Genomic DNA, 62205 nt, shown 5'->3' on the forward strand with positions numbered 1-62205 from the left:
TACAGACAATCCACATATATCTATATACAGTGAGTGTACACACAATACACATATCTATATACAGTGAGTGTACACACAATACACATATATCTATATACAGTGAGTGTACACACAATACACATATATCTATATACAGTGAGTGTACACACAATACACATATATCTATATACAGTGAGTGTAGACACAATCCACATATATCTATATACAGTGAGTGTACACACAATACACATCTATATACAGTGAGTGTACAGACAATACACATATATCTATATACAGTGAGTGTACACACAATACACATATATCTATATACAGTGAGTGTACACACAATACACATATATCTATATACAGTGAGTGTAGACACAATACACATATATCTATATACAGTGAGTGTACAGACAATCCACATATATCTATATACAGTGAGTGTACACACAATACACATATATCTATATACAGTGAGTGTAGACACAATACACATATATCTATATACAGTGAGTGTAGACACAATACACATATATCTATATACAGTGAGTGTACAGACAATACACATATATCTATATACAGTGAGTGTACAGACAATACACATATATCTATATACAGTGAGTGTACACACAATACATATATCTATATACAGTGAGTGTACACACAATACATATATATCTATATACAGTGAGTGTACAGACAATCCACATATATCTATATACAGTGAGTGTACACACAATACACATATCTATATACAGTGAGTGTACAGACAATACACATATATCTATATACAGTGAGTGTACACACAATACACATATATCTATATACAGTGAGTGTACACACAATACACATATATCTATATACAGTGAGTGTAGACACAATCCACATATATCTATATACAGTGAGTGTACACACAATACACATCTATATACAGTGAGTGTACAGACAATACACATATATCTATATACAGTGAGTGTACACACAATACACATATATCTATATACAGTGAGTGTACACACAATACACATATATCTATATACAGTGAGTGTAGACACAATACACATATATCTATATACAGTGAGTGTACACACAATACATATATCTATATACAGTGAGTGTACACACAATACATATATATCTATATACAGTGAGTGTACAGACAATCCACATATATCTATATACAGTGAGTGTACACACAATACACATATCTATATACAGTGAGTGTACAGACAATACACATATATCTATATACAGTGAGTGTACACACAATACACATATATCTATATACAGTGAGTGTAAACACAATACACATATATCTATATACAGTGAGTGTAGACACAATCCACATATATCTATATACAGTGAGTGTACACACAATACACATCTATATACAGTGAGTGTACAGACAATACACATATATCTATATACAGTGAGTGTACACACAATACACATATATCTATATACAGTGAGTGTACACACAATACACATATATCTATATACAGTGAGTGTAGACACAATCCACATATATCTATATACAGTGAGTGTACACACAATCCACATATATCTATATACAGTGAGTGTACACACAATCCACATATATCTATATACAGTGAGTGTAGACACAATACACATATATCTATATACAGTGAGTGTAGACACAATACACATATATCTATATACAGTGAGTGTACAGACAATACACATATATCTATATACAGTGAGTGTACACACAATACATATATCTATATACAGTGAGTGTACACACAATACATATATATCTATATACAGTGAGTGTACAGACAATCCACATATATCTATATACAGTGAGTGTACACACAATACACATATATCTATATACAGTGAGTGTACACACAATACACATATATCTATATACAGTGAGTGTACAGACAATACACATATATCTATATACAGTGAGTGTACACACAATACACATATATCTATATACAGTGAGTGTACACACAATACACATATATCTATATACAGTGAGTGTAGACACAATACACATCTATATACAGTGAGTGTACACACAATACACATCTATATACAGTGAGTGTACACACAATACACATCTATATACAGTGAGTGTACAGACAATACACATATATCTATATACAGTGAGTGTACACACAATACACATATATCTATATACAGTAAGTGTACACACAATACACATATATCTATATACAGTGAGTGTACACACAATACACATATATCTATATACAGTGAGTGTAGACACAATACACATATATCTATATACAGTGAGTGTACACACAATACACATATATCTATATACAGTGAGTGTAGACACAATACACATATATCTATATACAGTGAGTGTACACACAATACACATATATCTATATACAGTGAGTGTACAGACAATCCACATATATCTATATACAGTGAGTGTACACACAATACACATATATCTATATACAGTGAGTGTACAGACAATCCACATATATCTATATACAGTGAGTGTACAGACAATCCACATATATCTATATACAGTGAGTGTACACACAATACACATATATCTATATACAGTGAGTGTACACACAATACACATATATCTATATACAGTGAGTGTACACACAATACACATATATCTATATACAGTGAGTGTACAGACAATACACATATATCTATATACAGTGAGTGTACACACAATACACATATATCTATATACAGTAAGTGTACACACAATACACATATATCTATATACAGTGAGTGTACACACAATACACATATATCTATATACAGTGAGTGTAGACACAATACACATATATCTATATACAGTGAGTGTACACACAATACACATATATCTATATACAGTGAGTGTACAGACAATACACATATATCTATATACAGTGAGTGTACAGACAATCCACATATATCTATATACAGTGAGTGTACACACAATACACATATATCTATATACAGTGAGTGTACACACAATACACATATATCTATATACAGTGAGTGTACACACAATACACATATATATACAGTGAGTGTACACACAATACACATATATCTATATACCTATAGTCTTTGTCACTTGCAAACTTAGATAAAACCTTTAACCCATTCCTATCCGGTAACAGCGCAGAATGATGACGTCATCTGACTTCGCCCGGCGATCTCGGAAGTGACTGTTGGTTGTCATAGCAAAAGGTCGTCTGTGGGAGACATGGCGTCCTATGGAAGCGTTGGGCAGGCAGTAGGGGCGCCGCATGGGAGACAGGCCCCCGACCAGTTATCCCCGGCACCTATGGGAGCCCCGGATGTCTACGCTCAGCCGGACCCTGTGCTGGATTTCCGGCGGCATCTGAAGAAGCTGTACAGCCTGCAGCCGTGTGACTCGGAGAGCTTCCGCACGGAGGTGAACCTGCTGCTGGACCTGCTGATCTCCCAGGAGTACACGCAGGGGGGCCCGGGCATCAGAGAGGAGGTGAGGCCGCTCCACCTGCCACCCCAGCCTGCCATCCATGCTGAGCCTTCATTATCTCTGGAAATGGCGGCTGTCACAGGATTATTGTACAGTGCTCTAGGGTGACGCATTGAAAGCAGGAAAAATAGGCCAGTGGGCCATACACGGGGCTTATAGGCCGGTCATGTAGTGGTTAGTACTAAGCAGAGATTGTCAGCTGTAACCTAGAGAAACAACCAGTAGTGCTACCATAACGAAGGGGCCATGATCATACTCGCCGGGGTTTTGGTACAACTACTAAGTTAAGCAGTTGCTCCGCGGGGGGTCCGGGTCGGTCGTGTGTCCGCGGGGGTACTGGGTTCGGTCGTGTGTCCGCGGGGGGACCGGGTTCGGTCGTGTGTCCGCGGGGGGACCGGGTTCGGTCGTGTGTCCGCGGGGGGACCGGGTTCGGTCGTGTGTCCGCGGGGGGACCGGGTTCGGCCGTCTGTCCGCGGGGGGACCGGGTTCGGCCGTCTGTCCGCGGGGGGACCGGGTTCGGCCGTCTGTCCGCGGGGGGACCGGGTTCGGTCGTGTGTCCGCGGGGGTACCGGGTTCGGCCGTCTGTCCGCGGGGGTACCGGGTTCGGCCGGCTGTCCGCGGGGGGACCGGGTTCGGCCGTCTGTCCGCGGGGGGACCGGGTTCGGCCGTCTGTCCGCGGGGGGACCGGGTTCGGCCGTCTGTCCGCGGGGGGACCGGGTTCGGCCGTCTGTCCCCGGGGGGACCGGGTTCGGCCGTCTGTCCGCGGAGGGACCGGGTTCGGCCGTCTGTCCGCGGAGGGACCGGGTTCGGCCGTCTGTCCGCGGAGGGACCGGGTTCGGCCGTCTGTCCGCGGGGGGACCGGGTTCGGCCGTCTGTCCGCGGGGGGACCGGGTTCGGCCGTCTGTCCGCGGGGGGACCGGGTTCGGCCGTCTGTCCGCGGGGGGACCGGGTTCGGCCGTCTGTCCGCGGGGGGACCGGGTTCGGCCGTCTGTCCGCGGGGGGACCGGGTTCGGCCGTCTGTCCGCGGGGGGACCGGGTTCGGCCGTCTGTCCGCGGGGGGACCGGGTTCGGCCGTCTGTCCGCGGGGGGACCGGGTTCGGCCGTCTGTCCGCGGGGGGGCCGGGTTCGGCCGTCTGTCCGCGGGGGGGCCGGGTTCGGCCGTCTGTCCGCGGGGGGGCCGGGTTCGGCCGTCTGTCCGCGGGGGGACCGGGTTCGGCCGTCTGTCCGCGGGGGGACCGGGTTCGGCCGTCTGTCCGCGGGGGGACCGGGTTCGGCCGTCTGTCCGCAGGGGGGGGGGGGGGGGGCGCCATGCAGTATGAACACATCATTGATTGTAACTTACCTGTTGATGTACTTGCCCATTTAATATATTATTCATTAAAGTTTTATTTTTAGGTGTTTTCTGATTCTCCGGTTGTAACCTAGTAACAGATCAGATGATTGATGCGTGTGGTCAGCAAAGGTTGATTGTCTGATCCCACAGAAGAATTACAGTACAACCAAGTACTGAGAAGTTAAAGGGGTTGTTCTCTTTCAATTACATTTTTTTCACAGGCTGGAGTTTGCTATGAAAGCACCAAAGGGTCTGTACTGTCCTTTCCCTGGTCCACCGGTGAGTCTCCGTCTCTGTTCCCGGTACTTGGCACATGACATTGACAGTGCAGCAGGCAATTATTGAGCTCATCCCCTTTGAAGAGGGCATTCCATCCACATGGGGACGCTTGAGAGAGGCTGAGCTCACTGATTGGATGCCGCTCTATGAAGGTGACCTCAGTGCCAGACACCGGGAACCGTAATGGAGACTCACCAGTGGACTTGGGGATGCTGAGTACAGCACTTGGCAAACTTCATGCAAAACTGCAGTCAGGTAAGAAATTTAATTGAAAGGGTGAAATCTCTTTATTGCTTGTATTAATATAGAAGAGTCAGAACACAGTCCACCATAACTGTGACTAGTCGTAGTGCCCATGTTGACCTTTGTCCACTACTAAAAGCACACGAACATTAGAACTGGACCATGGAACAATTGAATTGGGTGACTTGGTATGATTAGTATTTTTTCCATTGTGTGGATGGCCTGGTGTGTGGGCATTGCTTACCTGGAGAAGAGCTGACACAAGGATACACTATGAAAGATAGGCAAGCTGGGGTGTGGCATGGTTAGGGTAATGTTCTGGTAGGAAGCTTTGGGTGCCAACATATGGATTTTAATATCAAAAGACTGACCATCACTTTCAAAACAGAAAACAGGTGTGTACAGGTGTTTACTCAGAGTAGCCATCTCCATATATAAATAACAAATAAAGTAGAGCTCTGTAACGCTAAGTATGCAAACATGAAATATATGAAATCAAAATAGCATTACTGCTGTAGAAAATCGAAATAACTGAGAAATCTTAGCACATAAATTGGCCATTTTATGTGTGCCCGGTAGCAGCGGTAAGGCGTTTCTCATTGCCAGGAACCTATCTAGTGTGAATCCTCTCTTCGAGACTAAAGTCTGCATGTATATGGAAAGGTAAGATCTTGCTGTAATTAAAACGCCTGAGGCTCAGAATAACACCACAATGGTTGATTTTTTTTTCTCCTGATGGAGTTTTTTCAACTGTAAAATTCGTAGATTAACAAAACTGCTTTGTTCAACACCATCATCTCCATTGGATATCTTCTTGACCAGCAGCGCAGCAGATTTCTCCTTATATCCCTTTCTACTTGTGAAAAAAACAGTGATCAGCACTTCCCCATTGAATAACATTGGTCCGAGTGCAATACAATAAAAAATCCGGAAGTTCTTGTCCAATTTTATACGGTAGCCCATGAGAACAATGTGTAGCTGAGAAGATATTTTGTGATTATTATAATTAAAACTGTAGCCCCAACACTTTTCTTTTATATTAATTATGGAATAGCAGTAGGGTCTCTGCCCGACAGTCCCTATGATTTACACCAGAAAGTGGCATAAATTATAGTAGAAATGACTGCAGATCAGGTGTGGATGTCAGATTGTGGCGCATTGACAACCTAGAGATGCACCAGATTCATTAATGGGCATGGGACTTTTATTGAATTTGGCTCTTCTTCATTGAGCTTTTGATCAAGAACTGTGTCAGCACCGTACATCTCGACAGGTCATGAATTAGGTGCCGTGCTATAACAGTAGAGCTGTGTTTTGCAAGGGGGATTTCCACAATATTTGACAAGTGGTTTTAATACTGTGACTTAAAGGCAAGACCTCATTCACACATCCGTGATTTTTCACGTATCCAAACAGTCTGAATTTCATTAGTGTTTGGATCAGATTTTCCTCAGTATTTGGTCAGTGTCTGTTTTTCCCATCCTTGTTTCATCAAAGATTTTCATGTAGAAATAAATAAATTACAAACATTCTGTTCATTGCAATGTTGGTCACAACATGTGAACAAACTACACATTGATGACATTGTGTTCTGTCCGTGATCATCACAGACCTATAGACTTGTATGGGTGGGTCATTTTGATCCATGGCTCTGATCAAAAACGATGTGAATAGCACCGTAGACTTTAATGGGTACAGGTTCTCTCCATGAAAACCAGGGATAGAACACGTATGGGATTCATGGACGTCTGATTGAGGCCTAAGATATTGAAACTTGCTGTTTTGAATTGTATTTTGGAGGAGAGAGTGGACGTGGGTTAGACTCTATCCTGTAACTCTGCTTCCTATTGTCAAAACACAGTTTGTCAGTGTCGTTGTGAATTAAAGGGGTTCTCTGAGAAATTTAATAAAATATATTAATATTTAAATGTGTATTTATTTTAATAATTTTCTAAATACCTTTTATTTAGCTAAAAGGTATTCTTTATGTAGTGCATTCTGTCAGGATTCCAAAGATGGCAACTGCCTTATATGATTGTGCAGCCCGTCCTAGTTTTCAGAGGACACACGGTAGGATGGGCTGCATGAAGCACATCTGATTGAGACAATCCGGTCAGGCATCGTGAACGCACTTTCCTCTGTTCAGTCACCCTGACAGGACACTGAGTGGAGGGGGCTAATGGAGAAGATAAACACCTTTCTTTAGCTGACGGAGAATGAGCATCCATCTTAATCAACCTGACCGTTTTAGTGTGTCTGTCTCATTTTTCACACAGCCCATCCTACTGCATATCTTCTGAAACTTAGGACGGGCTGCACAATGATACATGGCAGTTGCCATCTTTGAACTCCTCACAGAGTACACTATATAAAGAATACCTTTTTGGTAAATAAAGGCATTTAGAAAAGTGTGTAAAATTTAAATGTGTATTTATTTATTTTATTATATTTTTCGATGAACCCCTTTAATGATCAAAATGTCAGTTATCTTGCTCTTTCAGGCTCCAGAATGTCAATTCTGCAATAGTACAAGGGTAGCCAAATGACAATTGACCATAGTAAACAAAGCATTCTGGAAGCTATTTTTTTCTAGTATTCAGGGATCACCTGAGTAATGTATATGAAGGTGTCCTGATGTCTGTAATGGAAGGTATGGGGGGAGAAGTATCAGGCATGTTGGTTTTCAACATTTCTGTTCTTGTGCTTCAACAGGCAGTGGGCAATTTCCTAATGGTGACCTACATACATATAGGGGATCTGACAGATATCTATTGGCTGGACTATCTATGTAAGAGTATGGCTTGCCTTTTTTTTATAGGAACCAGCTGCAAGTTTGTAGGCTTATAGGTGTCTTGGATTTTTCAAGTCTACATGAAAAGGATATGAATCACTACACAATTAGGCCAGTTTCACACGTCCGTATATTTTTGGTACCGGAAAAAACGGTACCGGAGATATGTGTCCCGTGTGTGGCGCCTGTGTGATGCATCAGGATCACACGGACCGGTGCCTGGGAATCAGCACTACAGTTAACGCTGTTCCCAAGCGCCGGGTGCTGAACGCTGCCCTCATCATTGTTCCCTGCTGACGCTGTGATCAACTCCAGCAGGGACAATGATGAAGGTAGTAGTAGTCTTCTCCCGCAGTGTCCCTGTGTAAAAATAAGAATAAAATAATAAAATCCTTTATACTCACCTGTCCTACGTGTCCCCTGCTGTAATCCTCTGACCTCGGACGCCGGGGCGAATGAGCCGCTCCAGCGAGCGAGCACCGGAGCTACAATCAGTGAGTGACAGGACACCGCTCCTGAGCTCAGTGCAGCTCCGGAGCCCTTTGCTGGAGCTTCTCATTCTTCCCGGTTCCATGGTGTCAGAGAATTACAGCGAGGGACACCTAGGACAGGTGAGTATAAGGATTTTATTTTCTTATTTTTACACAGGGACACTGCGGGAGAAGACTGCTACTACTACCCTCATCATTGTCCCTGATGGTGCTGATCGCAGCTCCGGCAGGGAACCATGATGAGGGCACTGTTCAGCACCCGGCGCTTGGGAACAGAGCTAACTGTACACAGATTCCCTGGCGCCGGTACGTGTCATATGGATGACACACGGAAATCATCCGTGTGTGTCCAGCATAAGACACTTTTGCGGACCGTGTATCTGCAAAAAAACCCGACATGTCAGCTTGTGGAGCAACCACACCTACTGGAAACACAGACGTGTGAAGGAGCCCTTAGGCTGATATGGAAAAAGTAGTCACATTGGCAGCTCCCCTAGACCACTAGAAAAGTACATCGTTAAATGAATTTTGGAACATTGCAGTGGTTATTTAGACTAACTGGCAATAATTGGGGGAAAAAGCTGCACATCTTTCTGTAAGCTTCAGATCTAGGTTCTATTTTACAGTTCCTGCAAATATAACCCAATATCGCAATGTAGTGATGTGTATGAGATTTGTGATGGTTATGTGTTCTCATTCCTCTAGGAGGTCTGTGCCTTACTAGTTCAAGCTTGTCGCCTGGTTCAACTCAGTCAAGAACACCTTGTCAGTAAAGTGTGCCAGCTTATACATTATCTGCTCAACAGACTTCAGGTAGGAATCTTATTTTATCTACAGGGTGGGCCATTTCTATGGATACACCTAAATAAAATGGGAATGGTTGGTGATATCAACTTCCTCTTTGTGGCACATTAGTATATGGGAGGGGGAAAACTTTTCCAGATGGCTGGTGACCATGGTGGCCATTTTGAAGTCAGCCATTTTGGATCCAACTTTATTTTTTTCAATAGGAAGAGGGTCATGTGACACATCAAACTTATTGAGAATTTCATAAGAAAAACAATGGTGTGCTTGGTTTTAACGTAACTTTATTCTTTCATGAGTTTTTACAAGTTTATGACCACTTATAAAATGTGTTCAAAGTGCTGCCCATTGTGTTGGATTGTCAATGCAACCCTCTTCTCCCACTCTTGACACAGTGATAGCATTTCTTCTGCGGTGTTGCTAGCACAGGCTTCCAGCATCCGTTGTTTCAGAAAAATTTACATATTGCAGATTTTAAACACGGGTCAGGTTATGCTGAGTGAAAAAAAAAAAAGGTTTACTAATAATGTACATTGCTGAAAAAGACGCTGCATTTTTGGCACAGCGAAAATATGCAGCGTCACAAACTCGCTGAAAACTCAGTGGGAAGACTGCCTTAAAGGGAACTTGTCACGTTGTACATGCAGTCCGATCTGTGGAGAGCGCTGTGTAGGTGACACGCTGAGCACAATATGTAGGTTTGTTGGAAAAGATTGAGTATAAGGGCTCATTCAGACATCAGTTTTACTCATACCAGTGCTATACATGGTCTGTGGAGTTGGTAAACCAAAACTCCGACTCAATTTCCACTACTCCGACTCCACAGCACTCCTCACTACTGAGCATGTACATAAAGTGCTGCACAGATTCATCCGAACTAAAAGCCAACATCCATTGATCAGGAACAGACATTTATAGGACATTTCAGAACTTTCCCAAATTCTTATGAAATTATTTACAGCACATCCTGCATTGTACTACTGTACCAATTTATTATATATTTCAAGAGTCGGTCCATTTTATACCAGCTCCTCCAAAATGGACATATGCTCCGCAACTGCATAGCCCGGGTGCCTATAATAGTCTATGGGGCCGTTTTATTTATTTATTTTTTTCGCAGACTGAATGGTCAGTTTTAAAAAAAAAAAAAAAAAAATGGGGCAGATCAAAATAGGCCATGCAAGTCTGAAAAAATCGGACCATACTCGGATGGCATCCAAGTGCAATCTGATTTTCTCTGTTAGAAAGGTGGAGAAACTTTTTTTTTTTTATTTTATTCACAAATGAGAAAAAAAATGACACTTGGAGCACACTGATCATAGTCTGACCTAAAATATTGGTCTGTTTTTATCATATGAGGAAAATACTGACGTCTGAATGAGCCCTTACTGGCAAATTATTCATTGAAATCCTTGGTTTTTGTATGCATACAAGTCCAGTGGGCAGTCCCACTAGTAATTGACAGCTATCTGTCTGCAGTTATACAGGGACGATTATCAGTCACTGGATAGGACCGCCCACTGGACTCATGACTGCAGACACCAGGGATTTCAATCAAGAAATAAACAAGTTTTACTGAAGCTTTTCCCACAAAAAGTGTATATACATCTGATCAGCTCCTCCTGCTCCAGAACATCCTACTTGCAGATCAGATGCCATTTTCACGATCACAGATTCCTTTTAACCCCTTAACGAAACATTGCGTACATGTACACAATTACGGGGATGATTTTGTGTGAATGCCCTCCATACACGGCAGTAAACTTCTTTATTATATAGCTGGCATCTGTCTTTAATAGCCATGGTCTGAGTTGAGCTCCGACAGCCGCTATCAATCGCTGCTCATGCTTGCTAGATTTTTTTTTCGGCACTGATGGGTTACTATGACAGTTTGGGGTCTGCTGAAAGCTCCATATATATGTAATATGAGTTCAAATCGCCTCTCTTATCCCCCATTAAAAACTGAAAAAATAAAACCTGTTTGGTATCGCTGCATCTATAAGAGTCCGATCTCTCAAAATAGAAGATTAATTAACCCGATCGGTAAGCTCAATAACAAGAAAACTCCAGAATTGTGGGTGCAAAAAATGTTACAGGTCTCAGAAAATGGTGGCACTGGCTGGGAGTATGGATAACTCATACATGCCCTCCTTTCCCGGGTCTGAACCCACTGTATGTGCTGGGGGGAGTCATAAGTCTGCAGTCACACAGAGAGACTGCAAACTTATCGGTTTGGACTGAACACCTCCTTTAAAGGGACCCTGCACTGTGATTGTTCAAACAAAGTCCCCCTTCCCCCCCAGTGCATCATGACGGGGCCAATAATTTATATACACCTTCCCACCTGCTAGTTTTTTCCCTCTATCTTCACCCTCCTCTTCTTTGATTGACAGCTCTGGCTTCATAGAGGCTGATAAGGGCAAAGACAGAGGGAAACCAAGCCGATGGGAAGCTGTATATAAATGATCGGCTCCGCCATGATGCACCGAGCGCCTGTACTTGGTTTAAACAATCATTCTGTGCTGACAGGCCCTTTAATGAGAAAAAATCTATACAAGTTTTTTTTTAATCATACTGCCCTGCAGAATCATACTTCAGAAGCCCTCATATGGTTACGTCAGCGGAAAAATAAAAAAAAGTTATGGATCTTGGAAAAGGGGTGGAAAAATCAAAGTATATACCAATAGAAATTAATAGTTTCATAGTTTTTAAGGTTGAAGGAAGACGGTTCAACCTATAACCTAATGTGTTAGTTCAGAGTAAAGCAAAAACCCAAGGGGGCAGATGCTAACTGCCCCATATTAGGGGAAAATGCTTTCCTGACTCCACATACGGCAATCCGACTAGTTCCCTGGTCCACGTTCCATCATAGAAACTAGTAATAATAAATTTATCAAGAAAGACATCCAAGCTCACCTTGAAGTTTTGTAGTGCATCATTACAACATCACGTGGCAGAGAGTTCCATCATCTCACTGCTCTTACAGTAAAGAATCTATGAACTGACGATCAGTCGCAGCCTAGTAGTCTCAGAGCTAGTAAAAGACACTCATTTCTAGTCCGAAGAGGGAGGAATGTATTGTGCCGTATACATATTGCAGCGTTCCGACCTAGTGGAAGTCTTATAGAGTAAACCAAGCCAGCTGAATTTAGGTCAACAGAGGGTCCTATAGAGGTCAGAGGGAAAGTGTGAGAGTATTGTGGCTGCATTATAACAATCTACAAATCTAGAACTGTTTTATGTCTGCCTTCAGCTCTTTTATTTCCGGCAGTATTTCCCATAGCTCAGAGTTTTTTTACCTTTTTTTATCATCAGTATTTTTCCCCATGTTGCAGACCCAAATACAGTATGGATCCCATACCCATGTAGAGTACAAATCCATGCTTCTCTCCACCGCGGAAAGTAAAGCCATCATATGGCATCGAGTGAAGCTTGCTGCATATTGGGAAATACTAAATGCATATATAAGAATACAGTGATTGGAAAAGGCTCTTTTATATCAAGTTCATATCGTCACAGCAAAATATAAAGGTGTGAATGAGGCCTTAACCTAAGTGACTGGTAAATCCTGTTAACGATATATCTAGATAGCTGGAGAGATATTGCTCGCCTTCTTTTGTGGGTCAGCATAATTCTCATTTAGGAAAGCAGCACATACCTGATAAATAAAAGATGGTAAAGAGATGGCAATCTGCTGCTCCAGCTAACATGAATAATTTACCCCTTGACTATTTTATGAGACTCCTAATTATGTGTCTTTTTATCAGGAACTGTTTGATCCAGGATAACCTTTGATGATTTTTGCCTTTGGTGACAGGTGATTGTCGATGAGAAGAATTTGGATTTTCTCCTTGGGTTTTCTATTTCTGCCTTAAAACAATGTAGCGCCTGGACTCACGTGGAGATTCTTCATGCGGTTGCAGCATTAGTGTACACCAATGGCCACAAGTGCCAGAAGGTAAGCCTTATAGAGTGTCTACTAATTATTAGGCTAATCATAACATTATTAGAAAGCTACAAACTGAATAATGTACATAGATTTGTATCATATGATGGTTTGCATATTAGTAGCCCAAGGTTGTTCAGTAAGCATGCTTGCCTTTTATGTAGGTTTGGGTAGGGAGAAGAATTAACTGCAATTAATCTGCGTGTGCCCAGATGTTTCTAGACAGCAGTCTGTATACTCAAGTGCATACACTACCTTGCTTGGAAAGGAGAAGGTGCATTATATGGGAAATTCTCTTGAAGGGAATGTGTCAGCAGGTTTTTGCTACCTCATCTGAGAGCAGTGTAATGTAGGAAAAGAGAAGCTGAATCCAATGATATATCACTTACATTACTGGGTGCAGCCGTTCTGATACAATCAAAGCTTTTAGATTCAGAATGAAGCAGAGCTGAGAAAGCTAACCACACCCTCACCAGGCTCTCCATTTACAAAATCCATAGACAGTGATGTGCTTATCCACAGGAAGGGGCGTTGCTGGACTAGTCTGGCAATGTTAATCCCTTAGTGATAAATCCTTCACAGTTAGTAACAGCACGCAGTTTAACAAGTGACACATCCCTGAATTCTGTGTTTCGGCCTCTATCTCATGCTGTCTTCAGTTTACATAGCAAAAACCTGCTGACAGACTCCCTTTAAAGGGAATATGTCACCAGGTTTTTGCTATGTAATCTGAGAACAGCATGTGGGGGCCCTGATTTCAGTTACAGTTACAGTTCTGCATTCATTCATTTTGATACAATCACAGTTTTTTCTGCTGCAGATCTAGCAGTGCTCAGAATGCTGAGCCATGTATAACCCCACAGCACAGATTGGCAGCTTTCTGTGTACAGGAGGTTACTCAGGTTGTGTCACGGGTTTACCGCGACAGAGAAGAGCCAGAAGACGGCACTGTCTGAGTTCACGTACTCCTGCATTAAATAGACGCACTTCTCCCTCTTATTAAATGGTGCTGGTTTCTTTCAGCCGAGCAGGACTTAAATTGCTCATCTTTGAGTCTCTGTAGCTTCCTTCTTGGAAGTTCTTAGCTGTGCAGTATCAGCCACTACCCTCTCCTATATAGTCTCTGCTCTGGCAATTTTTATTGCCAGTGTTAAGTCTTGTACTGCCTGGTGAGGAGTGGAGGATTCTATATTCGGTAGAGGCGTTTAAGGAGAGTTGTTCTGTGACTGTTGCTTGGTGTTTTGGCTGTGTGCATAGTCTCTTCCTCTTCTGTTTTTGTTTACCTTCCTAATCCCTTCGGTGTTTTCCGTCTGTTGTCTGTGAGTGCATATTTTGTATGTTTGGTGTTTTCATTTATCCCTGTACGTCCTTTCTTTGTCTAGTTTGTGTATATACATACAGTATTCCTCCTCACTTCCCTGGGTCGCGAAGGAGACAGATAAGGGCTGATTCAGGAGAACAGCAAGGTACGTGGCCCCAACATCTTCACCATCAGAAGTAACCAGGTTGAGTAGGAGGCTCGAGACACTTAGTCCTATAGTGGTAATCTCCTGCTGATAAAACAGTGATTTTATTGTAACAGTCTATTAAGTGACAGATTGCTGGAATCAGGCTCTCAACCACTACATCATGATGCTCTCAGATTACATAGCAAAAACCTGTTGACAGACTCCCTTTAAAATGTCTACGTAGCTTCTTATTAGTGTGACTTTAGAGAGTCCTAATATTATACGTATATAGTAAATGAATTGCACTCCCCTGACGTCTCTTGACTTAGTTTAGTGAAAAATCACATTTTGGGCTGCATATTGGTCGCCAGGTCACCTGTTGGGATATGGGCATAACATGCACAAAATGGCTACAGTTATATGAAAGTGTTCACAACTTCTGCTTTTGTGTATATTTTGATTCATTTTATTTTGTTTTTGCTTAATCAGTATCTTCCAGATTTATTGGGGCCAACTGGAATCCTGGTGCAATTAAGTCAACCGGACAAGTCAGATCCGGATTTATTGAGAGCTGCTGTTCATTGCATGGCCAACTTATGTCTCTGGTGAAGCAGATTTTTTTTATTATTATCCATGCAAAAAAAAGTAGAGCATAATATTTTTTACATAATATATTATTTGAGAATAACGGTTTAATAGAAGGCGTAACATGTCAGTCGCTGACTAAAACACCGTTAATAGTACACAGTATTTCTACCTCAGTCTAGTTTTGGGGTAGCTAAACTGCTAAAGTCTTTTTAGTACCTTATAAGAATATATTAGGTATTAGTTCAAAAAGGTATTTAAAAGGTTATGGACACTTTTTTTCTGCAATGCATATATTTTGGGCTAAAAATAATCTTTGCATTTTGGTTTTATTAAACATTTTTCACATGCACTTTGCTTCCCTACATATTGCTTGCTGCAGAATGAGTGAACGAAGAATTCATCAGTGAGCTCATTCTGATGGGCAGTTTGTAACTCTTCTATTTATCTTTTTCTGAACTCTTCTGTACTGATTTTTGACCACAGATCACATGAAAGTTGAGCTGAATTTTGATGTGTCATAAATCAGATGAGAGGACCTCAGAGAATTACAGATAAAAGTTACCATCTCTTTGTCAAAATAGCTCTTTAACATGTTCTCAAGTAAGTCATTCAGTGCGCTGCAAAGGGCCAGTAAAAGCCAAATGACGCTAAATATTTAATGACACTGAACTGCAGAAATTATGTTTAGCCCAAAATACATGCATTTAATTAAAGAGGTATACCCATCTCCAAGATCCTAGCCCATTATGTAGTAGAGGTAATAATATTAGCAAATACCTTCAATTAGAAATGTAGTATCGTTCTTCTGATTAGCTATGTCGCTTACCCAATGTGCAAGGCAGTACATTAGCTTAGATATCCATGGTTACAACCATAAACAACTAACTTATCACTATATGAGTAGTTGTAACCACAGAAACCTAAGCTACTACAGTGACCTGCACATGGAGTAAGCGACATAACTAATCAGAAGAATTATACTACTTTTCTTTGAGGTATTTGCTGATTTTATTATGATTTTATTATTATTACACCTACTATGTATTGGGATAGGATCTTGGAGATGGGGATACACCTTTTAAGTAAAAAAAAAAAAAATGGTACTCGATGTGTCCATATCCTTTTAAAGGGTTATCGCAAAAAAATCCCCCATGTTATCCCCTTTTTGTTAGATAGAGGATAACTTGCTGATCGCTGAGGGTCCAACCACTAGGACCCCATTAAATTTTGAGATCGGGGCTTTAGAACCCGGAGACCCGGTGTTCAGCTGCCCCATTCTGAATTGAATGGAGATGTGCATATGTGGCTCTGCTCTATTTGTATATGAGACTAGCTGAGTGCTGCATTCTACAGCTCCATAGTAGAAGGAATAGAGGCTGCATATGCATCCCTCCACTCCATTTATGATAAGGCTGCAGAGCTTAGTTTTTGGGGGTTGATTGATCAACATTGATCTCGCAGCAGAAGTTCCCCCCTATGCGGCCTAGGCGGCGCTGCTCCCCAGTCCTCACTAACACGATTTGCGATATTGGCGCCAAATTTACAGAGCGCGCGGTGGATGCTGGGTGTGACACGATGGGGGATAACCCCGCCCACAGCCAGTCATTCACCGTGGTACGCGGAACAGGAGACCCCTGGCTGCAGCCGCAAATAGTCGTGATGTAAGCGGAAGCAGGAGTCGGCTGCAGTCGGGGGAATTACGTGCTGGGGGATACTTTGGGGGGTTAATTTAAAGTAGTGCACAACCCATTTAAACACTGCTTCGCTGATTAGTCACGCCAGGTCGGCCGCATACATATTCTATAATACCCGATGCGTTAGAATCGGGCCACCATCTAGTGTGTAATAATGAGAAATAACACAGGGAAAAATTATTGAACACGCTTACTGAAATGTAATTAATACTTCTTACAAAAGCCTTTGTTGGTGATAACAGCTTCAAGACACGTCCAGTATGGAGAAACTAGTCGCATGCATTGCTCAGGTGTGATTTTGGCCCATTCTCCCACACAAACACTCTTGAAGTCCTGAAGGTTCCTTTTATGAACTCTGAGCTTTAGTTCCTTTCATAAATTTTCTATTGGATTCAGGTCAGGTGATTGGCTGGGCCATTCTAGCAACTTTCGTTTCAGAGAGAGAAAATAATTGAGTTTCCTTGGCTGTGTGTTTGGGATCATTGCCTTGCTGAAATGTCCACTCGCATTTCATCTTCATCATCCTGGTAGATGGCAGCAAATTTTTATCAAGAATATCTCGGTATCTCATTATATGAAGTTTGTCAGTGCCATATGCTGAAAAACAGCCCCACCCCATTATTTTCCCACCTCCAAACTTCACTGTTGGTATGGTGTTTTGGCGGTGATATGCGGTGCCTTTTGTCCTCCAAACATGATGTGTATTATGGCATTCAAAGAGCTCAATTTTGGTCTCATCTGACCTGACTATATTCTCCTAGTATTTTACAGGCTTGTCTAAATCTTGTTCAGCAAACTTTAGAGGCGCTTGAACATGCATTTTGTTCATACAGGCCATGCAGGTTGAGTGCATTACTTGTTGTTTTCTTTGAAACAATTGTACCTGCTGAATCCAGGTCTTTCTCTAGCTCTCCACATGTGGTCCTTGACTCTTGGACAACTCTTCTGATAATTCTTTTCAGTCTGTCTGTAATCTTGTGGGGAGCACCTGGTCATAGCTGGTTTATGTAAAATGATATTCTTTCCACTTCCGGATTATGGTCCCATCAGTGCTCACTGGAACCTTCAGGAATTTAGAATTTTTTCTGTAGCCAATTCCATCAGTATGTTTTACAGAAATAAGGTGGCGACGGTCTTGAGACAGCTCACTGGTTTTACTCCTCATGAGATGTTTCTTGTGTGGCCCCTTGGTAATGTGACAACTCTTTATAGATCATCAGTTGAACCAGCCGATATTATTTTTCACTAAGTGTCAGGATTGCTTTCTAATTAATGATAGATTTCAGCTGGTGTTGTGACTTTTCATGGCTTTTTGCACCTCTCTTTCTTCATGTGTTCAATACTTTTTTCCCTGTGTCATTTCTCAATATTACACATAACTTAATTTATGGACATCCATGGTTTCATCACTTTCCCTGTGTGGATTGGATGGATTGTTACTGACATCTGGTGAGAATTTCATGTCAATAGCACCTTTAGAAATATATTTACTTAGAAAATTGATGTGTTCAATTCAATACTTATTTCACCCGCTGTATATGGGTGTGCAGCTCATAGAAAGTTGAGCAAACTGGACACCTTGTTATCTGCGAAGCAATGTCTTATTCCTGAAAAATCCAAAATCTTAATATGTAACTGAGCTGTTAAGATCTATGGGCTGAACACAGATCTACCTGCAGATCTTACTTTAAATGAAAGGGGGTGTTAACCAATGTGAGACATGTAATGGCTGACAGCTCTGGGTAATCTGTGTCCAGCCCATGGATCTTAACAGCTCCATTACATATTAAGGGTATGTGCCTACGATCCGTAATAGCAGCGTCTTGGATGCAGCTCACTTGCACTGCGTCCAAAACGCTGTGTTGTACAGTAGAAGCACAGTGGATGGGATTTATAGAAATCCCATGCCCACTGTGCTTCTATTTGACGCTACGTAAACTCACCGGCGGCGCAACTTTACGAGCCGCAGCATGTCAATTTCTGTTGCGGAGATGCTTCCACAATAGAATGGATAGGATGCGGTAACTCTATGAGGATTTACATGCAGGATCGGACGCAGCGAAAATACGCTGCTTCCAAAGTGCTGCTAATATCCTTGTCATGGGCGCATACTCTACGAAAAATGCGCATTTATCAGGAATAAGAGATCAGATCGCAGATATCAAGGTATCCTTTTTTCAGTTTCCTATGACCTACATGCTCATATAGACGGCTGATTCTACTGACATTCCCTTTTTAAGCCTCTAAAATACCAAATGACACAAAGATTGCTGTTTTAAATTTGTGTACTCTCACCCAAAGTCTGCCATTTTAATCTGTATTTCTTTGTAGTGTGTCTGGGGAACCTTACTTGGAAGAACCATACCGAATGACCTGTTTTAAAATTTTTCTTACCGTTCTTCAAGCCTCAACATTTAATGTAGTGGATGAAATCTTAATGTGCACTGTAAGTTACAAGAACAACCTAAGCACGCCTACCAGAAAATGGCAAGAATTGGAAATATGAGAATAGTAGCGGAAAGTAACCTGCATGTTATAAGTTTGTGGTAGACATGGAAGATATGGAAGCTGTATGGAGCTGATGGACCACCTGTTGTGCAGCCTTGATCAGACCCTTTATGATGTAAATAGGGCTCAACTTGAAATTTGAGCATGTGGGTTCACATATTTACCTTACATTCTGGTTAGTATAGATTGCACATGTAAAATACATACAACAGGTATAAAAACAAAGTAGAATTTTGAGTGGTTGTAGGGTCCCTTATCTTAGTCATGTCTGTTAGCCAGCAATCACACGCTCAGTTGGTAGAGGAGAAATTGATACACATTAATACTATAACTACACACAATTTTATGAGGAAAATCTTCACAGAAAACTCAGCGTACCTGCAGGAGAAATTGACATGTTGCTTATGTGAAACACGCACCGCAGGTCAGTTTATGCTGGGTGAAAAAGCCCAGTGGGCAGGAGATTTCTATAAATCCCATCCACTTTACTGGAACTGCAAGACGCTGCATTTTTGACTCATCAAAAATTTCACCGAAAGCTCATTGTGGGAACCGAGCCTAAAAGGAGAGTGCCGGCGGTGTTTTTCTTGAAGCGTTTTCATTGGCATTTTTCAGGCGACTCTGCCTTTTTTTTTTCTTTTAACAGCTTCTCAGCTTTCGAAGCTTAAAGCGGTTAGAACAGGGATGTCAAAATCAAACACAGAAGGCCAAAATGAAAAACTTGGACAAAGTCGCGAGCCAACCAGTATACAGAATAATGGGCCCCACACGGTCCTCCGTACAGAATAATGGGCCCCACACGGTCCTCCGTACAGAATGATGGGCCCCACACGGTCCTCCGTACAGAATGATGGGCCCCACACGGTCCTCCGTACAGAATGATGGGCCCCACACGGTCCTCCGTACAGAATGATGGGCCCCACACGGTCCTCCGTACAGAATGATGGGCCCCACACGGTCCTCCGTACAGAATGATGGGCCCCACGCGGTCCTCTGTACAGAATGATGGGCCCCACGCGGTCCTCCGTACAGAATAATGGGCCCCACGCGGTCCTCCGTACAGAATAATGGGCCCCACGCGGTCCTCCGTACAGAATAATGGGCCCCACGCGGTCCTCCGTACAGAATAATGGGCCCCACGCGGTCCTCCGTACAGAATAAAGGGCCCCACGCGGTCCTTCGTACAGAATAATGGGCCCCACACGGTCCTCCGTACAGAATGATGGGCCCCATATAGAGGTGATGATTCTGGTGTCGCGGCCAAAAAAACCCACCATGCGGGCTAGAGTTTGACATGTGTGGGTTAGAAGAAGTGACAACAGACAGAACATATACAGCAAGTTGCTTTGCATTCTGTTCATTCTGTTCTGTTGTAGTTTTTTTTTTGTTTGTTTTTTTAGCACTTTTTTCAGACTGGTTACAGGAGGAATCTGCCTGAAAAAGACATGCATGTGCATATACCCTTATGATGGAATTTTATTACCCATTCTTTCACAAATGTTTGTAAAGGAAGACTAGATGCCTAGGTGCTTGATTTTACAGGCGTGGCAATGAATGAGATGATGAATGAAGAAGTATTCAATGATTTAGAGGGGCTCCAGGGCTAGCTATGTTTACACTGTCCACTTTTTACCCAGCAGTGGTGTGGTCAGCTACAATCTGCTGGCTGCCTCCCTTTAACCCCTTCCCGACCCGTGTCACACCGTTTGTGACATGGAAAACAGTTTGTTCCCGACCCATGTCACAGCGTCTGTGACATGGAGGGAAAGAGCCCCTGCAGCGCCTGCGAGCGGGGTCGCTCAGGTGTCACAGTTGCTACTGCAACTGGACATCCTGAAGTCGACCCCCCGGGGGGTGGATTAACCCCCCCGTGCCTGGGACCCCAAATCGGTATGAATTAAATATTTCACCAATGAAAATTGGTGTAATATTTAAATCTGGGCATTGCCTGATGCTTACAGCATCAGCCATTGGCTGGGGGGAGTGTCACCTCTGTTCCCCCCCTCCCCCCAGATCTGATTGGGGGGCTAGCGTCACATGGATACTAGCCCCAATCAGATATGGAGGGATGGCTGAAACCTCCCAGCACCTTCCCAACCCTAGATCGTCTGCTGTGGACCCCCTGCTGTGGACCCCCTGCTGTGGACCCCCTGCTGTGGACCCTGTGGATCGCGTCTGCCGCCGCCACCGCTGATCAGCGGTAAGTATTGCCGCCACTCCCCCAACCCCCCCCTCCACCCCCACCCCCGCGACCCCCCCCCGCCCCCCTCTCCACCCCCCCTCCACTTTCATACCTGCACCCCGACCTCCGCTCCCTCTCCCACGTCTTCATCCACCGGCTGCTGCTCTCCTTCTGACAGCCGGTGGACTGTGATCACAGCAGCAGCAGGCTCAGTGTAAATGCCCTGCTCCTGTGATCAAACCCACCATCCCCCAGTCCCAGTGATATCACCCCCCACCTCCCAATAATCACCCCCTGTTCCCAGTGTTCACCCCCCCTGTTCCCAGTGTTCACCCCCCCCTGTTCCCAGTGATCACCCCCCCCCCCCCGAAAACCCAGTAATCAGCCCCCTGCTCCTGCCAGCTCCTGCTCCCCTTTCTGCCCCAGTAATCACCCCCCGATGCTGCCGGCCTCCTACCCCCCCTTGCTGCTGCCGGCTCCTGCCCCAGTGATCACCCCCCTTGCTGCTGCTTCTGGCTCCTCCATCTCCTCAGCCCCCTCCTACGCCTGACCGCCCCCTACGCCTGACCGCCCCCTACGCCTGACCGCCCCCTACGCCTGACCGCCCCCTACGCCTGACCGCCCCCTACGCCTGACCGCCCCCTACGCCTGACCGCCCCCTACGCCTGACCGCCCCCTACGCCTGACCGCCCCCTACGCCTGACCGCCCCCTACGCCTGACCGCCCCCTACGCCTGACCGCCCCCTACGCCTGACCGCCCCCTACGCCTGACCGCCCCCTATGCCTGACCGCCCCCTATGCCTGACCGCCCCCTATGCCTGACCGCCCCCTATGCCTGACCGCCCCCTATGCCTGACCGCCCCCTATGCCTGACCGCCCCCTATGCCTGACCGCCCCCTATGCCTGACCGCCCCCTACGCCTGACCGCCCCCTACGCCTGACCGCCCCCTACGCCTGACCGCCCCCTACGCCTGACCGCCCCCTACGCCTGACCGCCCCCTACGCCTGACCGACCCCTACGCCTGACCGCCCCCACACGTGACTGCAGAAGGTTACACCAAGCACACACACGTACACTCACACTATAATAAAGTTTTGATTTTTTTTTTTTTTTTTTACACACGCACAAAGCACACAAAATGTCCCGCCCGTCCCGCTCATCCCAGTCTAGGGCGTACTCAGCTGAGGAGGCTATGTCAGGTTGGTGTGTGTGTGTTGTAGTGTATGAGATTGTGTGTGTGTGTGTGTGTGGTGTATGCACTACAATATACCACACCGCACACCAACCTGACATGCACTACACAATGGTGTCCGCTAACAAATTGGAACCCTTTGCGTTTGGAGAGTCCCTGTGTGCCCAAACATTGGAGCTCACCAACAAGTGACCCCATTTTGGAAACTAGACCCCCCAAGGCACCTATATAGATGCATAGTGAGCACTTGGAACCCCCAGGTGCTTCACAAATTGATTGATAAAAATGAAAAAGTGGAAAAAAAAACACTTTTTTATTTTTACGGATTAATTTCCTAAGGACCTGGGGGTCCCAAGTGCTCACTATGCATCTAGATAGGTGCCTTGGGGGGTCTAGTTTCCAAAATGGGGTCACTTGTGGGGGAGCTCCAATGTTTGGGCACACAGCGGCTCTCCAAACGCAACATGGTGTCTTCTAACAATTTGAGTCGACAATTTGTTAGCGGACACCATGTTGCTTTTGGAGAGCCGCTGTGTGCCCAAACATTGGAGCTCCCCCACAAGTGACCCCATTTTGGAAACTAGACCCCCCAAGGCACCTATCTAGATGCATAGTGAGCACTTGGAACCCCCAGGTGCTTCACAAATTGATTCATAAAAATGAAAAAGTGGAAAAAAAAACACTTTTTTGATTTTTACGGATTAATTTGTGAAGGATCTGGGGGTTCCAAGTGCTCACTATGCATCTAGATAGGTGCCTTGGGGGGTATAGTTTCCAAAATGGGGTCACTTGTAGGTGAGCTCCAATGTTTGGGCACACAGCGGCTCTCCAAACGGGACATGGTGTCCGCAAACAAATTGAATGGAAAATCTGCTCAAATTGTTAGCGGACACCATGTTGCGTTTGGAGAGCCCCTAATGTGCCTAAAAAGAGGAGCTCCCCCACAAGTGACCCCATTTTGGAAACTAGACCCCCCAAGGCACCTATCTAGATGCATAGTGAGCACTTGGAACCCCCAGGTGCTTCACAAAATGATCTGTGAAAACAAAAAAGTACTTTTTTTTTTCACAAAAATTTTCTTTTAGCCTAAATTTTTTAATTTTCACATTGGTAACAGGATAAAATGCATCCTAAAATGTGTTGGTCAATTTCTCCTGAGTACACTGATACCTCATATGTGGTCATAAACCACTGTTTGGGGCGCATGGCAGGGCTCAGAAGAGAAGGAGCGCAATTTGACTTTTGGAGCTAATTTTCCATTCAAAAAGTAAAATGGCGCTCCTTCCCTTCTGAGCCCTGCCGTGTGCCCAAACAGTGGTTTATGACCACATATGAGGTATCAGTGTACTCAGGAGAAATTGACCAACAAATTTTAGGATGCATTTTATCCTGTTACCCATGTGAAAATTAAAAAATTTAGGCTAAAAGAAAATTTTTGTTAGAAAAATAAAAATGTTCATTTTTTTCTTCCATGTGGCTTTAGTTCCTGTGATGCACCTGAAGGGTTAATAATCTTCTTGAATGTAGTTTTGGGTAGCTTGAGGGGTGCAGTTTTTGGAATGGTGTCACTTTTGGGTGTTTTCTGTCATAAAGACCCCTCAAAGGGACTTCAAATGTGATGTGGTCACTAAAAAAAATGGCTTTGCAAATTTTGCTGGAAAAAAGAAAATTTGCTGATGAACTTTGAACCCTTCTAACTTCCTGCCAAAATTTTTTTTTTTTTTCCAAAATTGTGCTGATGTAAAGTAGACATGTGGGAAATGTTATTTATTAACTATTTTGTGTCACATCACTCTCTGGTTTAGCAGAATAAAAATTCAAAATTTGAAAATTGCAAAATTTTCAAAATTTTTCCCATATTTTTGATTTTTTCACAAATAAACGCAAATATTATCGACCTAAATTTAATACTAACATGAAGCCCAATATGTCACGAAAAAACAATCTCAGAATCGCTAGGATCCGTTGAAGTGTTCCAGAGTTTTTACTTCGTAAAGGGACACTGGTCAGAATTGACAAAAATGCCAAGGTCTTTAGGGTCAAAATAGGCTGGGTCCTGAAGGGGTTAAGGGCTACATACAACTTTGAAAAAAAAATGTAGTGCATGTCATATACAGCATTACAAAAAACATGTCTGCTTTTAAACTGTCTGGTTGTTAGGGGGTTGTATATCTGCTGCTTAGTGGGTTGCTCTCCAAGCTTCAGCAATGTCTTTTATCAAGGTGTCTCATTGTGTTCAGCTTCTTCATTCTGTCCTGTACTGATAATACCAATTAGAAAAGTGTGGGTAACAGAATTGTGCTTTTAGGCTGTGTGCCCACAATGTGTTTATTAAGCGTTTCCGCAGCGGCAAAACCGCTGCAGAAACGCTTAAAAAATGCTTGGTAGAAGGCCTGCCATGTTCCCCAATGATAATCCGCATGTGCTGTGCACATGCTGCGGAAATTTCCGCTGCGGATTATCATTGCGGAAAAAAGCTCAGCACTACCAATTATCTTGCGGAAGTGCTGCGTTTTCGCCGCCATTGACTTGCATTGGAACGCATGGAATCCGCATCACTGCATCTAAACATGCGGAATCCAAGCGTTTCAATTTGCGGATGGTACCCGGGTGTGGAGGACAGGAGACTCTCCTCCGGACCCAGGTACCATAGAACCTGTAAAAAAAAAAGAATAAAATGAAAAATAAATATATTTACCTTCTGATGGCCCGCAGTGCGCTTGTCTCCTCTCCTCCACACCCGGGTACCATCCGCACATTGAAACGTTTGGATTCCTCATGTACAGATGCAGTGATGCGGAATCCATGTGTTCCAATGCAAGTCAATGGCTGCGAAAACGCTGCGCTTCCAGGTTTTCAGCTAGTTAAAAGCGGACAAACCTTCCAGAGTGGTAGTTCTGGTCAGGAGCTTCATCCTGCTGCAACACATTATCAGCCCCTTTGTGTTTGTTCTGAGTCTACACTATAATCTCTGTATTTATATGTAGTGATAATAGTGCATTTAAACAAGCACCCAGATCAGGAAAGAGGAAAGTGAGAGCCCTGATTAGAACTGCTCTGGAGACTGCCCATGCTGAGTTCAGTGGAGGAAGGAGGGAGATGAGCACCCAACTGCTGACATCAATGGGCTGGAGAGAGGTGATTGGGATGATAAGAATTAACTCTTCAATTACAAGTAAAACATTTCTTGGTATCTCTTCCAGTTGTTTCAAAATGCTTTCAAAGGCATACAGTCTATTTTGAATGGTAGCAAAATGATCCTAATGGAAACCGATCTACTTGGATCCTTGTTAGCAGTGCTAAAGGTATTACATTTTCTTAATTGTCAAATATCATTCTGACTATATTTTGTGTGTTTAATATCTATTTTAACACCTTTTTGTATTGCTCATACTGGGAGGTGATATAGGAAATTGCATTAACCGAAAATGCATACAAGTCAACACTGAATTAATGAATAGTCAGTGCACCCACTGACTGGTAAAGAGTACACTTAGCTTGTCAGCCAATATAGCTTACTGTGTATGAAAGTATTAAATACACACTTTCCTATGTAATAAACCTGACTGCACATGGCATGCTCAAAAGCTTTATTTCTCACCTTGTGTAGTTGGGAGTGCTGGCTCCTGTCCATGGTAGCTATTTTGATGCTGCGTATAAACTCCTTTACTCAGTGTGTGTGACAGCACTAGATGTCAACAAGCGATTCATCTGTCTCTACTCGCACGTATCTCTCAGCCACTTTCTAAGGCTCAAAACCAGTCTGAAAGACCACCTAATTAATAAATACCCCTTTTATGCACTAACTCTGCATCTTCATTTTCCAAGACCCTGTAGTCCCATTTTTTTTCTATATGCAGCCCCCAAGTAAATTAAATAATAAAAAAATAATAAGTCGTCTTGGTCTGCAGTAGTAGATTACAGTGGCAAACAAAAGTTTAGCATTTTTTCTTCTAGTGTGATTCCTTCTGTCTGGTTGTTGTGATGCCATTTTCCTGGTGATGAATTGAAAGTGCATGTAGTTATCATCATGTAAGACCTTAATTTTAACCAAAATGCTTTAGCATATTGATATGGTTAAAGAAAACTGACTGCCAAAAGTTTGGCATCTACTGTTTATTGATCACAACATAGAGAGTAATTCATTGTTTACAATGCCATAACTTAGTATTTTGTAGCATAGCCTCTTGCTTTAGTTACTGCACCACACCGACAGGGCATTGAAGCCACTAGGGTATTCAAGACATATTGAGGGGTCTTACTCCATTCCATTTGTAAATCTGCAAACAATTCATCTTTATTGCTATGGATACGGGCCCCAACTTGTCGCTCTAACTCATCCCAAAGGTGCTCTATAGGGTGTAAATCAGGTGATTGACTTGGCCATTCCAACAGGCGAGCATTTTTCTTTGCTAACCAATTTTTGACGAAATTGACTGCGTGCTTAGGATCATTGTCTTGCTGGAATTTCCATCACCTGCCTACTTTGGTTTTACCATGTGGCAGCATTACATTCTCCAGTATATCCTTGTACATGGTAGCATTCATAATTCCATCAATTCTGTGCAGAGGGCCAATGGCAGATGAAGAAAAGCAGCCCCAAACCATGACATTGCCTCCACCATGTTTCACTGTAGGTGTTTGGTACCTTACATCATTACGTTTTCCAATTAGGCGGTATATATATCACTTGCCATCACTACCAAACAGATTGAACTTGGATTCACCTGACCACAACATCTTAGACCAATCTGTCTCTTTCCATTGGCTATGCTCTTTGGCAAACTCAAGTCGGACCTTCCGGTTCTTTGCAGAGATGAAAGGCTTCTTGACTGGAACTCGTGCATTCAGCCCTACTGCTTTTAGCCGTCGTGCCACAGTTTGGCGACTCACTTTGACCCCATATTTTTCGTTCAATTCATGCGAAATTTGTACAGCACTTTTATAGACATCGGATACTGACTTTTTCTTAATAATGTGATCAACTCTGGAGGAAGTTTTCCGTGGTCATCCACTTCTAGGTTTGTCAGCTGTTCCAGAACCTTCTTTTTCTTTCTTTAATATATGTGACACTTGACTCTGAGAACAGTTGAATTCCATAGTTACCTCTTTTTGGCTTCTGCCTGACTTCACTCTCAGAACAATAAGCTTCCTGACATCTGGTGATAAATTTGGCTTTGTCTTTGCCATGTTTTAACATAAGAACGCACGCATAAAAAAAAAAAAAAAAATTAGGAAAAATTCGATTACCCATGACAAAATATCCAAAACACTTGGCCCAGCAAATGTTGAAAACTGACACATAAAGGGATAAAACAATGTCAAACACAATTTTCATCCTTATAGCTGACAACCATTTGCTTCCAGTTTACTAAAATCACCAGGAAAATGGCATCACAACAACCAGACAGAAGTAATCACACTTTTAAAAACAAATGCAAAACTTTTGGGTGCTACTGTAAATGGTGTGAGATGTGTGGGCAGCAGAACGCCAAAGGTCACTAGACCTGCTCTAGGTCGCTAGACCTGCTCTGGGTCGCTAGACCTGCTCTGGGTCGCTAGACCTGCTCTAGGTCACTATACCTGCTCTAGGTCACTATACCTGCTCTGGGTCACTAAGACTGCTCTGGGTCGCTAGGCCTGCTCTGGGTGCGCTAGGCCTGCTCTGGGTGCGCTAGGCCTGCTCTGGGTGCGCTAGGCCTGCTCTGGGTGCGCTAGGCCTGCTCTGGGTGCGCCAGGCCTGCTCTGGGTGCGCCAGGCCTGCTCTGGGTGCGCCAGGCCTGCTCTGGGTGCGCCAGGCCTGCTCTGGGTGCGCCAGGCCTGCTCTGGGTGCGCCAGGCCTGCTCTGGGTGCGCCAGGCCTGCTCTGGGTCCCTAGAAGAACCAGACCACACAGAATGTATGATGGGAAAAGTGATATATTTTAAAGAGGAATGCAAAGGGTTGAACAAAGAACCATAAAATACAGGTCAGACACAACATTTTATCTACCTGTACAATGATTGGTTTTTATTGTAGTTTTTATCAAATAATAAGTACTGTTACAGTCTCCCTTGGGGTCTGGGGGGAGGGGGCGCTGATCTTAGTAGTAATGTGTACTTTTGTGTTGTGTAACCGTAGTTATTTAATTAATTTATTGCAGAAGTATATGTTCTATGGACTTCCTGGGCTCAATATAGAAATGCCTTTAGTACTTTATCCATTACCTTTGCCTCAGTATGATGGAAGATCACCTTCGAAACCAGAGCAAAGTGAACCAACGTCAGTTCGACCGACTTGGGTAAGAGATTTTTTTTATTAGAGGAATCTGACACCAGTTTCTTTGCCGTTTTAACCTGAGAGCAGCATAATGTAGAGACAGAGACCCTGATTCCAGCAGTGTGTCACTTACTGGACTACTTGGTGCAGTTTTGTTAATCTCCTGCTGATAAACAGTGATTTTATCATTAGAGGACTAGTAAACATGCTGTCATATAGTCCTCCACAATCATGAGCCCTGTATAACCAAGCCCCCACCACTGATTGGCTACTTACTGCCTATGCACCTTGTACAACAAAATCTGCCAATCAGTGGTGTGGGCGGGGTTATACAGAGCTCCGCAAACCAGAAACAAATCCCATAGCAAAAATACTGGGATACCTTTACCAAACAAATCATTGGGTAAGTGTCACTGCTTTCTCATAAGAAAAGCCAATGCTGTCGTTTTCCGTAAGTATTCAGCTCATCATCAGCGGGCACTCCAGGCCAGATCGCTGTCGCATCCTCTGCAACCACAGCCATTATGCCCCTGACTATCTACATAATGAAAAAATATTTAGTAAAATGAATGAGAAAAAAAAAATCGTAGCTATCATAGCCACATTTACTATAGAAAAAAAAAACTGAGCTGTGTCTTCTGTCAACAGGTCAAAAGCGGGCACTTCTTGTTCTTATATTATTCCCGCTGCGCCCATGAGTATTCCAAGAACTCCAGGTTTTGTCTTTTTAAATCTGCTGCCTAGTTCCAGAGATATAAGCCTTTTTTATTTAGGGCTAATTCGTATGGTCTTTATTAATGGGGTGTTGCACACAGGGTAATAATACAAAGCAGCTTAAAGATACCCCCTCCATCTCCCTAGGGGAATCCTGTGAGCAACATCTCCTTTTAAAGACCAGAAAATAAAAAGGCCTTTTATTTCTGGAACTGTATAGCGGATTTTATTAAAACAGAAAATGTAATACTCAAGTGGGCCAAAAAAATGAGCAAAAATTGATCACTTTTGACAGTTCCCCTTTTAGTTAGTCCTGTACTGGTTAACATTAAAGGGTCTTTTTTTTTTTGTTGTTGTTTTCATAATGCAGAATAGAAAGAAGAAATCTAGAGGTAAACCAAAGAAAGGCCAGCACGGAGAAGAAAAAAAGGATGACATGGAGAATGAATTGTCAGATGGTCTTGTACCTACACTAGACAAACTAACAAGGAGTGTGGGCGATGCAAATTCAAGTGTCTACTTAGGTCCTCAGAAATCACCAATGAAAACTATTGGCAAAGATACTGTGGTCTCACCTTCAAGATTTAGGAAATTCTACAGTAGTGACTCTGAATATTCAGACGCAGAAGGCTGCCTGCAGAGTAAAATAAGGTTAGGAATGGAGTTTTTGTTATGCATCCGCAGTTGGATTGGGCTAAGCAAAGTTTTCTATCTTTTGGAGCTGTGCAAATCAACAAGTCTTCTTCGAGGCAACGTATAATTTATTTAGCCAGGAAGAAATCTGATCTGAAATCTGCAGACAAATACAAATGTATTATGCTAAAACACCTACAAATTTGTTTATAAAGTAGCACTAAAGCATTATTTTCTGTGCCAAAAAAAGTTTTCAGCATTTAGGCTCTGTTCACTCCATGTTCTATGAGTCTGTAGTTTGTTGTTCCAGCTGTACACTTATTAGATTATCATACATGTGCAAGTGATTGTTATATAGCATATTTAGGCCGGGTTCAGACGAGTGTATGAAAAATCGTTGGATTTTCATCCTGAAAACTTGTAAATTTTCATCTGTGTGTCCATACTTTACGTCCGTGTGCAATCTGTTTTTATACCCCTACATTTTAAAATGTACGAGGTCAAATTCAGTTTCCTATGTTAATAATGGCAATGTGTTTGTAAAAATCTGATGCAATACGGATGTACTGAATGGGATTTGTTTTTTATTTTTGTTTGGGCTTTTTTGTGCACCCATAGACTTGAATAGGCGAGTCTCTTCCAATACTCCGGAAGTGAATGCTGCGATTTTTTATTTTTTTATTTTTTTTATTTTTTTTTTTATAAGATCACACCAACACTCAGCCCTTGCATAAACGCTGTAATCTAAAAAGCCCAAATGATTTACTTTGGTCAGTGTGCTGTCTGAACAAGCGCTTATGGTGAGACTATGTAAGACATGAACTCAAAAGTGCGTTATGTGAGAAATTTTTGTATTATATAGTAGTATAAGCATACAACAGTGCACTCGGGGGCAGGACAAAACAGTATTGTAGTTTGTGGGGTGCTTCCATGAAAAATGCATTGTACTATTTTCTTTTTTCTTTCTTGTGTGTAAAAATGGAGGCACGATGAGCGAGCGTGTTCTGTTAACCCTTTCGGCGAGCATGCTCAGGTGCTCGAATGTTATGTTTGAGTCACTCCGTGTACATGATTTGTGACTGTTTGACAGCTTTAATACATGTGAGGAATGCCTAACAAACAGGCATTCCTCACTTGTATTAAAGCTGTCAAACACTCGCAAATCATGCACACGGAGTGACTCAAACATAACATTAGATCACACCATAGATACTCATAAATCTCGAGTAACTAGCATGCTTGCTCATCACTAGTAGGGACCCAAATCAGTTTATGGAGCTCCATATCTGGATCTTAGATAAGGTTTGTGTCTGAGGTTTAAAAATATTATTAGAACTACCATCAGAATGGAGCAGGATCCCTATTCTACTAGTGAATCTGTCTCTAAAATCCCCCATAGGGCAAAAAGTACTGCAAGACCAGACCATCCCACCTATATGAGGTTGTACCTCCAGGTTCTAACCCATGGGTGTTAATATAGTGTTGACCCCAATCTTGGAGCTTTATCAGCCTCACTTCATAATAATAGCACTAGAAGTTCACTATTGAAGACCACAAATTTCCTAAACTGACAAATGGCAATTTCTCCTCAGTATGACCCATATTGATGCCAATGTTTGTCTATTAAAGAAATTGATTAACATTAACTTTGTTTGTTGGAAAACCCCTTTAAGTGATGATAAAATCATTCAGAATTTTGTAAAAGTTGCTGGATGTGTGACACAGCCCCACTGTCTGCCAGGTATGATGCATCTCCTTAGCCGGCATCATATTCGGGGACCCGAAATATGATGTACTAGTCAATCAAATGTCATAAAGGTTAAGATGAAGAAAAAAAGTGGATAAGCCCTGTTAAGATTGCGTGGCTGTGTGCTTGATGATGTTATACAACTGTTTGCAGTGGATGTTATTGAAATTCCTAAACTGAAGCCAGACGTTTTGTTTTATGGAAAAATCATACACTTCTTTATATAGCCAAACAGTATATGCAAAGTGAATTACAATACTTATCTGCATTTGATCATTTATGGGTTATCTTTTTGTCAAATGTTTTTTTTTTTGTTGTTGTTTTTATGGTCTAAGGTCCTTCCAAGCCAAAGTTCGTCAAGGAGCATTATCCTGCTTTCTGTCTACAATAAAGTCAATTGAAAAAAAAGTTCTTTATGGCTATTGGTCAGCCTTTGTTCCGGATATGCCTGGAATAGGAAGTCCACAATCTGTGTCTTTGATGACCGTTGTGCTTAAAGATTATTCTCCAAAGGTAACGACTCACTTTGTCTTCAGAGCAGTTTTATGGGAGAAGTGAGTGAATGAAACGGTTTTTGATTGTCTGCAAGGATAATTTTTCCTTGTCATATTCCCTCTTTTAGACCCGTGCATGTGCTCTTCAAGTCCTGTCTGCTATTCTTGATGGTTCAAAGCATTTCCTTTCTGTTGCTGATGATGCAAATGATCATAAAAGAGCTTTCACTCCTTTCTCTGTCACGCTTGCTTCAAGTATACGGGAACTTCACCGATGCCTGCTGCTAGCAGTGGTTGCCGAGTCTTCAGCACAAACGTTAACACAAATCATTAAGGTATATTTCATTTTATGCTTTCAGTATTACAACCTAAGATTCATTAAAGAGGTCCTTTGGTCACTATCTTGATCTTGGTAGAGGTCATCAGTATTCGGATTGGTGAGGGTCCGACACCTGGCACCCCCTGATGTAAACATTGAATGGAGGTGCACTGCATAGCCACTGCTGAGTACTGCAGATTAACTCCTATTCTCTTGCCAGGTTTCCGACCCTCACCAGTCCAATATTGATGACCTATCCAAGTGATCGATCTCATGATCATGCTCACCTTAGGTCAGTTTTAGCCCATTCTATAATTACCATACTTAAAGGGAACCTGTCATCTGGTATGCCCCATATGAGATATGGCCACCACCATTCATCCCTCATATACAGCATACTAATATGCTTTGTATACCCCCAATCCGGCCTGCAACAAAAGGAAAACACCTTTTTTATTATAATCACCTGCGGGTGGTCGGGACTGAGGGGCGTTGCTGGTCTTGGTCTGGTGCCACAGCTTTAGAGCCCCGGTTCTCTGGATCGGTAGGGGTACCAGTGGTTGGACTGTCAGCGATCAGAAAGCTATTCTCTATCACTTGGATAGGGGACAACGTTCAAACTTGAGACTATCCCTTTAAAGTCTGTCTTACCAGGGCTTTAGAGATTTACCGCAGAATAAGGATACTTCTGATATGACTTGTCAGACTACCTTGAAAGGGAGAGGATGCTGATCTTGGGCTGCCCCTAACATGATGAGCATATCAGCTGCTCCACATTATTTTCTACATGCTCATTATTTGCTTTTGCAACTATTATATAAGACTGAACTCAAGAAGTGGAGTGTGTATAACCAATTTAACTTTTAACTTCTTAATTTCTTTTCCAGTGCCTTGCAAATTTGGTGTCCAATGCACCGTATCATCGGTTGAAAGTTGGCCTTCTTACTAGAGTCTGGAACCATATTAAACCTTACATTCGTAATAAAGGTGTGTACATGTTTTAAGTCTCAGATATTTAAATGCTTGTTGGGCTACATTCACATTCACACATCCGTATGAGTGTTACCATCCAAGAGGAACAAACTGACTTTTTCTTCTTCTCAGGTTTCATTCTAGTTGCATCTGTTTTTATACTTATCCCTTTTTCTCATTGAAGCAGGTAGACTGTCTGAACTTTTTTTATCCATTGACTCTTAACAATGTATCAGTTAAAAATGGATGAATCTTGGATGGAGCTTTGAAACATACAGTATGTGTTCATACGGATCCCCATAAACTTTAATGGCTGAGTCTGAGCCGCAGAATGGATGACAATAAGACATGCTTTGAGTCTCCCAGACCGGAGAGATGGGCCCATTTTTGAAACTGATATATGTATGGGTACATGTGCTGTCCAAAATAAAAATGAACTGGACCAAGAGGTGTCACACGGATTTATGAATGTTGCCTTAAAGGCAACCTGACAGCAGGTATATGACCACAGGCAGCATGTATCAGACATGTATGTTTGACTTTAAAATTCTGCGGCATTTCAGAGAAAAACCCACTTTAAAAGCCCCTTAGGATCAAGCCACATGGGTGACTAGTCAGAAAGTCCAATCCCTGGTGGAAATCACTGGAGACCAACATTTCCGACTAGTCACTGTGTGGCCCAGTCCCTGACAGGCTTATAAATTGTGGTTTTCTTAGAAATGTCGAAGACTTCAGAAAGAAACATACTTTAAAAGCCGACCAGGGACCAAACCACATGGGTAACTAGTGGGAAAGATGGGTCCACTGCAGCTTCTCCCCGCCCACTCTCCTTGATTGATAGGTTTCTCCCTGCGTTTGTATAGGAAGAGATCTGTCAGTTATTAGCAGTGGGCTGGATGAAGCCATCTGGAACCAGCCTTATTGACTAGGCTCCCATGTGGCTCGGTCCCCTGCGGCTTTTAAAGTATGTTTTTTTTCCTGAAAGCTTTTCCGAGTCAAACATACCTGGCTGAGCTCATACAGTCAGTGTCTGCTGCCTGTGGTTCGGGCAGCCTGTATCCGTCATCAGGTTCTCTTTAATCTGAATTAAGTTAAAATGTCATCATGAATTTTTCATAATTGGCTTTAACCGTTTTTGCTGCTCCGTGCCTACATATGTAAGACATGTCTGTGTCATTTATTTCATGCGTTTTTTGTCTCTAGATGTGAACGTTCGTGTCTCTAGCCTGACGTTACTGGGCGCTATCGTGTCTGCTCAGACGCCTTTACCTGAAGTGAAAGTTCTTCTGCAGCAACCAAGTGTTTCACTGCTGCCAAATGCCGGGCCTGCAGTCATCACTCGACTCAGTGACCCCGACTGGTGGAGGAACGAGACTGTCCCGGAAGCAGAAGGCCGAGCAAGCCTTTATTGTGAGCAGCCACAGGCCGAGCCCTGCTGGCTAATACGGTTGTGCATCTCGCTGGTGGTTAATCCAAGGGAAGACTCCTATTCCGACAGTGATGTCAGCTCCGCCGCTAACATTCAGTACGAACCTTCTCCTGTCCGACTTGAAGCCTTGCAGGTGTGAATGTCAATTTCTCGCTCCTCAGTCCTAAATAGATGATTTTGAGCCATATTGATATTTTTTGCATTAAACTTTATGCGATTTATGGTGGGGTTGCAGTTTAACGTGGATGTATGATATAAGGACTCCGTTACAAAATGTATTCTGTTCTATAGGTGCTTGCCCGTCTCGTTAAGGGTTACTTCAGTATGGCACAGAGTTATCTCATGGAGCTGGGGGAGGTGGCATGTAAGTGTATGCAAGAAACAGATGCGTCTATCCAGCTCCACGGTGCAAAGGTAATTTTGTTTTTTATGCGTTTTCTTGTTACACTTATATGAATTGCTCTTGATATGACTAAAGCAAATCTTACATAACAAATATATATACAAGATATATGTACATTTTTTTTTAAGAGTTTCCTTGTGTTATTTCGCTAAGATATAACTTTCTGATCAGCTATGGTCCCATCCCTGGGTTTATCACAATCCTTACACCGCAGTATGCATCTCTACATGCTGTTCAGGGTCCTGCCGCACAGCTCTGTTGCCCTAAATGGGGTCGTGCCGCAGCCCTTTGTACAGCGGGTGGTGGGATGCAGGGAAAAATAGTGGCCATAGCGTTAAACAAGTGCTGTGGCCCCTTCTTTCCGTGACAGTAGTGATAAGTTATTATTTTGTAAGATGTGAAAACCCATTTAATAGGTCTAGCTACCTGTGGTGTAGCCGCCCATTTCAGACATTTTAGTGCAGCTGTTGCCCCTTCATTTTGCAGAGCCATCAACATACCATGTGTTAAAAGGTCTTTAAAAACTGGTGGATTGCACCATCTTGTAGAAGTCATAAGACTGTAATAGTCTTCTAATTTCTGGTGTCTGATCGGGATATGTCCATCAATGAGAGAGGCTGCTCATAAAAATCCTCTTACTGCGGACACACTGTTGCAGGTAGAGTTGAAGTCAGAAGATATATGTAATGGTTAGATTAGAAGACCTTCTGATCATGTCCTAATTCTTATAAAAAAGTGTACGCTTTTGTGGTTAAAATGCATATAAAAGAAATCCTTTTTTTTTTTTTTTTTTTTTTTTTTTTTTTTTTTAACTGTTTGCCTGCTCTTTCAAAGTGCTGCCCGATCAGCTAATAGCCTTTCTGCTTCTAGCAAGCTGCTGATTTTGCCAACAGTTATGTAGAATTCTATGGCAGCTATTCATCTGAATAATCATCCATGTCGTACAAGAGAAGATCCAGTCCGATAAAATAGGAGTCGTTCATCTGACGTCCCTAATAATATCAGCTGTGACTGCTTGATTTATTTTACAGTTGTTAGAAGAATTGGGAACAGGTATTGTCCAACAGCAAAAACCCGATTCGTCAGTCCCTGTTTCTCAGAGGGTGACTGTTTGTCAGGTATGTTAAGAATCTGTTTTTCGATTACGTATATATTTGTAAGCTATATAACATGTTGAACCATCATTTTTGTGAGGATTTTATAAAGTGTGAGGACATAAAGGAAGCGTGTTATTTATTCAACACTCCGATCTTAAAGGGGTTGTCTGGTCCAAACTGATAAGTCTGCAGTCACTCTGCAGATTCCCCAGCTTCTGTGCCGAGACCGGACGGTATGTACATGCTCATACATACCCTCTGTTCCCGGGTCTGAAAACGGCGAATCCCCACAGTGTGTGTGCTGGTGGGATTCATAAGTCTACAGTCACACGGAGTGACCGTAGACTTATTGGTTTGGGCCAGACATCCCCTTTAATATGCACAAAATCCCAGCACATCTGCCTTTAGCTGGGGGGAACCAGTCATGATTAATAATAATAATAATCATCTTTATTTTTATATAACGTCAACATATTCCACAGCGCTTTACAGACATTATCATCACTGTCCCCACTGGGGCTCACAATCTAAATCCCCCTATCATTATGTCTTTGGAGTGCGGGAGGAAACTGGAGAACCCGGAGGAAACCCAGGCAAACACTGGGAGAACATCCAAACTCCTTACAGATGTTGTCTTCGGTGGGATTTGAACCCAGGACCCCAGCACTGCATGGCTGCAGTGCTATCCACTGAGCCACCGTGCTGCCCCCGATTATCCATACGATATGCCATTAATGTCTGACGCCGGTCCCACCTATCTCCAGAATGGGGGTCCCCCTATCTCATGTTCCAGCTGGCTTCTGACCACCAGTGAATGGAGAGATGGTGCCAGAACCGATTCTCTCCATTCTTTGCAATAAGAGTTCTGAATACAGCAAAGAGTATTTGCTCAGCCGTATAAGGAACTCCTGCTGCATTAATGGAGAGAGGCCGCAGTTATTTAATTGTAGGAAATACATTATTGGATTCACACTAGGACATGACAGAGGAGGGACAATTGTAGTGTAAATGGCATGGCTACGGAGGGCCCGGTACAGGGCTCTGAGATAAGTGATATTACATATGGCTCATGGATAAAGATTTATTGTACTTATTTCTAGACAAGTGCAATAATTCATTACAACCGACAGATTGTAGCTTGTCTTTTCTGTTAAACAGGCGGCAGCGTTTTGGAGCATGATCTTGAGTGGTCCTTTGCCTGGAGCTTTACAGAGCGAGCAGCATCCTACCCTTCAGACAAGTGCTTGTGATGCCCTTTCATCTGTTTTGCCAGATGCTTTCACCAGTTTACCGGTAAGGAGATATAGATATATTTTTTTGTTCTTAAAATATCTGCTTTTCCAAGCCTAAACTGCAAGCTGATAATCTTTTTCTCATTATATGCTAAATTTTACAAAAGTAGAGAAGTTTTTGGTTATCGTTAAACAACTGAGAAAGAGAAACTTTTGTGTCCATTCTAACAAACGTAACACACTTGCCACACTTAAACAAGGGCATAGATAAAACCACTCATAAAAGGGATCAAAACTATTTATTTGATTGTTGTGGTACAATAGTGCTTCTGAATAAGTATTAATGTCTTTACACACTTAGAGAACCACCTACCACCTTAAATTAGGCTACGGCAGCTTGCCCAGCATCTTCCCATCACCTCTCGTGGCAGCATAAATTGTGAGAACACGAGATTTCATGGCTTTGACTAAAAGAGCACTTTTTACAAAAAATAATACATCAGTACTCAATGTATATAATGTATATCTATAACTGCTGTATTAAGGGTGCACAACTTACAGCCTGGTAGTCACATGCAGCCCACAATGTCAATTCATTGCAGCCCTCATCCATATACTCACAGATGATAGTGTCTGGTAATATGTCTTTTCCATGTCGTGGAGATGTCACTAGGTTTTTGCTATGTAAACTGAGAGCACCATAATGTAATAGCAGAGACCCGATTCCAGCTTACTGGGCTGTGTTTTGCTGTTTCAATACAACCAGTGTTTTATCAGCAGGAGATTATCACTACAGGACAACTGACCTTGTGCCTCCTGGTCCAACCACCCCCAGCACTGATTAGCAGCTCTGTCACTATACAATATACACAAAAATCAGTGGTGTGGACGGAGATATACACAGATCAACTACTGAGCTCTGCTAGATCTGCAGCAGAGAAAACTGTGATTCCATCCCAACTGCTGCACCCAGTAAACAAAGCGATACATTGCTGGAATCAGGATCTGTGTCCCTACCTCACGCTGCTGTCAGATTATGTAGCAAATACCTGCTGACAGCCAATGTCGCGTTCAAGAAAATATAAAATGAATGACTTTTATTCATCTTACAAAAATTCACATATATAAGATAAGTAAAGTGACTCGCCCAGTTGATAGCGATTCACATAGCAGCAGGTACAATAGCACATTGAAAGACCCCCAGACGAAGGCTAAGTGTCGGAACCCATGTTGGAGCTGGCACCACACTAGCAGGAGGACCTCTTACAGGTGCACACTTCTGTGGTGTTATTACCAATATTATTTATTGTATTGATATATATGAACTGGGTCTGGTCCTGGCTTTGCTCTTTACTAGATAGCTCACTACATACATTTTTGTCCCTGTAGTTTTTGAGCTTTGCTTGACCAAATCTAGATGTTTCTTCTTCTCTAAACCATACTTTTTATATGTTGTTATACCTGCCGCTGCGTGTGTCACCACCTACTCAGTAACTCTCTGGTTTACTTGTCTTTATATATGTATTTTTTTAAGATGAATAAAGATCGTTCATTTTTTTTATCTTACATATTGACTGTGTGCACATTTTTTGCATAGAAATTGTAAATATTCATATATTTTCTTTTTTTATATAAATACTATGATATATCTCTTGTATTTTTTAATTTTGTATGTTATTGCTGTATGTGCTTTATGATACATGTGGAGTCACGAGGGTCAGTGGGCGCTCTCGTCCACTGGGCTGTCTGTCTTTAGAAAGACCGCACGATCCAGGGCTCATCGCCCTGAACAGCCGTTCTCCTTCCCCCATGGGCAGAATACTACCCAGATAACACAGGGTGAGGGTACCACACTCCGGTAAGACTTTATTGGGTCACCAATAGTCAAAAACATATAGTACATTCCCAGCAAGTACACAAGATGTGCAAATGAATCTCACCCTTCCGCTGGCTCAACGGTGATAAAAACCTCCGAGACTTCGGGGCATCCACGGCCAACTACCCCAACCCGTTCACCCTGCTTTTGGCGGGCACCCACAGAGTGGACGTAGCGGCAAGCTTAGGAATGTGGGTTCAATGATGGACAGTGGAGCAGATCTGTATTCCACCAGCTGGAACCATGGTTCCTGGCTGACGTCCTGTAGAATCACCCCAGTTACAGGGACAGGCCCCTTTTATACACCATAGCCCTTATTTCAGTACACTGTCCCACAGGATTGGGGGAAGGTGGGGAGAGGTAATTCCTTATTGTTCAATTAGATTGCATATTTGTCCTCCAAGTTGTGCAGACTTGTACAGCACAGGGAACTGATGCAATACGTAAACAGCAGGCATTCCACAAATTAAAATAAAACAAAGGTCAGTGGAAAGTCTTACATGAAACAATGACCTACTGAACAAAGGAACAGTACTTCTGGTATAACTAAGAATAATTCACCCCCCCCCCCCGCACCAGTGGCCAGATTGAAACATAGAAAGGTAGAGTTGGAAGGGACCTCCAGGGTCCTCCTGCTCAATGTAGGATTCACAAAATCCTCTCAGACAGATGTCTATCCAGCCTCTGTTTGAAGACTTCCATTGAAGGAGAACTCTCCATCTCTCGTGGCAGCCTGTTCCACTCGTTAATCACCCTCACTGTCAAAAAGTTTTTTTAAATATCTAATCTGTATCTTCTCCCATTCAATTTCATTCTATTGCTTCTAGTCTTTCTTTGTGCAAATGAGAATAAACCTGATCCCTCTACAGTGTGACAGCCCTTGAGATATTTGTAGACAGCTATTAAGTCTCCTCTCAGTCTTCTCTTTTTTGCAAGTTAAACATTCCCATATCCTCTAACTGTTCCTCATCGGACATTGTTTGCAGAGCGGTTAGCATTCTGGTCGCTCTTCTCTGAATTTGCTCCAGTTTCTTCAGGTCTTTTTTTAAAATCTGGTGCCCAGAACTGGACACAGTATTCCAGAGGAGGTCTGATCAAAGAGGAGTAGCGGGGGATAATGACTTCAAGTGATCTAGACTCTATGCTTCTGTTAATGCAACCCAGAATTCTGTTTGCCTTTTTTGCTGCTGCATCACACTGTTGACTCATGTTCAGTCTGTGATCTATTAGTATACCCAAGTGTTTTTCACATATGCTGTTGCTTAGCCCTATTCCTCCCATTCTGTATATCCTTTTTTCATTTTTCTTGCCCAGATGTTACAAACTAGTCTGTTAGTTGCTGCCCATTGTTCCAGTTTATTTAGGTCTTTTTGAATCCTCTCTCTCTCTTCTCTAGTATTAGCTATCCCTCCTAGCTTTGTGTCGTCAGCAAATTTAATCCGTTTACCCTCAATTACTTCATCTAAATCATTGATAAAGATGTTGAACACCACAGGTCCCAGGACAGAGCCTTGTGGTATCCCACTTGAGACATTCTTCCAACTGGATGTGCAACCATTTATGACCACTCTTTGGGTCCGATCACTAAGTCAGTTATGAATCCACCTAACAGTTGCCTTGTCTATTCCTTAGTTGGTCATTTTTTCAATAAGGATGGTATGAGATACTTTGTCAAATGCTTTGCTGAAGTCAAGATATACTATATCAACTGTGTTTCCTTGATCCACCAAGTCAGTGATTCTGTCATAGAAGGAAATTAAGTTAGTCTGACATGACTTCTTAGTTACAAACCCATGCTAGCTTTGGTTAATCACTTCAGTCTTATAAAGGTACTTACATACATGTTGTTTATTTGTTCAAAGATCTATCCTGGTATGGAAGTAAGGCTCACATTGATGCTGTGTCATCTTAAGACAAAATATGACTAATACTCAGAAAAAAATACATATTTCTCATATTTGAACAGGATTTTTCTGGTGATATGACATCTGCAAAGTCATATTCTAGCTCTTCGTGTGGGGTCTTTTTAGTGGCAAATCAGAATTACTGAAGTTGTATTTACACTACACGATTGTCCTTGTTAAACAGCTACTAATCAGCTGTTTATAGCCTGTACCAACATGCTGACTGCACTGCCATTGTTCTCGGCAGCACATGTCTTTTTTACACAGGATGATGCGTTGTCGAGAACAATGATTTAAAAGCAAGCTTAAAAATCATTTGTCCCAGGAACCTAGAGTTTTTTAGTTCATTCGTTGGGCATTTAGCAGCCGGTTTACACTGACTATTGGGAAGTCAACATTCCTAGCATCACTCCTTCATGATAATCTGTAACTGCACCCTTACATTCATATTTACGATAAAAGAGTAAGTGAAAGGATCTGAGATAACTGCCTTTAAACTGAACTTAAGGGCGGATTTTATCAAGGGCAATATAAATCAGATCTTAGCTGCAGTCGCGGTTTGGGCAGCATGAATCACTTGACAGATTGCCTTTTAAAGTTTAAATGATTGGTAGTGTATGATAGATTCCCTTTAAGTTAATAGCATTATATCACAGCAGCATCTATCAGCAGGTTTTTGCTACCTGAGAGCAGCTTCATGTAGGGGAAGACACACCCTGATTCCAGCGATGTATCACTTAGTGGGCTATATTTTGCGGTTTCAAGAAATCAGTGTTTTATCAGCAGGAAATTTATTACTACAAGTGTTATACTTCCTGATCCAACCATACCCCCACCATTGATTAGCACCTCTCTGACAGCTTTCTGTATATACTGTATATTGACAATCAGTGGTGGTGGTGGGGTTATACACAGCTCAACATTCTGATCACTGCTAAATCTACCGCAGAGAAAACAGAGTATCACTACTGCTGCACTGAGTAAATATCACTGGAATCAAGGTCTCTGTCCCTACATCATGCAGCTGTCAGATTACATAGCAAAAACTTGATGACATATTCCCTTTAAAACAGTGTCCTAATGCTTACATCTTGTAAGCTACCATAAGCCTAATTTGCAATTTTATGTTTAAGAGTGGTGAAATATTTTAAAATCCTTAGTGTGTTATCAGCAAATCTTACATTTGGAGCTAAAAAATGCCCAAAAATGTAATTGGGAACGATCTAAAGTGAAATTTGCCAATAGAATTAAGGAAAATAATCTGGAAGAAATTTCTTTTGCATGTAAGAATAGTTACACAGAATTTTCAATTTAACTGAGTATTTATTTTCTTATAATTGCAGGACAACCGTCAGATACTATGTATAACACTGCTGCTTGGTCTGAATCACAGTGAAAATCCGCTGGTAAAAGCTGCCGCTGCCCGAGCTCTGGGAGTATACATCCTATTTCCATGCCTCCGACAGGTTAGTCCTTGTCATTGTCTCTCTAGATGAGTGTTGTACAGAAGTCAGTGCAGTTCTATATGCTGGAGCTGACAGCAAATACAATAATTATACCATTCACTTTCTATTTGCAATATAAGTAAACCATATTTTTTCATTTAGATTTTTCCCTTTCCTCGGCATTCTGGTACATTTTATGAAATGCGCTACCCACAGACTTTTCTAGCATGTCTGCTTCCACTTGTCCACATTTTACTGCCCACTATTCCAAGTAGCTAAATCATGCAATAAAATAACTTAGAATCAAGATAAGATTTTTTAAAACAAAATAAATCATGGTATCTTTAGTGAATTAATATTTTTTATCTTTTGTAGGACGTCTTGTTTGTAGCAGATACAGCAAATGCTATTTTGATGTCTCTCAATGACAGATCCCCAAATGTGCGTGCCAAAGCCGCTTGGTCACTAGGCAATCTGACGGACACATTAATCGTTAATATGTAGGTATTATACACTCCTCAATATTGATATTGTAACACCAAGAAGGAAAAATCATAGATTTTTGGAAATCATTGATTGATGGACATATTAATGATATGAAATTGATTAAAAAATGGAAACCACATTTTCGAAATATCTTGATTTACTTGGTATAGAGTATCCGCACCATGCACAGAAATACATGCACTTACACGCCTTGGCATAATATTAATGTGGTTATTACTGACCAATGATGTCCCAGATGAGCTCGATGGGAGACGAGTCCAGAGACTCTGCAGGCTATGGTAACACATTTAGGCCATGCTGGCTGCTCACCGTAGCATGCCATGTAGAAAAATGGCTCATTAGACCCTTGGAGAAATGGCTGTACCACTATTTCCATGATTGACCCATTCTGTACTGCAAGTGAAATTAGACATCACACACCAAGCTTAAGCCGTTAAACATTGTCTGCACAAACCATCGGCTCTGCCATTTGCATGACTTTGGGCTATGAGTCATGTGAAGACCCGGGGTCTTCCGTGGGAAGAAACACTACTCAGACAACACAGGGTGATGGTAAAACAGTGTGGCAATACTTTATTGAACCACCAAACGGACAATAAACACATAGAACAGTCCCAGCAAATGCCCAAGGTGGTGCAAATTACACAGTCTCACTCTTCGCCTGGCCTGCCGAGAATAGAGCAGCTGCGACTTTGTGACATCCAGGGCCAACTACCTCAACCAGTGGCCCCTTGCTTTTGGCGGGCTCCCACAAAGAGGAGGTAGCAGCAAGCTTAGGAAGTTAACAGTCCATCAAGGTACAAGGCCAGGAGACCCGAGGGTCCCACCCTGGCCTCTCCTAATATCTCCATGGGTTCCAGGCGACCGTAGGGTCCAATCTGGCAACCCCAAACAACATATCCATGGGGCCAGGTGACTTCATCGTCTCAACCTGGTCTCCCACTCAGTATGATGGCCCCCACAGTCCCCCACTCAGTATGATGGCCCCCACAGTCCCCCACTCAGTATGATGGCCCCCTTAGCCCCACACTCAGTATGATGTCACCAAAGCCTATCCCTCACTCAGTATGATGGATTTCACAGTATGATGGTCCCCATAGACAACCCCTCTCTCAGTATGATGGCCTCCATAGACAACCTCTCTCAGTATGATGGACTCCATAGACAACCTCTCTCAGTATGATAGCCCCCATAGATAACCCTCCCACTCAGTATGATGGCTCCCACAGCCCACCCCACACTTGGTACGATGGTTCCCACAGCCCCTCACACAGTATTATGGACCCCATAATCCATCCCCTCAATCAGTATGATGCCCCATCAAGTACTGACGTTTCAACTAAACATTACTCGCCCAGCCGAGTTTCCCTGCCGCGCTGCTGTGGTATGTGCAGTGTGAGTACCTATCTCCTTTCACGTATATCTGGGATGTCATTGGTCGATATTTGCAAAGTTTGCTGCCAGCAGAAGATCTTGATGGTTTGCCTGCCCAAGTGCATTCAGCCTACCAGAGCATTCCTCAGACAACCATTAATAACTTCATTGATAACATGCAAAGCATGTAAATGTGTGTGGCACTCATACTTAATACGAAATGTCTTGAAAATATTGATTTCATATAAGTATTCATATGTTTAACAAATTATTTCAGGGAGTCTATGGGACATACTTTTCAGGAAGAATTTTCAGACCTGTTGCTTCTGAAAATGCTGAGGTCAGCAACTGAAGCATCAAAAGACAAAGATAAGGTATGCAACTACATGTTATTCCTACAGGAATTGTTAAAATGAAGTTTGTCTGTCTGATCTTTAGGCATTCCAACCCCCTTATCCGTCTTCAATGTGATGTAGGCATTTACTTTCTCTGGCAGAGGGTTAGGTACGTGCACAGGCACATAGTGTCTTGTTCCCGCAAGAAGATTTATTTAAAGTTCATACTCTTCCAACATAAAGAAAAACAAACAGCCTTTTCTTCGGCATAAAGACCAGCAAAGAAAAAACAAAATTGTCCATATCTCACCCAGTCAGAGCAACGTCAAGACTCTTGCAGCAGAAAGACCTCTTTCTGCCTCGAGCAGACCAGTAGACGACCTCTACTCCCAGACAGCTAATGAGGTAGCTCAGCTGCCTTTTATACAGGCTGCAAAATTTGGATAGGAGGTTTGGGAACTACCAGTCCTGCCCAGTTCTCCCAGTAGTATCTAAAACCCGGACCCACAATTTGGGCCCATTAACAAAAACCTCTCTGCACTATATGTGCTGGAGCCTGCTGTTCCAGGTTTCACATCACCATGGCTAGGTACCTTGGTGACACACACACACTTTATCCAGGACTTCACCCTCCTCCTTCTGCTTTACTACTCTGGGAAGAGGAGTTTGAATTGGTGGTCTTGCATGTTCCCTGCTGCTTCATTCAATATTCATGCTCTTCCAGTTGTCTCCAGACATTTATTGGCCATCTTTCCATTTAAACTCCTCATCACTGCAGTCATGCACAGTTTTTCTAACAGAATATATTAAACGTGTTGGAATCTCTCTCTTGTAGATGCAGCTTTTCTCCCAAACTGACCAGCATTTCTGTCCATACAATGGCTGCTGGTGGAGGAGCATGTGTCCATGTGTCCATCAGCCTCCTGCAATTGTAAAAGACCTCAAATGGGAAAGCTGCTTCCCTATCAGATGAGGCTGATGGACTGGTTGGTCACATGCTCCTCCACCAGTAACCATTGTATGGACAGGAATGCTGATTCATTTAAGAAAGTTGCAGTAATAAGAGAAAGTGGCCAACCTCTTTAAAGAGTACCTATAGTAGTAACCAAAATCAACAACCCATTTTTATTTTTTCATTCAAAAGTGGGGAAAAAAAAGCAACTTCCTAAATGTGCAGATGTGCTGTAGAGTGAGATGTCAGTCAAAGTGCCAGGGCGTGATTACAGCCGCTGCTCATTTTATAGTGCGTGGTGATTGTAACACTCCATGCTCGCCCCTATTAGGGAAAGCGAGCGACTCCCAGGACAATATGAGTAACTTTCCTCCAGATAGTCGTGCTTTTTAAGCAGTATGAACACCCATGGGCACCCTGCAATCGCTCAACAATCAGAGATTAACAGCAGCCTTTAAGACAGGGATGTCAAACACACAGAAGGTAAAAATGAAAAACTTGGACAAAGTCGTAGGCCAACCAGTAGACAGTGTAATCGCCCCACAAAGTCCTCCATACAGAATTCAGACTTCATCACTCTTGACCGGCTTAGGCCTGGTTTGCGTTCATACAGTGCTCTATGCTGAGTTTTCTCTAAATCCCTGAAAATTGTGATTTAGGTAGAACTGCTGACAGTTACTTTGTACTCCATCTGCCCTGTGTCCCCTCTCTGTATGTACGCCTGTTTTAGAATGACACAACAACGTGGTCCAACCGACAGGATAAAAAGTGACTATGACTGCCTCCGTCGGGGTTGCATCTGAAACACGATTTTAGGACTCCAGATGGAAACTGTATAAAATATTTCTATATATATATAAAATAGTCTAGCACAACAAGCCCTGGTATCTGTGGCTGTGTCCTATTAGAGCACAGCAGACTGTGCTGCCAATCCCAAGATGGCTGCTCCCATGGGTTGTATTCAGGATGGCTTTTTCATAACTATAATGTCTGTATTTAAATAAATTACATTTGGATGTATAATGATTTTAATGTTTAGTAATATTTTTTGACTCCTTGCTATAATGGTCCATTTATAATGGAAATAACGTGAAATCTTGCAATTTTCACACTGACCACTAAGCTTATTATTAAGTGTATACGGTTCTTCCTGTTCTGTGCAGATCACTGTTGAGTAGTCATTATTGTTACAGGGAGGATAATGATAGGTAACATCTGTATATACATAGTAGATAATATAGGATCCATTATTCTCAATAGGCGATTACCACCATATACCCCCTTTCCCTCCCTGCTCAGGCCACAAAGCATGCCTATAAACGTTCCTGTAGGGGTTAATGAGGGTTAATATCAATGTTAGCTTGATAAATGTTAGGAATGTACTAATTGACGACCACCATCAGACAAAGGCAAAAAATAATGTGCTGTAGCTCAAACAAAATATATATATTAAGATTTTTAACTTTATTTACAGGTTAAAAGCAACGCTGTTCGAGCATTGGGAAACCTATTGCATTTTTTGCAGCCGTACCATATTGTAAAACCAAGGTTCAGTGAAAGCATTGAAAGCTCAATTCAGGCCCTGATTGCAACAGTACTTGGGGATGGAACTATGAAAGTAAAGTGGAATGCATGCTACGCACTGGGGAATGTGTTCAAAAACACAGCCCTTCCACTCGGTGAGTAGCACTCAACCTGCTGTGTATGTGTGTGATATCTAAATAGTTCGAAGACTGGTTAGACATAATTTAGGGACCAAGAATTTATAATTGGTGGAGAAAGGTTCAACTTGAAGGACCTAGGTCTTTTTTTCAACCTATGTAACTATCTCAGCCCTATTCCGACATGCGACCTACATATACATCACATGTAGAGAGGCAGTCTATGGTGCTTCATATGTTGTGGGAGAACGGACCAGCGTCCTAGTCAGTGCTGGACCAGGGGAAAGTACCCACACAGTTTATTTTACAAGTATAAAAGCTTTTGGGAACCACTTCTCAAACAAGTGGAAACCCCCTATAATTCCCCATGGGAGAATGCACACAGGGACAATACCCTGCAGTGGAGAAGTTTTGCATTGTATTGTAGTTTAAAAACGTTAAAAAAAAATAAAGTTAAAAGTTTTCACCATCATTCCTTATTTGTTCCATAATTAATTTTTTTCTTACTTTTTATCTTATTTATCCCACACAGTTTATGGTGTAAAAAATTAAAATGGCAGAATTGCTACTTTTTGCTCTTCCTGCCTCAGAAAAATAAGGGATACAAGTTGCATTACGTGCATTACCCTCTTCTACAGCGAGATTTAAAAAAATGTTATGGCTCTCAGAATGTGGCGACACAAACTATACAACTGAATGCAAAAATGAGACCTAAAAAACAATGGTGGAATTCTATTTTTTTGTTGTTGTTGTTCTGTCCCACAAGAATTGTTTTCTAAACTTTTTGAATGCATTATATGGATAATTAAATTATACCATTTAACTTGTTCCCAACATTTTATATACCAGCATATGTCCACTGTCGAGTCCCCATGTGTGATGCCTGCTCAGGAGCTGAGACTGCATCATACCCATCCAATGCTGGCTGTGTTACACAGCCAGCATCTGCCTCTAACAACAGCAAGCAGAGCTGAGCTCCACACGCTGCTGGTGACCCCTTAAATCTCGCTGTCCATCTCTGCTAGCTGCATTTCCAGCGCACGTTCCTGGGAGTGTACCGTTCCACGTGCCCATCGACCTCACCCATTCGTTTATGGTCTGTAGATGAGTTGACATGGCAGCCAGGGGACTGTGTGTGTGTTTGGGCTTCACTTTAAAAAAAAAACAACAAAAACAACAAAAAACATAGAAGATTGGTATTGCCATAATTGTACTGACAAAAAGACTTACATTGCCGGGTAAAGCTGTAAAAATAAAACCCAAAAACTGTGGAATTCCGTTTTTCTTCCCTGAGTTTCACTGCACTGGGATTTTTTTCCCGGTGTTCCGGTACATTGAATGGTAAAATGAATGATGTCATTCCAAACTACAACTTGTCCCTCGTGGATGGAAAATTAAAAAAGTTATAGCTCTTGGAAGAACCGAAGGGGGAAAAAAAGGAAAATTGCCCAGTTAAGAGGGGATTAAAAAATATAACTCCTGCAAAAATCATGCCCTCATACAGGTATATGGACATAGGCCCCTAGTCATCAAAAAGATTACGCCAGAATTCAAGTGTAAATCGCTTTGAAAAATCTTTTGGTGTATTCACCCCAGCTTCTCCTAGCTCCGCCAAAATAGACTGAGCTAGGGTGTGACAGGGGTGTGGTGAGGAAGATGCCAAAGTTCGTCTAACTCATCACGAGCTGTGATGTACCTTATGCCAGATAATCTTTAATCCAGCCCATGGCCGGAGTAATATTTTGTGTGAGACGCCACCACTTGTCATATATAGGATCTTGATTAATGAATAAGCAGCCTCTGACTCCAAAATGCCCCCTCATTAAGACAGACGTTGTTCACACCGGTCTTGATGAATCTAGTCCATAATATAACTACAAGAGCTGAGGCCCTTAGAAGCCAGGAGAGCACTTCTCCTTTGCTGAGATAATCCATCCACCAGTCCAGTCAGTATCTAGTGTGACCACCATTTGCCTCACGCAGTGCAGCACATCTCCTTCGAATAGAGTTAGTCAGGTTGTTGATTGTGGCTTGTGGAGTGTTGGTCCACTCCTCCTCTTTGGCTGTGCGAATTTGCTGGCTATTGGCAGGAACTTGAACACGTTGTCGTACACGCTAATCCAGAGCATCCCAAACATGCTCAACAGGTGACATGTCCGTTGAGTATGCTGGCCATGGAAGATCTTCGCACAGCCATTGAAGAGGAGCGGACCAACATTCCACAGGCCACAAGCAACAACCTGATCAACTCTGTTTGAAGGAGATGTGCTGCACTGTGTGAGGAAAATAGTTGTCACACCAGATGCTGGTTTGTTTGTTTTTTACCCTCCGGACCACCCAATACTGTAAAACTACATATTTTAGAGTGGCCTTTTATTGTGGCCAGCCTAAGGCACATCTTGATAATACCACACATGTGAGATGGATGGATTATCTTGGTAAAGGAGAAGTGCTCACTAACACAGATTTAGACAAATTTCTGAACAATATTTGATAGTAAAAAGGCCTTTTGTGTACATAGAAAAAGTCTTAGATCTTTGAGTTCAGCTCATGAAATATGGGAGCAAAAACCAAAGTATTGCGTATATATTTTTGGTCAGTGAGTACGTGTGTGTGTGTGTGTGTGTATACACTATGTATATGTAATAATAACCTATAATAATCTCACACAATCATTCTCCTGACACACTAAAAGCCAAGAATTATTTGATTTCCAGGTAAAGCGACCTGGAGCGCAGATGCTTATAATGCCCTCACTAGTGTTGTCAAATCCTGTAAGAACTTTAAAGTCAGGATCAAATCGGCAATGGCACTATCCACACCCTCAAGTAGGCAACAGTACGGAAGTATTGAGCAATTTGGCAAGATTTGGAATTCTTTGATTACAGCATTGCAAAAGAGTGAAGACACCGAAGATTTTTTGGAATTTAAATATTGTTCTAGTTTACGAGCACAAATCTGCCAGGCTTTGATACACATGCTGAACATGGCAACCCTAGAAGACTTGCCCTGCATTCACAATACTTTGTTAGAGGAAGGAGACCTAATCAAGAATTACATGTTGCAGTATTTAAAGTCTGGTGTAGATGAGGAAGAAACGCAGGAAGAACAGGAACACAGAGATCAGATGCTCAAACATGCGATAGATCATGTACGTAGTATACAGGAGACCTCAGCGGGCATGAAGATTACCGAGGTGACTTTTTTTGAAGACCTTCTACTGAGTTGCAGTCCGAGGATTGCAATGCGATCCTTGAGTGAGTAATATGGCCGTCTGACTCCACCCCTTACACTCAGACATTTCTTAAAATGTCACTCCCCAAAATTTATATACAAAATTAATGTAAACAGGTCATGAGCTATATGTGATATCAATACTGTCCCAAAAAGGCTCTTTGTACAGCAACCAAATTTTTCCATTATAGTTTCAATAATAGAAAACTGAAACTGGTTGCTTAAGGCAACATTTTTACCAAGACACTAATGCTGGCCATTTAAGGCCCAATAAATCTTTAGTTGGTACTGTACGTTTGTTCTTAAATAGGGTATTTTTTTGGGTTTCAGCTAAATTTCTGCTCTGTGGCCACTCAATCCTGACAATGTGCATAATACACGGTCAGGATTCGCCAATCTGCAGTCACATAAATTGATTGCAAAAATTGAGCTGGAACATGGAAAACTCCTTTAAATTAGTTACCTACTTCTAGCTTTTTTTTAAAGTATAGTTTATTACATTTTAGGCAACTGTCAGCAGTTATGAATTTACATTTATTCATATACTTGATTTATTCATTCTTGTACAACTGATTTAATTCTTTTGTTAACAGAGATAAATATGTACTTACCTGGTTTTGTAAACTCAATGATTTTAATTTATATCGTGTGTACTCTAAAATATATATTCTTTGTGCATATAAAATTAAATTGATTTTATGTATGTAGCCATTCAGTCAGTACACTTACAAGTACACCATTATGCACCCAATGCTGAAAGGCATGCAGAACAGTATGCTACAACCATTTGCGGCTGCTATCGCAGAGAAATGGCAACATCTTGCTCTCTGCCCTAAACCAGTGCTGTCGTGTACTTTTTTGAACCGTTACCAAATGGTAACTGATATAATGATGGCATTCATTCAGCGCGGGGTTCAAGAAAAGAGGGAGATCTCGCTCTCTCTCTGTAAGAGCAGCCGTGGAGCGTTGTGGGGTCCTGCTCTGCATGTCTGGATCCCACAACCCTGAAGTTCGGGACCAACTTTAAAAGAAAATTGGGCCCTTCTGGGGTCTGCAAGGTTTTGTTACTGCATTATATTGAGAAAACTCACCAATCTGTGTATACTTTGTTTTATTAAATAAAAAGGGCAGCTCTAGATTGGTAGGTACTTTTTTGTTTTTGACGCCTTAAGAATTGAGTCCCATTTTTAAACTGACGTGTCACTTTGTAGTAATAACTCTGCAGTGCTTCTACATATCCTAGTAACTCAGATTGTTTTTGTGGCGCATTGTACTTTTAGTGGTAAATTTAGGTCAATAAAATTTGCATTCATTTAGCAATTCTCAAACTAATTTTATGCCTTTTATAGCAGATAGTCATACCAAAGTGGTTAATAAATAATATTTACCATATGTCTACTTTACGGCAACATAATTTTTCTAGTGATTTTTATTTTGTTAGTAAATATATACATTTTTTAAAGGAACCTTATGTCCTAATTTTTTTAAGAGCCTATTCAGGCTTCAAGTGACTTCATGTGGCCTATTTAGTGGAATCCCCCCATAAGTGACACCATTTTAAAAACTGCAGCCCTCAATGTATTTAAAACTGCTACTGTATAAGAAAGTTTAACCCTGCAGGTGCTTCACAAGAGTGTGAAATAAAAAAAAATAAAAAAAGTAAAAATCATAGTTTTTCTGTCACCCATGACAGCACAACGAGAGATGGGATCCGCCCTTCAAGGACAGGAAACCTTCAAGATAAAAAGGGCGGCGCCTCTCTCCGCCTCAGTGGTTTCCTGTCCTTGACTCGTCGGCAGCAACTTACCCAGACCAGGGCCGGTCGGTTGTGGCAGGGCACAGTCTCCGCTGCGGCCGGTCCTGTGCATGCTGGAAGCACGGCGGAGGGCGCCGACACTGGTCTCCTCGCGTGCGGGCGGCGGTTTGCGGCACCTACACAGTATGGTGGCCGGCAACCCCGTTTCCCAGATGTGACGTCACAGGGCGCGACCAGAAGTGACGAAACCAGAAGTCGCGCCCGATGATGCGCATAGTACCGGAAGCTGCAGGGACGTCGGTCGGTGATCTCCCTGGCACAATAAGAGTACTTAAGGGTAGATCACCGGCTAGGCAGGGGCGCAGTGCACCATAATGGCCTAACAGCAGCTCACCCCACCGCATCAGCAGCAAGAGAAGCAACCCATGCTGCAGCAGCAAGAAAAGCAACCCATGCTGCAGCAGCACGAGGAGACGGAGCAGCCGCAGCTTGTACAGCCTCGGCGCCAAAAGCGCACCCAGGAGCAGCGTCCACTGCAGAGCAGGAGCAGTGGACGTTCTGGGACACGCAGCACCAAAGCTGTCAAACAGTCGCAAATTATGTTCATGGAGCAACAAAAACTTAACCCCCGAGCACGCTGTAAATACTCTGTGCTCGCCCGAGTATACTCGGCGTAAGGGTTAACAGAACATACTTGCTCATCACTAGTGCCCAGCAGAACATCAGTCAAGGTAGGCCCAATGGTGTGAAGTCGGGTACGGGGGTTGTTATCCACTGTCAGAAGCAGGAGACCGGTGTGCGTGCAGAGACTATGGCGTCAGCTTACTCAGGGATGGTGACTAGCAGGAGCAGGACAGACGCGTAAGCCAGTGTCTCATAGCGGACCTTTGGAGCTGTTGGAGACCAGATCAAGAGGACTGGTGCGCAGCAGAACATCAAACAAGGTGAGCACAATGGGGTGAATTCAGATACGGGGATTGTAATCCCCTGTCAGAAACAGGAGACCGCTACAAGTGTAGGGACTGCGGCATCCGCTTGCTCTCAGGGCTGGTGATCAACAGGAGCAGGGCAGACAGCAGCGGCTCTGCAATGACATCGCGGAAAGCTTTTCAGAGACAATATGAGGACAGAAAACTAACGATACAGGAGCTGTAAGAATAATGATAAAGAAATACCAATAATAAAAGATACTTTCAGCAATGTACATTCTCTGTAGCTTACTGACACGATTAAAGTGCAGAACTCTCCTAATATAAAGATATCTAAGGAGAAACAATGATTGCTATTCAGATCACATCCTTATCAAGGAATTAACAACAGTACAAACATGTTCTTGTTTACAGAAAAACTATTCATTTCAGCAAATGGAGATGAATGATAAATATAATAACCTAAGGGGATCTGATGAGCAAGTATTATAAGAGAATTACTACTTCTTTCCCTGAATCCTCCTTAACCCATAGTCGGCAATGGTAATAGTCACTACTCTGACACATCTTACACCCACCACTCCGAACAAGACTGTTTTACCCAATATAATGACGTAGAATACAAAGGATTGTGTTTAGAATAGTTTACTGATACACAGAGCTTGCACAGTCATGATATGAAAAATAAATCTGAAAGTTCTGGAGATTGATTATGAGCATGGTGATAGATATGTTAAATATCATACTGCCACTGACAATGTAAATGAGGAAACTCCTGTCAATGTTATGTTGGATTCTCACTCAGAATACCCCAATTCTCAGGAACTGGATTTAAATCAGGAGGGCTTTTCAGATGGAACATCAGACATCCGTTCTGAAATCACACGTGAGTCACAATGAAATAGTGAGTATAATAGTTCCTCAGATCAAGAATCACTTCCACTTGAGGTCCCTTTTAGTAAAAATATCCAACTAAATACAGATACAATAAGTGAAAATTAGACAAAATTCACGTTACAGGTGCCCCACCCTCCAAAGAATTTATGAAAAACCTGTGTATGGCCTTTCTAGCGTCACTTGATTCTATTACCAACACACAAAGCATTCAGCTGGCAAGTTTCATCAGCGACACGGAAAACAATCAGAACGAGGCAATTTCAAATAAGCTAGAGGATCCTTTATTAAACAGGGAAATGTCATCACAGATCGATATAAGGCTATGTTCACATGTTGCGTTTTTGCTGCATTTTTTTATTAAAATTTTAGCCTGCATTTTACAGTACCAACAAAAGCTAAGAGATTTCAGAAATCTCATACGCACACTGGTATTTTTTCCAAACTGAATTGGAAAACTGCAGCATGTCACTTCTTTCAGTGTTTTTGCAGCGTTTTTTCACCCATAGAAAGCAATGAGTAAGTGCAAAAATTCAGCAAAAAACACAGGTATCAGGTTTTGGTGCAGAACACTCAGTTGAATCATGTTTTTTTTGGGGGGGGCACTAAAGTTTATCAGCATGCACAAGAGACAAATGTACCTGAAAAAATGCAGCAAAACCTTTTTTGTAAGCAGCCTCTTTACTGCCAAGAGAGCAGGTTTTGCCTGCAGAAAAAAACGCAGCAAAAATGCAACATGTGAACATAGCCAAACTCTATTAAAACTCTATTAAAAGACTTGGAAGTATCTGACCCACAAACTCCAACTTCTCCTGCAAGAACAACTAAAACAAAGTAAAAAGACTCAAAAAAAAATGAAAACCCACTAATCAATACACTTCAGTACCAAAATGAGATCAATCATTCCCTCAACAAGATACAAAAAGAAATGTCAACATTTAAACTCCAAATTTGAAGACCGTAATAGGAAAATAATTTAAAAATAAGAGGTATACCTGAATCACTCACTCCCTCAACTGAAACAATATATCGCAAAAATGGCATCTCAATTAATCCCTAATTTGGATGAGAACAAAATTGTTACTAAGACCTACTAAATCTCCAAACTCAAATTTTTAGCAGAAGACATTGCAAGAGATGTAATTGGTCTTCCATTCTCCTGTAATAAGAAACTACTTATTAAAACGAACTAGGGACTACGAAAAGCTTCCATCTCCTTATTATAGCATTCTTTTATTCAAAGATCTTTCAAAATCTACTGTTCTTGCGACGAAAGCCTTTATGCAAACTACAAAAGAACTTCTCCTTGTTGGATTAATTTATCGTCGGTACGAATCGGCAACTTTGCAAGTTAAAGCTGGAAAGAAAACATTCTCCCTTTCTTCTTCGGATGAAGGAACTGATCTTCTGCGACAGCTGGGTATAAACCTTTCAAAATCTTAAAAAGACTTTTTTCTAACCAGAACGGTATACTAATCATTCTCATTACTTACGACCTGGAACATAACAAAGGTCAAGGGCTTCAAGTTCCATCCCTTTTGTATTACAAACAACAGTTTACGTTGGATTGTAATTATATTTACTGCTATTATTTTGGATTTCAATGATGACCCTGTCTGAATTACAAAGTTATTCAATATGCGGCCACAGCGCTGGGAGACGGTCACGCCGCCCTCCTCCTCCCCTGCATCAACAAGCCACACCTGGGACTCCTGCACCACAGCCAGAAGCGGCAGCTAACAGGAACAAGTCCTCCACACTATATGAATAGCAGTACAGGGAAAAGGCCACACCGCTCTTCTCTACTACATGAAACAGCCACAACAGGGACCCCAGCACTGTATCAAGACGTAGAGACATCACGTCGCACCAGTAAGAAAGTCTCCTATAAGCTGTGAAACAAGAGACATAAAAGCACCATTTAAAGATTTCTATTTGATCTCTTATGGCATATACCTTCATCTGAACCCACTTAAGTAGTGTGACTCAATGAATAAGGCCTGGATAAGGCCGAAACGTCTTCTGTCGCCAATCACTGTCGCAATCACGTTTAATCGGTTTGATGTTATGCCAATGTTAATAAATGAACACTGCATTAGAACTTATGAGTGTGCGATGATATAATTTATTATACGTATTGGGCACCAGGTGTCTCTTCATCAGCACCTCTCTCCTTATGACAAGAGTGCACTCTAATCATTTACTCTATTACTTCAAACAAAATTTGACAGGTGCATAAGTATGGGCACCCTTATCTTTTTCTTGTTTTAAATACTCATACCTACTTTTTACTGACTTACTAAAGCACTTTTTTTGGTTTTGAGACCTCATTGAGCTTTGAACTTCATAGCCAGGTGTATGCAATCATGAGAAAAGCTACTTAAAGTGGCCACTTGCAAGTTGTTCTCCTGTTTGAATCTCCTCTGAAGAGTGGCATCATGGGCTCCTCAAAACAACTGTCAAATGATCTGAAAACAAAAATTATTCAACATAGTTGTTCAGGGGAAGGATACAAAAAGCTGTCTCAGAGATTTAACCTGTCAGTTTCCACTGTGAGGAACATAGTAAGGAAATGGAAGAACACAGGGACAGTTCTTGTTAAGGCCAGAAGTGGCAGGCCAAGAAAAACATCAGAAAGGCAGAGAAGAAGAATGGTGAGATCAGTCAAGGACAATCCTCAGACCACCTCCAGAGAGCTGCAGCATCAACTTGCTGCAGATGGTGTCACTGTGCATCGGTCAACTATACAACGCACTTTGCACAAGGAGAAGCTGTATGGGAGAGTGATGTGAAAGAAGCCGTTTCTGCAAGCACGCCACAAACAGAGTTGGCTTAGGTATGCAAAAGCACATTTGGAGAAGCCAATTTCTTTTTGGAAGAAGGTCCTGTGGACTGATGAAACCAAGATTGAGTTGTTTGGTCATACCAAAAGGCGTTATGCATGGCGGCAAAAAAACACAGCATTCCAAGAAAAACACTTGCTACCCACAGTAAAATTTGGTGGAGGTTCCATCATGCTTTGGGGCTGTGTGGCCAATGCCGGCACCGGGAATCTTGTTAAAGTTGAGGGACGCATGGATTCCACTCAGTATCAGCAGATTCTTGACAATAATGTTCAAGAATCAGTGATAAAGTTGAAGTTACGCAGGGGATGGATCTTTCAGCAAGACAATGATCCAAAACATCGCTCCAAATCTACTCAGGCATTCATGCAGAGGAACAATTACAATGTTCTGGAATGGCCATCCCAGTCCCCAGACCTGAATATCATTGAACATCTGTGGGATCATTTGAAGAGGGCTGTTCATGCTCGGCGACCATCAAACTTAACTGAACTGGAATTGTTTTGTAAAGAGGAATGGTCAAAAATACCTTCATCCAGGATCCAGGAACTCATTAAAAGCTACAGGAAGCGACTAGAGGCTGTTATTTTTGCAAAAGGAGGATCTACTAAATATTAATGTCACTTTTCTGGCGAGGTGCCCATACTTATGCACCTGTCAAATTTTGTTTGAATGCGGATTGCACATTTTCCGTTAGTACAATAAACCTCATTTCAAGGCAGAAACATTACTGTGTCCAACAGTTATTACATATATCAAACTGAAATAGCTGTTGCAAAAACACCAATTTTTATAAAACAATAAGCTTAAGATTAATAGGGGTGCCCAAACTTTTTCATATAACTGTATTACTTTAGTGACTTAGCCAAGTCCACTTTTGTCTACAATACAATTTGAACCAAACATTACCCCTCAGGGTCGACAAGGTATGCCTCGACCCTGACAAGTGTTCATACTTAACAAGAAAGTCTACTGTAAATGTTCCATGTTTTTATTACTAATCTTGTCTATTTTATTGTGTATAATAGTAACAATAAGGATTAAGCTACAATTGTCTCTTTGTGAATCCTTTGAATCCTAATAACGTGTGTACACTTGTCTTTTAATCCCTATCTTTATAGGGATTATCTATCTTCCTTTCCTTTTCACGTGGCTCCCTATCTTTCCTTCCCTAATAAAAATTTGTTACTTCCCTCCCCCTTCCAATTTCCTTCCCAATTCTCCCCCCCTATAGAATTGTTTTGTGAATATTGTTTGTTTTTCCTTTAAAGCATTTTTTACAATTCCAATAAAAAAATCTTTATCCAAGGGGTAACGTTTCTCCTTGCGGAGAGTGACATGTTAAGGTGAGGAAACTTTTAAGCCACAATGCTAAAAGATAAGGCTTGTTACAAGGCTCGTTAGATTTTGATATTGATTTTTAGAATTGCTACTTCCTGTAGGTGGCACTAGAGTTCTAGTCCTCTTCATCTTGGAAGAGACAGTTTGCATATTTCCCAGTGGAGCATTGCGGCTTAAAAGTCTCCTCACACTGACATGCTTAACAGGTCACTCTCCGCAAGAAGAAACGTTACCCCTTGGATACCGGTCTGACGTCTCTCATTCAGCCTAACCCTATATCACACTTTGCACTGACGAGGGGCAGTATCCCGGAACACTGTCTGCAAATTGAGGTTATGGTTTTTATCCTAAGTCATATTACAAGCCTTCTTAGTCACTATTGACTTTTAGGATTGCTACTTCTTATAGGCGGCACTAGAGCTCTAGTCATCTTCCTCTCTGAAGAGATAATTTGAATAAAAAAATCTTGAAACACAATTACTGATGTAAAATACTTTCCAAATACTGAACATGGGAAGGTGGCCTTATACTCCCCTCCGGTGCTATTCTAGCACTCGCTTTCCTGGGGATCGCATCACACTGTTAGATCACGCGATCCCTGCGCCCAATCAGTGCTGGTTTCACTTTCTCCGCCTTCGGACAAATCCGACATCAAGAGGAAGTTAGAGCTGTGGGTAGCCAATCACTTCCTCTTGATGTCTGATATATCCAAAGGATGGGAAAATAAAGCCAGCGTTGATTAGGCGCAGAAATCGAGTGATCTAACAGTGTGATGCGATCCCCAGAATAACGAGTACCAACTCTGCTGTAACGGCATCGGAAGTGAGTATGTGTTATTTTACTGGGGGGAAAAGTGCTGATTGAGAAGTTGTCTCGGTAGTTTACAACTCCTTTAAGCCGGTGAGTTTCCTGTAAAAAAACAACAAAAAACATACTATATGAGGGTGAATTTTAGTAACTTGATCAAGAACTTTACGGCATTTGGTTGGTGAATTAAAACCATCTACATTCAATATTAATCATTTAAGAGATGTAATATTAATGTGTGGTTCCTTGTGCATTATTCACTATATTAACCTATACCTTGAGGATTCCAGAATATGATTAACTAAACATACAACAGATGAGGGGTTGGTTCACTGGGGCCAGGACTCAATCCCGTTACTTTAAACGACAATCTTATTTGTGATGCTACGTCATAGAGAAAGACATAACCCCCCCTATCCACTGATTCAAAATTACTAACAATAAAGGAACATCTACAGTGGGTGAAATAAGTATTGAACACGTCACCAATTTTCTGAATAAATATATTTCTAAATGTGCTATTGACATGAAATTCTTACCAGATGTCTGTAACAACCCATCCAATCTACACAGGCTAATAAGTCAAACCATAGCTGTTCACAAATTCTGTGTAATAATGAAAAATTACACAGCGAAACAGTACAACAAAAGCCTTGTTTGGTAAAGACAGTGTCAAGACGCCTTTTGTATAGAGAAACTAGTCGCATACATTGCTCAGGTGTGATTTTGGCCCATTCTCCCACACAAACACTTCAAATCCTGAAGATTCCGTGGGTTCCTATGAACTCTGAGCTTTAGTTCCTTCCATAAATTGTCTATTGGATTCAGGTCAGGTGATTGGCTGAGCCATTCTAGCAGCTTTATTTTCTTTCTCTGAAACCAAATGAGAGTTTCCTTGGCTGTGTGCTTGGGATCATTGTCTTGCTGAAATGTTCACCCTCACTTCATCTTCATCATCCTGGTAGATGGCAGAAGGTTTTTTTCAAGAATGTCTCGGTACATTTGTCCATTAAACCTTTCTTCAATTACATGAAGTTTGTCAGTGCCGTATGCTGAAAAACAGCCCCACACAATGATGTTCCCATCTCCAAACCTCACTCTGTTGATATGGTGTTTCTGGGGTGATATGCAGTGCTCATTTTGCCTCCAAACAAGGTGTGTGTTATAGCATCCAAAGAGTTAAATTTTGGTCTCATCTGAACAGACTATTTTTTCCAGTATTTCACAGGCTTGTCTAAATGGTGTTGAGCAAACTTTAAAAACGCTTGAACGTGACTTTTGTTCAGCAAAGGAGTCTCACGTGGTGTGCGTGCATACAGATCATGGAGGTTGAGTGTATTACTTATTGTTTTCTTTGAAACAATTGTACCTGCTGATTACAGGTCTTTCTGTAACTCTCCACAGTGGTTCTTGTCTGTTGGACAGCTCTTGATAATTCTTTTTACATCTCTGTCTGAAATCTTGTGGGGAGCACTTGGTCGCGGCCGCTTAATGGTGAAATGATGTTCTTTCCACTTCCGGATTATGGCCCCAACAGTGCTCACTGGAACTTTCAGTAGTTTAGAAATTCTTCTGAAACCAATGCTATCAGTATGTTTTGCAACAATAAGGTTGCGAAGGTCTTAAGACGGCTCACTGGTTTTACTCATCATGAGGTGTTTCTTGTGTGACACCTTGGTGATATTTTTTCACTAAGTAGCAGGATTGCTTTCTAATTACTGATAGATTTCAGCTGTTATTACTTTCCACGGGTATTTACACCCCTCTTTGTTCATACGTTCAATATTTTTTCCCTGTGCCATTTTTAATTATTACACAACTTAATTTATGGACACCTATGGTTTGATTGTTTTGCCTGTGTGGAATGGATGGATTGTTATCGACATTTGGTGAGAATTTCACGTCAATAGCACTTCTAGAAATATATTTACTTAGAAAATTGGTGACGAGTTATTTACTTATTTTACCCACTATATAGAGTGATTCTGAGATACAAAAAAAAGTCTCATGTAGGTTTCCGCACTCGGGCACTATATTTAAAAGTACAAAAATAGTTATAACAATCACTCACAGAGGATATTGTTAATTCTTCAAAA

At 42.1% G+C, this 62205-nt stretch overlaps 1 protein-coding gene across 1 annotated transcript; it reads left to right on the top strand.

The window, feature by feature from the left end:
* Positions 1-3124: 3124 nt before the first annotated feature.
* HEATR6 (HEAT repeat containing 6) lies at positions 3125-52855 on the top strand. Its single transcript, XM_073666685.1, has 20 exons — positions 3125-3457; positions 9297-9404; positions 13213-13353; positions 15279-15394; positions 19403-19517; positions 26158-26259; positions 29096-29233; positions 30296-30576; positions 32641-32818; positions 32928-33134; positions 34006-34105; positions 35294-35652; positions 35811-35933; positions 36954-37040; positions 38178-38312; positions 43375-43497; positions 43852-43976; positions 45635-45731; positions 48119-48323; positions 51023-52855. The coding sequence occupies exons 1-20, from the start codon at positions 3197-3199 to the stop codon at positions 51568-51570; spliced, it is 3549 nt and encodes a 1182-aa protein (XP_073522786.1). The 5' UTR covers positions 3125-3196; the 3' UTR covers positions 51571-52855.
* The last annotated feature ends 9350 nt before the right edge of the window (positions 52856-62205 follow it).

Source organism: Phyllobates terribilis, unplaced genomic scaffold (assembly GCF_046119375.1).
Source record: "Phyllobates terribilis strain yellow unplaced genomic scaffold, ASM4611937v1 Scaffold_2__4_contigs__length_985480577, whole genome shotgun sequence".
Lineage (NCBI taxonomy): Eukaryota > Metazoa > Chordata > Amphibia > Anura > Dendrobatidae > Phyllobates > Phyllobates terribilis.

Coding starts and splice junctions, on each gene's coding strand:
- HEATR6 (XM_073666685.1), top strand. CDS start 3,197: ATGGCGTCCTATGGAAGCGTTGGGCAGGCAGTAGGGGCGCCGCATGGG. Junction 35,653..35,810: donor TCCGACTTGAAGCCTTGCAG/GTGTGAATGTCA, acceptor TCTGTTCTATAG/GTGCTTGCCCGTCTCGTTAA. Junction 35,934..36,953: donor TCCAGCTCCACGGTGCAAAG/GTAATTTTGTTT, acceptor TTTATTTTACAG/TTGTTAGAAGAATTGGGAAC.